Genomic DNA, 69,818 nt, shown 5'->3' with positions numbered 1-69,818 from the left:
CTGGCTTCGGGGTAATTAGGAACCCTGTCTATTCATTTGACTGGATTACTGCTTTGCTTTGCATCTTTTTCTTTCCGTCTGTCTCTACAACCCACCTCCCTTCCCTCCCTGTGTATCTCTACCCCCCTCCCACTCCATCTCTTGTCTAGAGCAGTCTGAGGCTGGTTGACACTGTGGCTGTGTGGGTATGTGTGGAGTTGCAGAGGTTTCCCTTCTCGAGTAAAAGTGTGGATCACAAGGAAAGAGCACACAAGGGGGCCTAAGGGTGAAATTTAACCTTCTGGCAATTAAACTGGAGTGAGTGTTGAACGGTTGTACAAACTCCAAACCAAAGGATTGTGCGAGTTGGAAGAGCAGCAGGTATGAAGAGCCAGGCTGTGACTGCGTCTGCGGCTCTGCTGGCCCTGTGCTGCCTGCTGATGATCCCTAGAGGAGGAGAGAGCGCCGGGGGAATAGTTTCTCTCCGGCAGGCTGGGGATCAGCTGCGAGACGAGTCGCCAGATGACCCAGAAAGAGAGCAAGGACTTGTAGCAGACTTACTCCCAGAGGAGGGTGGCATCAAGACCAAGAGAGAAGCAGAAGCCAACCAGGCAGGTAAGTGGAAGAAATTATATTTTGTACTTCTAAAGCACAGATGTGTTATGCCGACAAGATATCAGAGCTGCTGAGGTACTGCTTGAGTTGTGGCATGACATGGAGCAAATGCAGACACAAACACACAACGATTCGGTCTCTGACAGCTCCAACAGCGTGACAAAGTCCATGTGCTCGTCTGTCCACTCCTGCTTCCCCGCACAAGGTAGCAGGACAGATGAGCTGGTTTAACTCACACCAGACGAGAGAAGAAGACACTGAGTCAAGCATCTTGCAGACAGATTTTTTTATGACGCGTACCTTTTCCACTGCCTCAGTTGCTCAAACCCTGCATGAATAATGCTGACTCTTCTGTACAGTCCCGCTAACACACTTCAAGCAATAAGCTCAGTTTTTGGAGCCATTAATTAAGCTCTTTGATGAGTCTCGCTTATGCTGCTGAGGTAAAAGTGGTACATTTATTGAGTATCTGGACTGATTTTGTATCATTAAAGCTGAACTGTGGTTAATAGAGCACAACTAATGGAAAGAGAGAAACATGGTTTCCATGAAGGTGCCACAGGACCTGAGGAAAAGTCAAAAGGAAATACTGATGGACCTCAAGCAGCCACTGAAATGTAATTGGCAGTGTGGACTTTCCTTGGAAACACTGCAATGTGATGCAGTGAAGAAATAGTTGCATAATCTCAGACCCAAGCCTCATAAAAGAACTAATTGTGTCTTTAGCTTCTGTATGCAAGGAGGAATATGTTTTCATTTCAAAAGGTTTTGTGACAGAACCGTGAGGAGTGGGCTCTGGAAAACCTCTCTCTCTCTCTGTTGCTTCTTTTCCCTGTTTTTCCAGATATTTTAGGCCGGGTGAGGAGGGCACCTGATGAAGACAAGAAGAAAAAGAAGGACAAGAAGAAGAACAAAGAGCCAAAAGACCCCAAAGCCACCAAAAAGCCAAAAACCGACAAGAAGGGAAAGAAGAAGGACAAGAAGACAACAACCACAACTTTGCCCCCGACCACAACAAGTGAGAAGAGAATGCTAAGCTTTGAGCCTGCTTCACTGATCACTTGGATTTGATTGTTGTTAAATCTTGTGTCCGTCTTATATTTCCAGCGATCCCAACGGAGCCACCCACAGAACCATATACAGATTACCCCTATCCCGATGCCGGTGAGTGGCACACATGCAGGGGCTGCTTGAAAAATATTGACTCAGTTGACTACTAAATTTGAGTTCATATAACTATATTGTTAATATGTGTTAATGTCAATATGTTAATATTCTGTGTGTTAAATTGCCTCCCACTACTGGCTTGGAAAAACTTGTTTAACAATTTTTTTTTTAAAGGCTGGGAATAAAGGAATATAAATGGGATATACACATGACAATATAAATGGTAACTTCAACCATTGTATGCATCGAAGTCTGAAAAGGATTTGGTCAGTGCTACTGCACCTTTGAGAAAATTTATGTAAATCGTAAAATTATGTCATTCAAGTCTGTTTTGGGGTGGACCAGGAGCATAAAAGAAGTGGATTTGCTTCTGGTTTGTAGATTTGAAAGCCGTAACCTCAAGCATTTTGAGGGCTGGATGTGAACACAATGGTGAGCTGCAGAGGAGTGTGGGATGAATGTGAGAACCTGAGGACACTGTCCACATAAAATCTGACCATTCAAATCATGATCATGCAATACTGAAGAAGATTTCAAACACCAGGGTCAGAGGCCATAAAATGACCACAGAAAAACTTGACAGGGATGATTAATCTCATTAAAGTTTTATGCAGCATGACTTCGTTGTCCCAACACTGTTGAATATTAGAGAGTTTAAGTCACTTCCACATTAGCTTATTTTGTACAATACCAGATTGTAGACAGATGGAGGAATCTACCGTGACATCACCCATTGGTTTCTGAAGTCTGGCCTTGAGATGAGTGTTTCAGCTGTTTCTGCCATCTTGGTGAAACTGGAACTCATGAGAGGGCGGTTTTATACCGCAGATAATCTTCCATTTTGATACGTGGAATGATCAAGATTTTTAAAACAGACCATTTTTATCCAGCATGACCCAAAACGAAAGACTGAGCTCAACAGGAAAGTGTTTACAGAGGTCAAGACAGAAAGCTGTTCTCCCTTTGACATTTTTGACACTTTGACATTAGGCTTAGTAGCTTCTGCACCCAGAAGCTACTGAAAATGACAAAACTCCGCAGGCATAGAGTTAGAAAGATCAAATGTAGCCCCCTCCTCATTTCTGAGCCAGCTACCAGCTCAGTGTTACATTAGCCTCACATAACACACCTAAATCTCTAAATCACAACACTGAAATGAAGACTGAAATGTGGCACACACACTTAGATGTAAATATAGCACCTATTCCGATTAGGCAAAAAGTTGTGCTCTTTTATGATTTTTTACCCATCGAGGGTTACAGTGTTTGTTTGTTTGTTTGTGTTTTTGTTTGTTTGTGTTTTTGTTTGTGTTTTTGTTTGTTTGTTTGTTTGTTTGTTTGTTTGTTTGTTTGTTTGTTTGTTTGTTTGTTTGTTTGTTTGTTTGTTTGTTTGTTTGTTTGTTTGTTTGTTTGTTTGTTTGTTTGTTTGTTTGTTTGTGAGGATTTGTTGTTGTTTTTATTCAAATACAAATTTAAAACTAGAAATATGTCTAAGTAGTAGTGGAAAGGAGGAAAAATAATTTCAGATCCAGTTCAAAAATCAGAACATTATAAAACACCAGAGAACCATAAAAATATTTGTGTCCAGACTTGTGAGCTCACCATCAGCCAGCTTTTGTGTCTGTTTCCCTCTCAGAAACTGATTACTGGAGCCCAGAAGATGACTACTGGGGTCCTGAGCCCACACCCTCCAGGCCAAAGCCTGAGGCTCCGATCACAGATCCCCCATACGACTACTGGAAGCCAGACGCCCCCGTAACAGATGCCTATGAAGACTACTTTAAACCAGATGAGGAAGACCCAGCTGCTCTTGTAACATATGCCTACGATGACTATTGGAAACCAGCAGAGAAAGAAGTGCCCACTTCAGCGCCTGCCATCTACGATGATTACATGAAACCAGACGAGACAGACCTCTACACCTCTGTGACCGATAACTATGACAGCTACTGGCAAGAAGTAAACCCAACGCCTGCTGCCCCTGATACAAAGCCTGGAACAGATGACAGCGATTACTGGGATGCCACATGTACGTATAAGTCTTTTGTGTCTTTGTTTTGATTGAGGATGTTTAGTGTGGAGGCAGTTTATGTAACATGAATAAGATGATGAAAGCAAAATTAGATCCATGTGGCAAATCCCAGGGAGGTCACTAGAAACGAATAACAAATAAAATAATTGTTTATTTAGGGGGGGGGGGGCTGAAACAATTCTGAGAAATATCATGAATTTACTTAACTAACAGGGGTGTTTACAGGAATTTTTCAGTGGGGTAGGCCAAGGTGTGGGACACGAATAAGGCAGGGGCCCCATAGGAAAAAAAAATTGTCTTAAATATATTTTTTTTTATCAGAAATGCAGAAAATTGGTATTAAAGAAACTGATGCTGCACAAAAAATACTTTTACAAGCAATTTGACTCTTCACTTAAGTAATAGTAAAGGTTTTATCATCAGCTTGTACTTTAAAAAGCTTGCTTTAGATACTTCGAACTAACAAGTAACTACAACTTTAAAATAACTGGTATAGAGTATAAAATGTGACACTTATATACAAGATGTAATGGAGTAGAAGTAGACAACAGCATAGAAATACTAAGGTACAAGTAAATTAAAACCTTACTTCGATGAAATAGTAAAGTAAATTCTCTCATCTGATGGTGTTGGGTATTGTAGCATTAATAGTAATCTACTCCAATAGTATTAAAAGATTAGGAAACACCCTCACCTTCAGAGGGGATGGATGCCACCCCACATCCTTCCTCTAGGCACTCCCCTGCCAGAGGAAACTTGAGTCGAGACAAATGCTTTACTCTCTGTCTTGTGAAAATTTTAGTTTATGTCTTTAAAAGTATGAAGGAGTCAAACAACAAGAACTCAATTAGGTCAAATTTTCCCCTTTGTTTTATCATTACTGCTTTGCGGTGTGGAAATAAAAACTGCAGGTAGTGGTTAAAAAGGATCATTGTCAGAGTTTAAAGTGCATTCTTTTAATGCTAATTGAGAAGTCATGTGTACAGAAATAGTTACAGAATCAAAGGTGTCTTTTTTAACAGTGCTGGGTTGTATGATATTATCAAGAAGCTTTTAAATTCATGATTTAAAAAATTAAATATTTCAATTTCCCCATGAAAGTGGTCACTTGTGCTTCTTTTCTTCAGAAACATACTAGATGATCTAAGACAGTGTTACTCTTTGTGAAACAGAAGGAAAGAAGCAAAGAAGGACACAAAAAAGGAGTGAACTGCACTATGGGAGACATTTACAGAGAGTAGGCCAGCAATCTGTCCAGGATGTACCCTGCATTTTGTCCTCTGTCAACTACAAAAGGCTTCTGCCTCTTACCAACCCTTATTTGGATAAGTGATTAGGAATAGGATGTTCAGTGATTAATCAGCTGGACACCCAGTAAACTCGGTGGTTTGTTTAAGCTGAAGGAACTGCGTAAACTTCTGATTAAATAACGTTTAATAACAGATACCCGCTAATCTTTTGGATCCGATTTTCAGACATATTGGAGAAAACTTTTATGAGCGCTCTTTATTTCTTCCAGCTGAAGTCAACAGAGGGCTTTTTTTCCATGGGATGAAATGCATGCTGGAAACAGTGTGTCGTGCAGACCTGTGACACTCATCTGGATTTGAATGGCATGCTCTCATTACTCTTTGTTTCCACACTACTGTACAGCACCTATGCTCCTTCAGCATTTCCAATGATTCACTCATACTTGGCCATTCTGCATTCTTGCTTATATTCTCCCATTTCTCTGTCTGTTACACTTAAATCACCTCTCAGCTTGACCTTTTGAATTCTTCTTCCTGCAGATGAGGTGCAACCATCACCTGATGGTAAAGAGGTCAGCCCAGAAATTAAGGTGGAAATCCTGCCAGGTGACTGCAGACTCTCATGACAAAATCAACTAATGTGAAACCTCTAGTAAGCGTTAAGATACAAATGAAATAGCCAGCCCATACTTTGTGTTTCATTAGAAATGTAACACATGAGAATAACACTGGAGCTAATCTATGAGCTGACCTGCCCTAGTTTACACACAGGAGTGGGTGGGTTTATTTCTTCTACACAGTCAACAAAACTTTCCACAGTTTTCTTGTAGAGCAACAAAAAGCCCTGTGATCAGAGCCCAGCAAAGTTATGTTTCTCATAAATGGGGAATTGAAGATTTAACAGCTACGTTATACAGCGGGCATCACACCAGCATCAAAATAGAAAACTCCTCTTGCGGTTGAATAATTCGGGCCACTGCTAAGTTGTAAAATTTTGCATGTAATCCCATAAAGCTTGACTCTGTAAAGTAGCGGCGCCTCTGAGGGGCTGAACGAGTCGTCTGACTTTGTGTTTGTTCTTTTTTACACAGAAGAGCCCACCGCCACCGCGCCCTATGAGGGGACCTGGTATGATGATTACGACGAGTACGGGATGAGTATGTGGCCGCCCGCTCACACACATGTGAATCACAACCATACTCGAATGTTTTCTATTATTGGTTTAGTCACAGAGAATTTCCTGCCAATAAAGCAAACAGCAAAAGAAAGGGATAAACAAGAGTTGGGTCAATAGCTTTCAAGTGTTCCTTGATGACCTGTTTGCATTTCTTAATGACTTGCAAAACCACAAAAAAAAAAAAAGCATGCATATACAGTACACTACTGTGCATGGCTCTGTGGTAATCATTGTTGTTTCTATGAAATTATAAGTGATTTTCTTTCCTTTTTTGTTGTTGTTGTTGTTTTCAGAGAGAAAAGAAGACGAGACTGATGAAAAGTGGATGGAAAAAGAGCGAGAAAGAGCAGCCAAAGAGAGGGAGAGGGAAGAAAGAGGTAAGGAGACCCACATGGGATTCTTCTTTTTGTTATTTGCACCACCGTGCGTAATCCTGTCAAAGCAAAGAGAGTGCCTCGTGAACCCAAGTGGAAAAGTACTAACAATGATGTTGTCTCCCCTCAGTCATATCTAGTCATACTAAGAGAATGCAGATGTGATTTCCATGCATACAAATGTGTGCGTCTCGGGCACTTGCTTTAACTTGCATGACAGGGACAAAAGTTCACCCCACCAAAATAAAACGGAGATTAGGGCTGTAAAGAGTTCAGAAATCTCATATGGGCTGGGCCCAAAAGCAAAGAGCGTGAGATAAGCTAAGAAGGCTGTGCCGGCATCGGATTGGAAGTGAGGGATGAAGAGGAGTGACAACAAAGGGAGAAGTATTTCAGCTCTTTTGTGCCACGTGTCTGCCGTGCGTAAAGTTGAAGGGGTCAAGCCCAGAGCAAGTGATATATAACACCACCAGGACTGCTGTTAATGAGGCTCTTCCTGTGTGCACAGTTTGACCCAGACTAGGTCTAAGGTGAAATGGTTTTGCAGACGTCTCTGAGAGTTGTTGCATTCTTCCGTAACACAACTATGTGCATCTACAGATAATGTGTAAATGGGTGCGTGTGTGTTGTGGGTGAGAGAGCTTACAACATGTTTTACATTCTCACTGTCAGCCATGTAACCAGCATCACGCTCCAGTATGTGTCAGAATATGAATAATGACAATGGGTGAGAGACTCTGCAATCTTCCTTCATGGTAAAAGTCCAGGTCAGAGGGATGATGATGATAGTTTCAGAGCAGACTTGGACTAGAAACTAAATCATAACATCTGGTGTGCTTTGTTTTTTAACCGTACTCTGGCCCTCCAGGTCCCCGTGAGGACTTTTGGCAAATAAAAATTGTAAAATAATACTGAGTTCCTCCATCATTTCTGGGCAGAGTAAAAGAAAAAAAAATTCAGCCAAGACACCGCAATTTATTTTGCATTAAGACTGTTTGTCTGGCCTCGGACAGAGAGAGCGCAGAAGCTAAAGGAGGCAGAGGAGAGAGCCAGGAACAGGCCGCGTGTCTTCAAAGAGCCAAAGAGTAAGTCAACATCTGTTCAAATCTGGAAAGTATACGTAAGCTTTTGCTGAATGTAATTAACACATTATTTAAATGTTCTCTTTCTGCTTGGCAGAGTGTCCTCCCCTGGGGATGGAGTCTCATAAGGTCGAGCCAGATCAGCTTTCAGCCTCTTCTATGTCTCAGTATCACTTTGCACCTCAGAGGGCGCGCCTAAACATGCAGGTACACAACAATCAGGGCGGGGCCATGCACTTACAAGCAGGCCTTGAAATAACCACCAGCTGCCAGCAACACTGAAAAATACTGTTATTGTTGGGTCTGTCACTTCCAGGAGCTGCCTTAGTGGTACATGCTTGACGGATTCTTTTAAGTCCTCAGTATTTAAATCAACAATGTGTTTCAACAATGGGGTTTTTTTTTGGGCGGGTGGGGGTATCCAAATTCTTCTGTTAATGGATGCAAAAGTAGATATGTTGCTTTGGCACTCAAGATACTAAAAGGGTTCAAGTATTCAGTAGCATGTGTCTCCGTGGTTCCCAGGGCTCCGATGCTGAGGAAAACATAAGAGGTGGAGCGTGGTGTGCAAATTCAGAGGATGCTATCCACTGGTTTGAGATAGATGCTCGCAGGGCGACAGAGTTCACCGGAGTCATTACTCAGGGACGGGACTCCTTAAATGAGTAAGAGACAAACAGACACGCAGACATAAATATGCATCATTTGACATTCCTACACCCAACAATTCGCCCTCTTCTTCTTTCAGCAATGACTACGTGACGTCCTACTTCCTGGCTTTCAGCAATGACAGCAGAGAGTGGACCACCATTCACGATGGATACGCCGACTGGGTGAGTTCATCTAAAACTGTGCCACTTCCACAAGCACCAATACTCGTCTTCCTCTCCCCCTCATTCACATGTCCCCTCTTGTGCAGTTGTTTTTCGGAAATAATGATAAGGACACCCCAGTGATGAACCAGCTTGCGGTGCCCGTGGTGGCCCGCTACATGCGAATTATCCCGCAGAGCTGGAACGGCTCTCTTTGTATGAGGCTGGAGGTCCTAGGCTGCCCCCTGCCTGGTGAGTCGTATGCCCACACACTCACACACACCTTAAACACAGAAAATGAATAATTTTTGCTGCTCTTTTCTCCAAACAGATCCAGTTAATGTTCTGTACAGGCAAAATGAGGTGACTCCCGTGGACTACTTGCAGTTCAAACACCACAGCTACTCGGAGATGGTTGATGTGAGTTTCCCTGCAAAGTTTATCTGCTGGCTGATAGAATTCCAGGAGGTCCGCTTTAAATGCTCTAATATAAATTGCAGCTTCATTCTCTCTCAGTTTTTCATTTGAACCACCAGAGACCAACATGACATTTCCACAATAACATAATATTCATTATTAACCATCTGCTTTGTAGTGTGTAATGTAATCAAATACAATGCTTTGCATATTTACTGTTGTCTTTATCTCACCTATTCAGCTTATGAAGTCAGTGAATGAGGAGTGCCCTAACATCACCACCATCTACAGCCTGGGCCGCAGCTCCAAGGGACGGGAAATTGTTGCCATGATAATCTCTGGCAATCCCACAGAGCACGAAATAGGTGGGATCTCAAGCAGGAAACGGGCAGATAGCCGTGTTCTTGTTGTAATGTGTGCTATAACAACACAAATGCTGTAATGTGCAGTATTTCAAACAGTCTGGGATGCTGATTCGTTGAAATTACGCTGGGTCTTTATGGCACCACTCTGGTATCCCGCAAATCCTAATAAACACCAGGCGGACACCAGCAGATTAAGGCTGACAGACAATTACAGTCTCGCCCCGGTTGTCCCCACAGGTGAGCCAGAGATCCGCTTCACGGCAGGTCTCCATGGAAATGAGGCAGTGGGTCGGGAGATGATCCTGCTTCTCATGCAGTACCTGTGCAAAGAGTATAAAGACAGAAACCCCAGAGCCCAGCGCCTGGTGGAGGGAATACGCATCCACCTGGTGCCTTCGCTCAACCCTGACGGACAGGAGGAAGCTTTTGAAGCGGTCGGTGTAACAAACAATCAATCAATGACAACATGTTTTAAATACTGTCTAAAACAAAGAGGAAATGTCTGTGAAACATAGTGGGCTACTTAGATGAGTATGTCTCTTTTACCCAATTTCTACTCTGCAGGGATCAGAGCTGAGCAGTTGGACCACCGGTCACTTCACCAATGAGGGCTTTGACATCTTCCAGAACTTCCCTGATCTGAATAGTATCCTGTGGGATGCTGAGGATAAGGGCATGGTGCCTAAACTCACCCCCAACCATCATGTGCCTATACCAGAGCACTTTGAAGCTAATAGTTCGGTAAAGAAACAAACAAACAAATACGCATATAGATATAGATATAGATATATAAAGCCTTTGAGACTAACCAGGTTGTGGTAAACAAAAACAAAAGTATGTTACATGAGATTCTGCTCCTCTGTCTGTGTGATCCTGATCTTCCTGCTTTTGTTCCAGATTGCTGTGGAAACCAGGGCCATAATCTCCTGGATGAAAAGCTATCCATTTGTGTTGGGTGCAAACTTCCAGGGTGGGGAGAGAATTGTGGCCTATCCTTATGACAGCTTACGTCTCAACAAGCCTGCTGAGAGCCAGAAACCTCAGAGCCGCAAGAAGAGACAGTATGACTTGTTTCCCTACCTGTGTTCTGTTGTTGTTTCTGTACCTTTACGTACACACGTATTGTCCAAATGCTAATTTTTCACCTCTGTGAACCACCAAAATAGTCCTTAATAATTCATTTAGAATCATGTCTGCAGGTATGAGGATGAAGGTTTTGATGTATCTGAGTGGGGAAGGGGCTACCATGAGGAGCCAGTGGAAGACTGGAGAAGCAGAGGGTATGCAGAGCCAGAAGAGGAGTGGCGGGGCCATGGATATGACCATGGTCACGACACAGGCTATGACCATGGTCGCGACCCTGGGTACGACCATGGTCGCGACCCTGGGTACGACCATGGTCGCGACACAGGCTATGACCATGGTCGCGACACAGGCTATGACCATGGTCGCGACCCTGGGTACGACCATGGCTATGACCCTGGGTATGACCATGGCTACAATCACGCGTACAACCAGGGTTATGGGCACAGGGAGGAAGAAGACGATGACAGAGGAAGAAGTGCAGGCTACCATTATGCTGAATCTGAAGATGAGCCCCGCGTGACTGCAGACGAATCCCTCTTCAGGTGGCTAGCTATCTCCTATGCCTCCACACACCTGACCATGACACACAGCCATCACGGATCCTGCCAAGGAGACACACCAGGAGGGGGTCTTGGAATTGTCAACCGGGCCAAATGGAAGCCAGTAACAGGCAGTAAGTAGAGACCAGTGCGTTTAAATTCCCACGTATGTTTATAGCACACCCTGGTGGACAGTAGTTGCAATACATGCTCTTGATCTTCCCTGCAGGTATGAATGACTTTAGCTACCTGCACACCAACTGTTTGGAGCTGTCCATTTTCCTGGGCTGTGATAAGTTCCCTCATCAGAGCGAGCTGGCGTATGAGTGGGAGAAAAACAGAGAAGCAATGCTCATCTTCATGGAGCAGGTTAGTCCCAAACAAACACAAACTGTAACCTGTCCTGACTGTGCTTCAGTCTGTAGTGAAAAGACTATTCAACATCCTGCTGGATATAATGTTGGATTTTAAAATTTCTAAAAAATAAAACTAAAAATAAATAAAAGTACCTAAAATTGTGATTTACAGCATTGTGATTTTGCAGTTATTCCTCCTCTGTCCAACCGAGATGTTTCCCACGCTGTATTGGTTTTCCCAAGGTTGCTCCCTTTTATCCTTAGATTTGTCCACTGAGGGTCGACTGACAGAGGATGTCATATGTTGTACAGTTTGCGGAGCTCTTGGAGGCAAATGTTTGCTTTGGCTGTATAAGTTAACTGTCTGTTGCTTTGAATAGTTGATCGCAGGTGTTTAAATTCATATACCACTTATCAAAACAGTTTATATTATACATATAAAATTTTCAATGATAAAAACAATTTGCATATCACTTAAAATAGGCCACTCAAGACTCAAATGCAACATAAAAATGGGAGTAGGATCAAATATGATTCTTTTGTAAAGGATGATTTTTGAGTGGAATCATTTTAGAATAACTGAATCATTAAACCACAGCTTTTTGGATCAATCCAAGTATAATTTTGCTCAATTTTACTCCAAAGTCCACTCATGAAAAAATTAAACTACTGATTTTACTGAGCAGTTGAAGAGAAGTACTACTCAGCAACTGTACCTTGTACTTTGCTTCTTTCACTCATGTAACTATTTGTGTACTTCAGGTGCATCGCGGCATTAGAGGGATTGTGAAAGATCAGCAGGGGAACCCTATTGCAAACGCTACTGTATCTATCGAGGGGATAAATCACGACGTGACCACAGGTCAGTATACTGTTCACACCATCACTCAGGATGTAATAAAACATAACATAGCTCAAACTGTGCTCAACACTACTGTTGCCATTGTAGCACCAACGGGGGATTATTGGCGTCTGCTTAACCCCGGGGAGTACCGTGTGACGGCTCGAGCTGAGGGCTTCTCCTCGTTGACCAAACTCTGTGTGGTGGGCTATGAGTCGGGTGCGACTGCCTGCAGCTTCAACCTGGCCAAGTCCAACTGGGACCGCATTAAACAGGTAAGACTGTCCCAACTTGAAGTGCCTCGATACATGTGCATCTTAGCAGTACTCAGTAAAGCCTCTTTGTTTTTTCTTTAATTTCTCTGCAGATTATGGCCCTCCACGGCAACAAGCCAATTCGAATTGCCTACAGCAATAGCAGAGTACAGTACACCACAGTCAACAATGGCCACAGGAGTGTGATCGGTGCCAGTAATGGGTCTTCCACAAATTCTCGACTCAGTCCTGAGCAGCGACGGAAGCGCAAGATCGCTCTCATCCGTCGTCTTCGCCAGCGGAAATTAATGAAGGCCATGTCGATGAGAACGACGTTACCCCCTACAACAACCACAACCACAACCACAATTCCCACAACAACAGAGGCCACCACATCCTGGTATGAATCTTGGGTCTGGGGAGAGGGACAGTCCTCAACTCCTGGCGGCTTCACAGACTCCATCATGGACTATGACTACAAGATCAGTGACTATTAAAGAAAACACAAGTGGCTTGTTTCAAGTAAACCACCGTCCTCTCTTAACTGTAGTTCACGTTGCTGTGTTGTACTTAGAGCTGGCTGAAGAATCAAATTAGGGCTCTCGTCTTTGTACGACGTAAGCAATGGGAATGTACAGAATATCAGCTATTATTAAAATAGTACATCTGTTAATCAACATTTGAAATAAGGTCTCTTCACAGAAATGGAACCATTTTATAGATATTTTTTCCAAAGATCACACTTCATTATTCTCTGACTCGTTCAATCACTTCTACGAATGCTTCGTGAAAAGAAGTTTATTGTGGATGCACATAAAAAAAAAAAACTGTTATTTCCACGATCTTCACATATGGCAGAAATATTTTTAGTGTGAACATTCAGTAAATGTGGGAAAACTTGGTAACAGATGAAGGAGTACAGAGGTTTTTATCATGTTTTCTCAGACACAGATGGGTTAGAAGAGTTATTTTTCAAATAAAGGCTTCTTATTAAACCACGAGGGTCTCTTCTTTTCTTTTTCATTTGCTGGTTTTCTTTCAGTTCAATGAAAAAAAACAAATGTTATTTTAACAGAAACACTGAAAGGAACCCATGAGGTAAATGTATCTTATTGAAAAGCTTCTGTGTTTTTTGGATTGAAGTTAATTTGATCTTTCTCTGGCCAAAAGAAAAAAAAAAAGCATCAGCTGTGTCCTCAGTGGCTTACGTTCATCTCACTTTCCTCATCTTCATCTGCAGAGAAGGCAGAAAAGCTGACTGGCTCACAGTGAAGAGTGCGTAAATTGACGAGGCACGCCATCTGTGTGCTGCTGAATTCTGGAACGGTAACCAAAAGGACTTCCTGGCCATCCGGACCTGACGGGATGAGAATACGAGCAGCAACAGTTAATTATTTATTACACATTAGTCTGTGTGAATAGTACATTTGTAGCTTAAAACAGATCATATGATAACATCCACAAAGTTTCTTCTGTTTACATGCAAATGGCATGCACTAACCTTTGATGAGCTTGGAGTCAAAAGTAGGGGCATTGCCACTGAAGTAAACATGGGGACACTCTTCCAGGATGAAAGGGTCTTTTTGGTAAAATGGGTAACAACCTGAGCAATTCAGAGAAAATCTTGTCAATAAACCAATATTGTGTTTAGATTTACCAGAGGCTCTGCGTGTTATTCTGTATCAACTAACCTAATGTGTCAGGCGCCGTCGGGGCCAGATGTCGGAGTCGAAGCGTTTCCTCTAATATTTCCAAGTGGCTGTCCCTGCTGCTGTACCTCTGAATGTCACAGACGTTCTGCCCTGATGTACCGAGGAACCTTCGAGGAAACAAGCAAATACATGTAAACCTAAACATATCTGCACCTAGAAGTGAATATTAAAGTGGATATGAGGCATAAATGGAGCCCTGCTCTGAAAAACTGACATAGGCTAAGTGCGTCTGTGAAGTTGGATTTAAGAAATAGTGCTAAACACGTTGAAAATTTAAACTGTAAGCAGTTATTTTTCAAATCCAGCTACACAAACAGAGTTATATCCATGTTAGTTTTTGAGAGCAGGGCTCTATGGTGTAAATTAGCCTGTATACTTGTAGTGTTTCATGCCCACTGTAACAACATGTGTGACGCTGCTTACCTCACTCCGTCCATGCTGGCGTGGTATGGATTGGATGCCAGCTGTAGTGTGGGGTAAACGGACGACAAGGGGAACATGCATCGGTGGAGAGGCTGCTGTGGGAGGGTGTAGTTGGTGGGGTCGTACTGGCCAGGCATTACATCCACAGGAACCGAGGCCTTAATCAGCAGGAGACAATAATGTGTAGCAAAAGAAAAAAACAAAACAGTAGAGTTGTTTAGACGGTAATAATCTGTGCTTTTCCTCTTTTCCTCCAGTCCAGTTTATCCACCATCACCCTTCTGCACATGCCCAAACCACCTCAGCCTGTCTCTCTAACTTAGTGTCCAAACCGCTCAACCTGAGCTGTAACTCTGATAAATTCATTTCTAGTCCTGTCCATTCTGCCCACTCTCCATGAAACTCTGAGCATCTTCAACTCTGCCTCCTCCAGGCTCAACATCCTGTCTTTTTGTCAGCACCACCCTCTCCATACAATACATCATATATTACAGCACGTCCAGCTCGTCCACCTGCTCTTCTTCACCTCTCTTGTGCAGTCTTTGTGAGGCTGCTACGATTTATTATAATCAATGACGTCAACAATTAAAATTTAGCGACATGTAATTTTATTGTCGACGTGTCACATTCTAATACCACGTAAATCTGTTTTTTAACTGCAATACACTACAGGGGGCCATGGGGGCAGATTTCGTCTGCCAAGACTGAACTCAATACTAAAGAAGAAGAAAGTAGTGCTAACTGCAAAGCAGGACAGAAGAAAATGGAAACGGGGATTTAAAAAAAAAATGTGAAAGAATTTCACAGAAAACAAATAAAGTAAATGCAGACTGTGCAAAGCGGAGCTTTCCTTCCAATTTGCTGTGGGACGAGATAACAGGGTGATATTCACTGGTGGGCAGATGAGATACTGGAGCCCAGAACAGGTGGTTTGCCCACAGGAAACGGAGATAAGAGTTTTTGAAATAATCATGGACTAATCGACTAAAAAATTGGCAGATTAGTTGACTACCAAATTATCTTTAGATGTAGCCCTAACTCCTTGCTTTGGATGGTTGACCCCAGGTACTTAAACTCATCCACCTTCCCTACCTCTGCTTCTTACACCTTCGCCTTCAAACCCGTCTCCCGGTCATTCACACACATGTATTCTGTTTCGATTCGACTGACTTTCCTCCACCTCCCCAGCTTCTCCACCACCTGCTCCTTACTCTTACTACAGATCGCAGTGTTGCCTAACTATATCATACTCCATGGAGATTCGTGCCCGAACTCATATGTCAGCCTGTCACCACTGCAAAAAACGAAGGGCTCAAAGGCAATCCCTGGTTTAATCCCATCCCCATCTATCATTCCTTCCACACTTTCTCATACAGTATCACAGGTCCTCCCTTGGCTCTCTTGGAGGTTATGAATCATAACATAAACATTTATCATTAAAGTAAACTGTGTCAAAATCTTCAGACTTACCACCAGCTGAAGCAACAACTCATCTAGCAAACGAATGGCATCCACACTGCCAGCTTGAGTCTTCTTAGTAAGATACTTGGCCTGGGGAAAAAAACAAAACAAAAAACCAGAGAAAGGGTAAAATATTTATTTTTATGTTTTAAGTAAACCAGTTCACATGAGTGACTTGGGAGGAACGTGACTATATGACAAGGTTCAAACCATTTTTCCCACCTTTGTTGATGCATCCTTGTCTTGAGTGTTTTGACTCAGGAGGTTTCCCGCCAGCAGAACCCTGGAAATTGTTGCTGCACCACTCTGCTCCCCGAGGTCACCGAGCTGACCAGTTACCATGTCGACAAGCAACTGTAGGCCCAGCATGCTGTCAGCATGAGTACTGCCAAGACCCAGACCTGATGCCAGGAGCACAAACCTGTATGAAGGCAGGCAAAGCAATTAATGTTGTTTATCACTACAGGCAGGGATTTACACCAATTAGATGTGTTTTCATACCTGTCAGAGTCAAGTGCAGGCCTTGCTTTCTGCAAAGGAAGATCCGCTGTGCAAAAGTCCTCAACTGTGAACTTCCCATCGTTCCTCTCGGCACCATATACTGCAATGACGCTGCCTAAGAAAGACAACAAGAAACACCTACATCAGACTCATACGTCCACAGCTCATGTGATGCTGACATCCTGAAAAACTACCAACCTGTGACACACTTGTCTTTGTCAATTTTCCCCTCTAGTTTAATCCTCTGCAGTTCATCCTCCAGAATCAACTCATCTGATTCATGAATGTATTTTGCTCGTGCAGGCTGGGGCAGGAGGTTGTGCTGGAGAGCAAGGAAAAAGAAAGTTGTTAAAGTACAATTCAGTAGCTGCTTTCAATGTGTGGGGTGAATTTAGCACTACTTCCAACCTCCTCACTGATTTCTTTCAGAATAGATGGCTGCAAGTCCATACGCTTGAACAGAGTCCCTACGATGCAACACTGCTCCGCTGTTTCTAGATCACACAGCTTCTTGATAACTACATCTGATCCTGACAGATACAGAACAGAAAAAAAAACAGATTAAGAAATAGAAATCAAATGTTTCAGTGTCCCTGATGTATAGAATAGAATAGAATAGAAAACTTTATTTGTCAATTTCTTCAAATGTACTTGCCATACAAAGGAATTGAAATTACGTTTCACACTGTCCCATGCGTAGACATGTAAGTAGGTAAGATTGCTCTGAGCTTACCCCACTTCTGCTGAGCTCTCTCTGACAGCAGAGGCCTCATCTGCATGAGTCGTGCTGCGTAAATGTGAGCATACTGGCGGCTGAAGCTCCGCTCCCCAACTCTGTAGCGTTCAGAGCACTGACTATAAGCCAGAGACGTCCTCTCAAACACCGGGCCCTGGTCCTCCGAGGCAGGACGGCAGAGCAGAGAGGAGCCCTCCTTCTGTACACTTAGGTCTGAGAACATGACTGTCCTGAATAAAAGCACAGGAGACATAGAAATGGGTCTATTTTAGATTTCAAAGGCTATCAATTTAAAGCACAGTCCACTCAATAACGTGCTTACAAGTGCAAGTAAAGTTGTCTGGGTTTTTCCTAAACACCCCGACTTTTCATGAGAATACCCTGAAAATTGATATAATATGACAGATATAACGACCTTACCGAAGAAAATAGACGTTTGCACTTCAGTTGCTACTCCTCTGAGATCAAGTGTGTTGATATTTTCAGATATCGACGATTATTTTCAGTAGCTTGCGAGCAACAGGAATAATTCCCGCGAAATGACCCGCTCACCGGTGACAGTCTCTATGTACGAGGGCGAACTATCGCGAGAAGTAAGAAAACATTAAAAAAAAAAAAAGTCAAAAATCTAAAGCACCCGTAGTAAGGAACGAAACATATATACAACACATTTTAGACAGCTTTGTTATTTTTATACACTTACAATTTTACATATTTTTTAAATAACTGCATCGTTTTTGTTTTATTGTTGTTTTTTCTCGTACCGTCGCACATAAACTACGTCGCCGATGTCGCAATGAATTGAGGTCACAATAGCGTAGCGGTAGCGCGTACCTTCGCCATTTTCACAGCTCTTTGTGCGCTACCGTTTGCAAAGAGTTTCTGTGTTTTTAACAAGCCATTTGCTACTTCAGATTTTAAATCCATTGCGAGAATGCAAGGAAACAGAGGACCCCAGCAGAACCGCGGCCCAAACCGCCCGGGAGAGCAGCTGAAAAGCGAAGGAACAAACAGCAACGGGCAGCAGCCAGAGCCCAGCGAGCAGACCAACCCCAACGAGGCCTTAACCCTGGACCTGCAGAGCTTCAGAAAGCCTGGGGAAAAGACCTTTACCCAGCGGAGCAGGCTGTTTGTAGGTAATTTACCAACGGGTGTTACCGAGGAGGACCTGGAGAAGCTGTTCACCAAGTATGGAAAAGCCAGCGAGATATTTATTAACAAGGAAAGAGGCTTCGGCTTCATTAGGCTCGAAACGAGAATCATAGCAGAGATCGCCAGAGCCGAGCTAGATGATACCCCCTTCAGAGGCAGGCCCATACGGGTGAGGTTTGCGACACACGGAGCTGCTTTAACTGTGAAGAATCTGCCAGAGTTTGTGTCCAACGAGCTCCTGGAGGAGGCCTTCGCAGTCTTTGGCCAGATAGAAAGAGCTGTGGTCATAGTGGATGACCGAGGGAGACCTACGGGGAAGGGCATAGTGGAGTTCACCTCAAAGCCAGCTGCAAGAAAGGCTTTGGATAAGTGCTCTGATGGTGCTTATCTTCTGACAGCTTTCCCCCGGCCTGTTACAGTGGAGCCTATGGAACAGTTTGATGAAGAGGAGGGACTGCCAGAAAAGTTGGTCAACAAAAACCAGCAGTATCACAAAGAGCGTGAGCAGCCGCCACGATTCGCTCAGCCCGGCTCCTTCGAGTATGAGTATGCCATGCGATGGAAGGCCCTGATGGAGATGGAGAAGCAGCAGTATGAGATGGTGGACCGCAACATGAAAGAGGCGCAGGAGAAGCTGGAGGCTGAGATGGAGGCAGCCAGACACGAGCATCAGGTGATGCTGATGAGGCAGGACCTCCTGAGGCGGCAGGAAGAACTGCGAAGGATGGAGGAGCTCCACAATCAGGAAGTGCAGAAGAGGAAACAAGCCGAGCTCCGACAGGAGGAGGAACGCCGCAGGAGAGAGGAGGAGATGAGGCTGCGCAATGAGGAGATGATGAAGAGGCAGCAGGAGGGCTTCAGGGGCAACTTCTCTGAGAACAGGGAGCAAGACATGAGGATGCATATGGGTGGTCATGGGATGCCCATGAACAGAAACTCTCTGGGGGGCAGCTCTGGTCCAGCTGGTACTCCTGGCTTGGCTGCAGAGAATTCACCAATGTTGCCAGGGCCAGGAAACAACAGCATGCCTGGAGGTGGTCAGGGTGGCTTCCCCAGAGGCCTCCCCGGCCCTGGAGATTATGGACCTCCCAATAAACAACGCAGATTTTGAATTGCAAGCTTAATTCCCCCCCCCCCTTCCTTTTCATACTCACTGTACTTTTACGTTCGGCTAGTGTTAACTTTTGAACTTCGAAAACTGCATGTCATTTTTTTTGTACCTGCCTATTTGTACTTTTGATTTATTTTTAGTTCTGAAATGTAAAAACTCCAAATGAGCCATGTGTTTTACTTTACTTCTCACATTAATGTATTTTCATAGGGGTAGAAAGGGCTTTTGTCCTGGTTATGATAACTTTTCTGGAATAAATTCCTGATTCCCTAAATAAAGGCTTTGGTTTATTCAGAGCAGAATCACCTCAGCAAGCTCAGGATTGCACACAATAGTGACTTTTGTCTGCACAGTAGTGTGAGTAGTATTGTCACTAACAAAGTAAAGAGTGGTATTTCTGGCACTCAATATTGATTATTGGTCATCTGTGCCTGATTTATTAATTACCAAAAAGTGAAATGCAAATGTCAGCAATTTATAGCAAGTAAGTCTTATCACAGCTTTGAAGCACCATAAAATTGAGTCTTACTGATAGGTTGCAGTTAAATATTAAGCGAGAAACATGGGCTTTTGCATGGTCGTTTTTCTGCTTTATTTTGATAATTAGGGGGGGGAAATGCCTCACACATATTGCGAACTTCTTGCATGTTTTGCTGAATACCCAAATCCGGCTTCCTACTGATAGTGGAAACAGTAATGTCACAGTCATTGACAGATTTCAGTTGATGTTTTTTAATTGGTTATAGTGGTAATTCACATCAAGTAGCCTCAAGACGTTTTATATAGCAAGGTAAAGACCCTTCAGTATAAGAGAAAACCCTGATGAGGTGATGATCCCCTATGAGGAAGCATGTTGGGGGAGCACAGAGAGACAAATCTTCAGAGAGAGAGAAGATAGAAGTTATAGACTTGTAGTAGCAGCCTATAAATACCTGGAGAGTGAGGGGAAAAAAAGGTGAGTAGAGAAGAAATGTTCAGTGCATCCTGGAAGGTCCCCAAGCATCCTGACTGCAGCACAACTAAGAGATGTTCATCTTGGTAGAGTCAGCGCTGCCAGGCTCCTCTCATGGGCACGCATTTCAGATATGATTGGACCAGATTATAATTAATACTTTGTTAGTGAGGGGAAGCATTTTAAATTCAACTCTGGATCGACCAGAGAGCCAGCGAGGAGAAGCTGATACAGGAGAAATACGATGTCTATTTTTAGCCTCTGTTAGTCTTGTGGGTGCAGCGCGTTTTTGATCAGTTCAAGGCTTTACAGTTACAACAGCTTCCTCACTGAAAACAGGAATAATAAATGTAAAAAAGTGGTTTATTTATGTTCACCTAATTATAATTAAAAAATAAACAAACATAAATGTGTCCGTAGCGCGGTTACTCCAACCTGGCAACGTAAAAGTGGTTTCAGATAGATAAGCGCTCCAAAAGGCGTTTTCCGCTTCAATAACAGGCGCTTTTCATCACCGCTACAGCTAACGTAGTCAACTGGTTTCCATGATCAGACAGCTAGTTAGGAGACAACTTTAGCGACAACATTCAGTGGTATAAATCTCAAAAGTAAACGCAGCGATTATGTTATGTGTGAGTTAGGTTCACCCGCCCCGATTTTTGCAGCGCTTTAATACATATAATTTAGACCGATCCCCGTATACAGTGTACAGTTACCTCGACGCAGTGTTGGTGCACTAATGACCGTCATCCACCCGCAGATTACGCTACTGGCGCTCTTTGTCTCTCTGCTCTCAAACTCGCCATCTAACACAGGTTAGCCTCGCAGATGTGAAGGTAATGTGAAGGCGTATCCTCACCCCCTTGTGCAGGCTGCCGCTCCCTGAGCCTGGTTGTTCTGGAGGTTTCTTTCTGTTAAATGTTTTTCCTTTCCTCTGTCTCCATGCGCTTGCTCATCGGGGGCTGTTTGATTGTTGGGGGGTTCTCTCTTTTATTGCAGGATCTTTACTTTACAATACAAGAAGCTTGAAGCAACTGCTGTTTTGATTTTGCACAATTAGTGAAGACATGATATTTGCTTCAGTGGAAATTAACTTTACCCATTAATTACTGACATCGTAGTTTTACTGTGCCTGATAGAGAGAGCATCTGTTACATCAGTATTAGTGAAAAAGAATTTTGACATACAGAAATGCAGACAGGTTTTGTTTCACCACTCTTCCTTTAAATAACAAAATCTGCTTTGAAACATGTGTGGCAAAGAGCTGTTATCACACTTAATAATTAACACTTCTTTCCCTATGAGCACAGTGTTTTATTAATTGACAAGTAACTCCCTGCATGGGGATTTCACCATTTTGTAATCTACACAGGTTGTTTGTGACTCATCCACTACCAAGCCCAGTGATTCAAGCTTTTTTCCCCCTCCTCCTATCAGTAGCAAGAAAAGGTAAACACAAAAATCAGCAAACTCCTGTTTGTTTTTTCTGTAAATAACTAATACCTTTTAAAAGCAATTTCTCCCTTTCATTTTCCTGGTTGTCTCTGGCTTCTCTTCAGTGGCTCCCCAGTATAAAATCACTGAACTAGCCGAGAAGAAAGCAGAGGGTTGATGACTGCTCAATGACAAATAAAGCATAGTCCAAACACTCATGCCCACGCAGTGTGAAACGGCACAGAGGGCAACAACCCTTTGAGAAGAATCACAGTAAAGCTACATGTGAACAGAGCTCTAAATGGTACTGATTCATATGGGGAGGGTGGAGGGCAGGCCAGTATCAGTTAGAAAATACAACAGAAAGTGTTTCTGATTTTGACATATTTTTCATTTGGTTTGTGTCATACTTAATAAAACATTCTTATTATCAGGATGATACAAACATGCAGAAGTAACAAGTTCTTTGTGCAGCCATGTAATTTTATTTTTTTATTTAAGTCTAAATGGAAACAAATGCGATTTTGTTTCATAAAGAAACTTCTTCATCTGTTTTCTTCTTCTTCTTCTTCCAGCTGCTTCATTTAAGGGTCACTGCAGTGGATTGTCTGCCTCCATCTCTCTCTTCTCCGTAATCTTCTTTCTTTTTCCACGTCAGCTCCATATTCAACATCCTTTGTCCAAAATATCCACTATCCCTCCTCTGCGCATGTCCAAACAATCTCTCTAAAGTCGTCTCCAAACTGCTGAACCTGAGCTGTCACTCTGATATATTCATTTCTAACCTTGTCCACATCAGTCTTAATAGGTGACCATCTCAGCTCTACAGCTCAGCCTCACATCTTTTTGTCAGAGCCAAGTCTCCAGTCTCTAAACCTTACATCATAGCAGGCCTCACAACCGTCTTGTAAACTTTCTTCGTCTGAAAAAATCAGACTTGTCAGTAAGGGCTGTATTGATGGATTGAAATTACTTTAAGTTCCACAACACTTTGTAGCTTCAGCTACAGGAGTTAAAAAAGCTGAGGTCATATAATCACACTTCACTGCCTATTTAAAAAAAACGCTTCTTTTCTTTTTTTTTTGCATAAAGATAACAAAGTGAAGCCCAGTCAAATTCCTTGTTAGTTTGCACAAACTTATGATCCTGATGTCATTACAGTCTGTTGGTGTTACAACTATGTGTCTTCTAGCATCAAATCTTAATATTTCATATGTATGTAACATGAGGTTTTTCCAAAGATATAAAGAACAAAATAAGCACAGTAGACCATAATTTATAGAAACACTTTGACGAACCCTTGTATATTGAATACTGACCTCTGGTGGTCCCCAGAAAGTAATATTAATACTAGAAAAATTTGCATTTCCTGCAAAAATGCTGTGTGGATGCCTTAACGCTGAAGATGTCTGCTGAAAAAAGCTGAAAAAGTTGAAAAAAAAAAAAAAATGTTGCCCTGAGCAGGATTCCAACCTGGCCCTCCTGGTCTCAAGGCAGCCACTTGTCTCACTGAGCCAAACTCATTCTGACACAGAAGAGGTGGAGAGACTGACAATTCTGCTGAAATGAGCAGAAGCTGCTGAGAATTGTGCTGATAAGAGGTGAAAAGGCTAAAAATTTTGCAGAAAAGAGGTGAATCAGCAGAATTTCTGCTGAAAAGAGGTTTTTTCTGAAAAAAGCTGAGATTTGTGCTGAAAAGAAGTGAAAATTCTGAAAATTTTCAGTTTTTTCAGTTTTTTCTGAAAACAGCAGAAAAAACTGAAAATGTTGCTGAAAAGGGGTGAAAAAGCTGAAATTTGTGTTGAAAAGAGTTAAATAAGTTGAATTGGTAACTGAAAGAAATGTTGCCATAAGCGGGATTTGAACCCGAGCCTCCCAGTCTGAGAACGGCTGCTCATCTCACTGAGCTGAAACACAGCTCAGCCCAGCAAGGAAAATCAGTGACACCATTGATAATATGGCAGAAATGGGCAAAAAATATTGCATAAAAAATTCAATATCTCAAAAAGTATAGAAGTTATGAGCACCAAAAGTCATAGCAATAATTAGCAGAAAGAGCAGAATTTTTCAAAGTTTGAACAGTGCAAATAGCATGAACACTGAGAGAGTAGTTAAGCGGCAAAAAATGTACGGAAGCAACCAGAATAATAAAGAATAAAGAGAAACAGGAACTCAATAGTGTGGATGCCTTTGAGGGCATCCACACGATAACACATTTATGTAATCAATAAAATAAATAAATACACAAATTTTTTTTACCAAATATATTTAAAAGGCACTGAAACACAGTCCTTCAGCGACTCCAGAATCTTTTAATTTTTTAATATCCTCTTGAGAACCAGCCTATTCATTTATTCTCTGTCTTCTGTAATGGACATTTGTTTTTGGTCTATATCTTTCGACTTATTTGAGCTACCCTACTAAGTCCTGATGTACTAAATAGAGGACATCCCAGGCTTTCCATCGATAATTCATGTGTTTGGGCGGCCTCTTTCAACTCCAACGAGGAAGGAAATCACAAAGAAAGTTCAATGGGAAGATTCTTTTTTCCTCGGTCCTCAGGAGGATATCTAAACAAGAATTTCAGAAATTTCAGGGAAAAATAGAAGATCTAATCTTTCAGTTTATCCAGAAAAATGAAAATATAACATTTGCATATGTATGGTTTTCATTGGCTATGAGCTGAAAAGTGAACGGGTAAAGCTGTGGAGTAAAAAGAGAAATATTTAGTTATGATAGTAGTGAAGCAGATATGTAAAGTTAAACAAAATGAAACAAACGTAAAATACAAGTACTATATATATATATATATATATATATATATATATATATATATATATATATATATATATATATATATATATATGTATATATGCACACACTGCATTGGTGCACGGTTGTGGGAATAAAGAAAAAAAATACAAGTACACAAAATTTGTATAGGTGAGGTACAGTTTAAGTAAAAATACCACTAAATTTGGAGGAAAAATCAACTACATGTAAAATATCAGTGTCTGAATAACATCTTAAAGAATACAGCTAATATAAATATATATTTCTACTGTTATTGGGAAAAACACTGATGATATTTGCAGATACTTAAACAACTTGAATCTCCCTCATGTAGAAACAGATTTATCTGCTAATACAGTTGTTTTTTAATCTGATACTGAGGGTTTTCTAAGGAAACTACCTTTCACCTTTATCTGAGTCCAACAAGTCAAGATGATTGGCTCTCCCCAGATCAGTTCAGCTTAACATGAGCTCCATAAATAATGATAAGGAGCCCATCATAAAAAGGGGACAATGTACGCTATCTGGATGCAAAATCTGTTTTCTAAAATGGTTTAGATAGGCATTATTTGAAGACTGCACCCTGAATGCTACAGCTCTTTCTCTTTTCTTTTTATGCCATAAAAATCTAAGACTATTAAACTCACAACTGTCTGTGCTGTAGCTAATTAGTACATGTCGATGTGATAATATTATTAATCTTCAAAAACGTAAACATATAAGCCTTAATATATAATATACTGTTACTGTCAGTGTGTTAACTTCAGTAGGTACATTCTTTTTATTTCCCATAACCCTTTTAGAGAAATTTGTACGTTTTTTGTGTAACATTTAGTATTTTGCCATCATTAGAAATAATTACATAATTGCACATGAGTCTGTTACAGTATTTAAATGATCTACTATATATAACAGACCCATGCATAAAATTGATTCAGCTGTATATTACATACTGGTGTCCCACACTGAAAGATGTGGTTGGTGTTCTTAAGTTAAAAAAAATCGTACTCATCAAAATGCATCACATTAGGTCACATGACAGATAGTTTTTAATGCCTAATTCACTTTGATGCGATCAGTTACAACATTATCAAAAACAGAACAACAGTTAAATGAAACATTTCTCCTGCTGTTTTGAAACAACAACATAAAGGAAAACATATAATGCGATACTTATACTCCTGGTGTTTTATTTTGTTTTAAATGCAGGTTACTGACAACATCACATTTATGTTCATGTCTTTTGTGCATGAAAAGTATCGAATCCCAATTAAAAAAAAACAAAAAAACGTGCAAAACGACCAGTCCTGCAAAGGAACTGCTTTCAAATCCTGATTTATTGATCATAATTTTTAATTTAATAATTTTAATAATTTTAACTTTAAAATGTTCTTCATTTTTATTTCCAAAATTAGTAAATGTTTTCAATTTCTCAAGGACTGCACAGTTGTTTCTCATTTATATGAGAAACAACTGTGCAGACCTTGAGAAATTGAAAACATTTACTAATTTGCTAACAAGGGAATGCACAGCACACAAATTGGTGCATGATAACGATCATCAAAAACACAAGGTAATGAAAGAAACAGGTTTAAATAAACACACAAAAACAAAATAAAAAATATAAATCATTTGAAAAAAAACCCCCCCACAGATTGGCACCAAACATAAATGATATGAAGTAAAGTGCTGTTTCCAGCCCGACTCATGTTTAGTTGAACCAATTGAAGCGGTGATAGTGGATTTCCAGTCCGAACAGTGTTTACCTGAAGTTAGTTTTTCAGTAAGTTCTGCAGGTCTGCACATTCTAGAAAATGTGATAGAACCTTAAAACATGTACATAGACTCTGTCATTAATTACAAAAGTCTAAATTGCAGCAGCATATAAATCTATTCCATGAAGATGTTTTTCCTTTTAAGAACAGAGAGGTTTATTAATTTTTGGCTAATCTTTGCAAAATCATTTTATGGTTGGGCAGAGTCCTTTAAGAAATAGCGCTCATAAAGAATAAATGCCAGGGTACACCGCATCTACCAACATCACAAAAACATGATATAACAGAATGAGAATAAAATAATTAAGTGATAAACAGAAACGTTTGGACAGTGTAGCATCAGAAATAGATTTGTTCTGCTGAATGAAACCTGCTCCCGTTATGACTCTGGAATTGCACAGGGACTGCTGCAATCGCTCTGAAAATCGGCGCAAAGTAGATAGAGATGCTGATAAATCCTAAACTTTATGAATAGTTACAAAATTCTGTTATGCTGCCACTTATCACGAAAGAACAATAAACATCCTTATATCTTTGCCATTTCTTCCCATCTTCTGCACCATGTCTGTTTATCACAAATTTAAATGCTCACGCACCTTCACCCTGAAAGCTCAGACGATAGCATCTGGACCATCGGATGTCTTCTGTATCTCAGCTGTGACCTTGACATGTGATAAGAGCATTAATTACAAAGTTGATCATGTCGTCTTGGCATGCTTACAGACCATCACTGGACTTGAAAGTAATATATTTGTATTTATTTAGTTTTTTTCTAGTCCTACTGACCATTCAAAGCACTAAATGACTTTTAGATTTAAAGAAAAATGATCCATCATATCATATCAGGAACATAGACAGGTATTGTTCTCTCACTGTACCCTATAGATCAGATAGTCACTTTGATGATGGTCTAAAGGTTCAGTAGTAGTGTGCTGTACTTTGGATGTTTCCTACATGCACTGCTCTGAAAACAAGCAACAACAGCCTACACATGCTTCTTGCTGTAAAGGGATTGACACGATTCAAATCACTCAGAATGTTTATCTATCGTCAATAAAACTACAAATTTCCAGGTGGTATCAGTTCAAGTATCAATGTAAGATGAAGCACAAGTGAAGAACTAGGTGTGGCTTAGACGTCTGGGTGGGGTTTTGTTTCTCCCAGCTCTGCTGAATCACCCAAGCAACCCTATCAAAATCTATTTTCTGTGTTAATTATCAAACGGAGCAACTGGTAGCTTTCGCCCGTGATTGGCCGGCAGCAACATCACACCAGAACACGTTTCTCCTTACGTAGCCCTAACACTGTAAGATAGACAAACAGACAGACAGACAACAGGAGAGATAGGACAAGCCAGACAACCCACATCACCTCTCACCTTCTTTCCTAATGCATCTTCTAATAGGTCAACAGTGAAACACTCCTTACACTCCTATTTTACTGAAATTTAAGAATCTGACTCTTCTGTTGTTGAATTGTGCTCAGGAATCATGATGCGTTTTGCAGCCCTCGTCATTTTTATAAATATTGTGGTAAGTTTTTTCTTCTTTTTTTATCGGGGAATTTATTGCAGTTGTGCACTGGTTTCTATAATATATTGAAGACGTAATACTGTACATTTTTTCAGTTAACAGCATGATGAGGGGGGGGGTTTGAAATGTATTAATCATTTGATCTGTGATCAGCACTTAAAACTAGAAAGATTAACGTTTAATTAAAATCCTAAATGAATATAACTGTTTAAACAAGCAATCAACATGTATTTTTATAGTACATTCGCAGATAAGAAACCCAAATTAAAAGCAATACAATAAATAAATATAAGTAAGTAGTGATTTTTATGTCCAGAGTTGAGGTTAGAGAAGAAGGTGTGCAAACAGCTTCTCAGGTAAAATCACTGTTGTGGTTTTAGATTAAACTGTGTTGAACATATGCACATAATGCATACATAAATATGTGCATGTAATATTTTTCTATATGGGTGATTTTTTAAGCTGTTTCAAACATTTTACATCACTGACCATTCAAATGTAGTCGTCACAATTATATTTATCTCACATACTCTCATGCAAAGTATGATATAACATTTTATTATTATTATTATTATTATTATTATTATTTCTATTATATTTAAAACTTTCAAAGGTAATGCCCTTCACACATTTGTGACTTTCCCCCAAATTTCTATTCTCGTGTTAAAGGTCATTAAATTTATATCATGACATTTTATTTGCCTTTGCTTTAAACTGTAAAAAATTAGAGATGACATTTTTAAGCCCCGTAGGTTTGGCAACAGTCACCTTTAATCACATTGCATGTTACAAGAATACATTGTGTTTGACTATAAAAAATAAAAGTCAATTTATATTCCAACAGAAATCAAACACTATTTTTAAAAATTTATTGTACTTAGTAGTTCATTTTTTTATCTTGTATTGTAGGCACGCATGTAGTTTGTGGTTATAATTAACCTTGAACGTGTGCAATTTATTAGTACAATCTCCATTTTATTGTTGCAAATTGGCAATAAAGAAGCTGAGCTGGCAGGACACCGTGTAGCGTTTGAGTCACTGTGACACGGCTGTGAGATGTTACGAGTTATTCTTAGAAAATGTTATAGGCATTATAATAAACACAATCAAACTTTTACAAGTTTTTGGAAAACATATCATTGAGCTTATTGCTTGGTGTTAACTGTAATGTTTGTGAGTAGGAAAATAATTTTTATAATCGAACATCTGTGCTGAGAAGTTTTTGATTTCTAAGCAGACTCTACATTAAAAGCGCTGTTGCTGCCTTTATTGTACTTACTCTTGAAAACTCGTCTCTTCCACGCAGAGTCTATCAGAGGCCCAGCATGAGCCGGGATATTGTGTTTTTTATGATGAGTGTGGTCGTAACCCGCTGCTAAATAACACCCTCATTGATCCCATCGTCCCATGTCTGAATTACACTCGTGCCAAACTCGTCACTGGAGACCACTACAAGATGCTCAAACAGGTGTGTGTATACCCTTCTTCTTGGTGGAGTGAACTGCTGTAAGAGAAGAAGTTTGAATGAAGTGTGGCAGAGGTAGATTTCTGTCTATTCTCAATAAGTGCGTGTTAGAATCCTTTTATAATTACATTTGTTCCTGCTGCAGGTGTGCCCCATGTTTGACCAGGGAGAGAGCAGCACATATGCTTGTTGTACGATCAAACAGCTGGGATCACTGGAAAAGAGCCTGACCCTGTCCAAGGCTGTTCTCGTCCGCTGCCCTTCCTGTGCTTACAACTTTGCTCACCTGCACTGCATCAACACCTGCAGTCCTAACCAGAGCCAAACAGTTAAGGTCACAAGGGTGATGAATGTCACTGAGCAGAATAGGACGAGGGAGGCCGTGTTGGGTTACCAGGCATTCATCAGCAAGACTTTTGCAGATACCTCCTTCCAGTCATGTAAAAATGTCAGGATTCCTGCCACGATTGGAGGCTATGCCATTGCCACCATGTGTGGTCGCTATGGGGCAAAGCTGTGCACTCCCCAGCGCTGGTACGATTTCCAAGGGGACTCGAGTAACGGTTTGGCTCCTCTGGACATCGACTTTAAAATAATACAAGAAGGAGACACCACAGGGTTGCCAGAAGGTGTGATTCCCTACAACGGGGTCGCTCTCATGTGTAATGAGACCACACCTACAGGAGGGGACGTTTGCTCCTGCCAGGACTGCCAAGAATCGTGTCCAAGTGTGCTACCTCCTCCACCGGTCGCTGGCCCCTTTACACTGCTGGGCACCAATGGTTACCTTGTAATTTCTATCATCTTGCTCATTCTCCTGATACTTTCCTTTGTCCTATACCTCTCTGTCTCCTGGTGGGTGGCATCTCAAAAAAATAAAAAGAAAGGAATACACAGAGGTAAAGGCAAAGACAAGGACGGTGATAAAGTGACTGAGAACATCATCCATCCATCAGAGGTGACATGTGCTGAGACAAACAGCTTGGCTGCTCAGGCTTACCTGAGCTCACAGTTCCGGATTTGGGGAACCCTCATGGCCTCTTATCCCCTCACTGTAAGTACTTTGATCCAGTAAAAGTAGGACGTATGTACCCACTAGGCCTTCTTTTAGCTTTAGTGGAAGAATTAAAGTCAAATCATAAGATGCTGTTCATACCAAACCCAGTTATGCTATAGCAACAAAACCTCTGAGTGGACTAAAATGAGGAAGATTGCATTTTTATTGTTCAAAGTGGCATTTGGAACATAAAGAATACTGATAATTCCCTATTATCTATCTTTTATTTACTAATTCAGTATAGATATGTTCCCATTTCAAAGCCACTTGAAGTAGAATTTGCACATTTCTGACTTCTTGCGTTAACCTTACCTTACACAGTGGATTTAAGAGAAAGTATATTGTTAGCCAGACGAAGACACCACGCCTGAAGAATTTTTTGATCTTTTTTCAAGGTCCTCCTCCTGTCTCTTATTGTCGTGGCTGTTTTATCTGTTGGCCTCAAAGACATCAAACTCACCACCGATCCAGTTGAACTTTGGTCTGCCCCTAACAGCCGGGCTCGCCAAGAGAAAGAATTCCACGACACGTACTTTGATCCCTTCTACAGGACAAATCAAGTGATCTTGACAGCACCAGGCAGAAAAAGCCACATTTATGACTCGTTGCTGTTTGGACCGCAAAACTTTAGTGGGATAATATCCAAAGAGCTCATCATTGAGCTGCTGGAACTCCAGACACGAATACAGGTACTCAAAGTCAAAGCTGACTGCTGACAGTGTTTGAAAACGTGCACCATTCCATGTTGACTAACTGAAACCACCCTCATTCTGTTTTTAGAATATTCAGTTTTGGTCAGATGATCTGAACCGGACAGCAAGTTTGAAGGATGTGTGCTTTGCGCCGCTAAATCCCAACAACCCTTCCTTGACTGACTGTGCAGTCAACAGCTTGCCACAGTACTTCCAGAACAGCCTAGACCACATTAACGCTAAAGTGAACATGACTGAGCTGGGAGTGACCAAAGAGGTGGACTGGAGAGACCACCTCATCTACTGCCTTGGGTAAGCATTCATTAAAAAAAAAAAACTGCAACCAACACCGCTCATTTTTATAAACTTCACCTTCCGGCACATAAAACAATCCTTTCTCCCCCTTTTTCCACTTCTCCTCAAGCTCTCCTTTGTCCTTCAAAGACATCACAGATTTAGGTATGAGCTGCATGGCTGACTATGGAGCTCCAGTCTTCCCATTCCTGGCTGTGGGAGGATATGAGGGTAAGAGACTTTTAGCACCACTGTTTTATCCCTGAAATTATTGTACAACACACAAAAAGGTGCTTCTAACTCACTTGAACAATTTACACTTGACTTTTCCCAGATGATGCATTCAGCAGTGCTGAGGCCTTCATCCTGACCTTCTCCCTGAACAACTATGCTCGCAGTGACCCTAAATTCAAAGTGGCTATGCAATGGGAGAAAAAGTTTCTTAAAATTGTCCAAGAATACCAGAAAGACCCGAAAAACAGCTTCACTTTTGCATACATGGCAGAGGTAAAAACTCTATGAGTACGCATTATTCGTATATTTACAAAATTTAAGTTCAAATGAGAAATTTGTGTGGATTTTGGGATTTTGGGGCAGTTACCTGTGATTTACGTGAGTCACTGTGGCTCAAGAAGTAGAATTGGCAGGTTTGAGGGTTTGTGGCCAAAGTGTTTGGGGGCTAGATAATTAACCCTGAGTTCCTCCCAATGCTTTGTGCAGAGTAAGAATCTCACATGTGTGTGAATGTGAAATAGAAATGAATCACTTAGAAAAAAGTGATTCGGTGAATGAGGTGTAAGATGCTTTGAGTGATGAAGCAGAGTAGAAAAGATCCATTAAGGCCTTGGCCACGTGTCACTTGTCTGAGGTGGTCCAGGGACCTTTGTACGTGTCATTACACCATCTTTGCACTCGTTTCCTGCCTGCTCACAGTCGTGTCCTATCTAATAAAGATCAAAATGCTCAAGAAAGCAAAATGAAGCAATTACCAGGTATACTGATAAAGACTTGCTGTTGCTGTTTTTCTAAGAAACGTTAAGTTGGCCTCTCTGTGACCTTTAACACATCTAATCACTCACTTCTCTGCTCTGTTAATAGAGATCTCTGGAGGACGAGATCAATCGAACAACTGCAGAAGATATCCCCATCTTCATGATCAGCTATGCTGTAATTTTCGTTTACATCGCTGTGGCACTTGGAGAGCACTCTTCATGGAAACGCTTACTGGTACGTCTCCGCAGAATAGGTAGCATCAGGTATTCCCGGGTATTGCAACTTGCAAATCAGCAGTTAATCCCTTTAGTGCCATTAGTCTTTGAACGGGTGTTCATAAACCCTGCCACACTCTGCCTTTTCACTTGGGTGGTTTTAGGTGAAATGTCTTAACACCTACCTTCATGGTCTGCCCAGGATGGAGCCCAAACATTTTGATGTAGCACAGTTATAATGTCAGTATTTCCATTTTTCCAAATCTAGCATCTGCAAAAGAAATTACTTTCCAGTTAGCCTCAGCTGTATGTTTTGTTTCGCGCTGATTAGCATGCAAAAAAATGTTCGGTAACATCGTTGATGCTAACTAGTAACTGCAAAGCATAAGAATACACACTTATGGGTTAGGTTTGCTTACACTTTAACACTTAAGTTTGGATTTAACATAAGTGTTAATGTGCATTCATTTGGTATCAGAATAATGTCATTTTTTGCTAACATTTAAGTGTGGTGCTGGATACAACTGTTAGCTGCTGTCCATTTGACCTAGATTAGATAATAGTGTGCAGTAACCTTGATAACATGGCAAATAAAGCCATATTTGACTAGAAACAACATGCTTTTTAAACCCTCTGACCAAGAGCTGAAAGCGTTATGATCGGAGCTTTTTTTTTTTTTTTTTTAAGTTGCTGAAACATGAATTTAGTTGTTGCTGTAAAAATGTGAGCATAAAATATGCCCCTGGGTTATACTGGCTTCTGTACAGAGAGAAAAAAATGATAGAATAGTATATATCACCTACTGTACGTGATAAGGAGAAGCTGATACAGTATGCCTATGTCAGGATTATTGTTCTTACTACAGCGTAATAAAGAAACGTCAATGGGTTCACTGAGACGTTTGTACATTTGCATCTCTTTGTCCTGTAGGTGGACTCTAAGTTTCTGGTTGGTTTGGGTGGGATCCTGGTGGTCGCCTGCTCTGTCCTGGCCTCAATGGGTTTTTATTCCTGGATTGGCATACCCTCCTCACTGGTCATCCTTCAGGTCGTTCCCTTCCTGGTGCTCGCCGTGGGAGCTGACAACATCTTCATCTTTGTTCTGGAGTACCAGGTATTGTATATCTATGTGTGCCATAAATGTACAATGGTGCCATTTTTTTAACATGGTGGAATTTTTATTAAGTTACTCTTCCTGTCTTCCAGAGAGATGTGCGGAGGCCTCACGAGACGCGAGAGGAGCAGATCGGGCGTGTCCTTGGAAACGTGGCTCCCAGCATGCTCCTGTGCAGTCTTTCTGAGTCTGTCTGCTTCTTCCTAGGTATATAATCTGATATCCTTAGTTGAATCCTTAGTTTTAAAAATGCATTAAAAATGTAATAAATTTTTTTTACACCAAGCTGGACTTGGTGTTTTGTCTGGTGCGTTACCCTCTATCCATGTTTGTTTCAGGGGCCCTGTCCACTATGCCAGCAGTGAAGTCCTTTGCTCTATATGCTGCTCTGGCTGTGCTCATGGACTTTGCCCTCCAGATGACAGCTTTTGTTGCGCTGTTGTCCCTGGATGCCCGGCGCCAAGACAACAACCGCTGTGAACTTCTCTGTTGCATTAAAGTGTCAAAACAGCGTCCAAAAAAGCCAAATAAGGGTTTTCTGATGCCATTCATGAAGAAATACTATGCCCCTGTTCTACTGCACCGCTACACCAGGATCATAGTGGTAATGCCTCACCAACAACATAAAACATATTCAGTCCACAGTTATTCTAAACCGCTGACCTCAGCTGTCTCACTGATGTTAAATCCTGCGAGATGAAATTTAATGAGATGAACACAAACTCATATTGAGATGTGTGTGTTTTTAAACAGATATTTGATAAATTCACTCAATTCTATGTTCTCCTCAGATAGTAGTTTTCATCTTTATGTTCTGTGGAGCCTTATTCCTCATGATGAATGTGAAAGTGGGTTTGGATCAGGAGCTGGCTATGCCTCAGGTCAGTAAGCACAGTTATGTATAAATGGCAATGACACTATTTTCTTCCTGTTAAACCTGTTTGCAAAGATATTTCTGTTTTCGATGCAGGACTCGTACATGCTGACCTATTTCCAGTACCTGAACAAGTACTTTGAAGTTGGCGTTCCTGTTTATTTTGTAACAAAAAAGGGGTTCAACTTCACCTCTGTGGAGGGCATGAATGCAGTCTGCTCCAGCGTGGGTTGTAATCAGTTCTCGCTGACTCAGAAGATCCAGTATGCCACAAACTACCCTGAACGGTGAGTCAGTGGATTTATTGTTTATAATCTGAGCACGGGAAACTTTAAGCTTTAAAAGCAAACTCTGTACCATTGTTGCTCACTTAAACTCTGTATCTACCAGTTGCTTGCAACAGTTCTGATACTTTGCATGTGTCCTTCACATCACAACATATCCTTGACCTTGCTGATATCGTAGTAGCAACCTGTTACACACTTTCCAGTCAGATCAGTTAATGATAAACTCAGCAACATAATTGCCACAGAGCAGATGAAGGGTGTCTCTGAGTGATAGTACCAGTTAGTGAAAGCAATCACTGAGATATCCCCTATAATTATTCTCGAAATATGCTTGCAATCAGAAACTGTGTTCTGACAGATTTGAAAATTCTGATGCACAAAATAATCTTCCCAGCTTCCCTGTGATTCACCTAAACACTTTACATTTTGATATTTTCGATCAGATGGCTTAAAGAAGACTGAGACCGTCGTAGGTAACTGTTTCCTCAAGATAAGCAGAATTATGGAGCCGTATTTATCAGCAGCCTTATCAGCTGGCAAACAGCATCTCATAAAACAGGAACAATAAATCTATCATTAAGAACTCCAATAAATTTAACTGAAAGATTTGTATCAGAACGCCTTTAATAATCTTTGGGTTATAAAATAGTTAAATTGAGATGCTAATTGTGCAGGTGCCCCAAGCATAAAAACAAGCCATTCACACAATAAAACAACAAAGTCATTCCCACAGTAAAGTCAGTCCTTTCAGTAGAAGACAATGAATGATTATGAATAAAAAAGGAGCAAAGAATTAAATAGAAAGTGTCATGGTGCATTACAGCAACCCTGCTTGAGTTAGGGCTTGAGCTGTTTGCCTCTGTTTTGGTGGAGCTGTAGCGTCTACCAGTGGGGAACAGGTCAAATAGCAAGTATCCAGGGTGACAGCTGTTTTTAGGGGTTTTTAAGACATTTGAGAGGTATCTTGCTTTTTCAGTCTCTTCCAGGGAGGGAAGAGCGGAGCCAGTGAGCTTTCATGCTGTCTTTATTACCCTGGGGGTAGCTTCTTTTATCTGCTGCAGAGCATCCGGCAGACCACGCTGTAACACAGTACGCTGGCATGCTTTCAGTGAGCGAAAGAAGGCAAACCAGCAGTTTCTCATCTACACAGTACTTCTTCAACAACCTCGGGAAGTGAAAGTGCTGCTGAGCCTTCTTAAACACAGCTGTAGTTATTTAGAAATATTCAGTACATAATCCCAGATCCAGATAGATGGTTTGAAATTTACTAAGTATGAGACTGATATTAATACATTTGAAGTAGCTACAGGTTGTTAGCTTCCTGAAGCATACTGAGCATAGAGACAGACAGAGAGAAATGGCCAGGAAATATTCAAGCACAGGACCCCTTAAAACACAAACTGAAGTGGTTTTTTAAACTTCAATTTTGAATAAAATGATGAATTATTGCTTGGAAGTGCTGGATAATGTTACTTTTAATGCAATAGACTAACAAGGTATTGCTGTTTCTTACCTTTTTCTGAATTTGATGATTATGAGAATAAATAATTATTTATATGATCTCAACTTTAGATCCTATGTGGCTATCCCTGCAAACTCGTGGGTGGATGATTTCATTGACTGGTTGAACCCCCAATCCAAATGTTGTCGTCTGTACACCAACGGTCCCAATGCAGGACATTTCTGTCCTGCAAATGAATGTGAGAATCATTTCTGAAATGAAAAAAACATTAAAAAAAACATACTTGCACACAGTTTTTGATGTTACTGTCTAAACATGAACAAAGACATGACTTCAATAACACCTACTCTTCTTATTTGTCTTAACAGCTGGTTTAATCTGTGCTAAAAGGTGTCTGGCACGTCCTGATAATGATACGGTGAGGCCCACTGTGGCACAATTCAACCGCTACCTTCCTGACTTTCTGACTAACAGGCCTGACCTGCAGTGCTCCAAAGGGTTTGTATTGTAAATGCGCGCATACACACTAATAAATCCCAGCATCAAAACGGAAATCTCATGGCTTACTGTCTCTTTTAAACAGCGGTCTAGGAGCGTATGACAAAGCAGTGGTAAGAGATGAAAGTGGGGAAATAATAGGTAGGTCCCCAAAAACACCGCATAGCAGTGGAAGTGATTCTATTCATTCAAAAACAGATTTAAAAAATAGGAAGTAAAACCTTTTTTACCCCCGTCTCTCCAGCCTCTCGGTTCATGGCTTACCACACGCCTCTGACCAACTCCCAGGAGTTCACCGCTGCCCTGAAGATGGCCAGGGAGCTTGCTGACAAGATCACCCAAGGCATGAGGCTCGTGCCAGGCACCTCGCCTGACTTTGAAGTGTTCCCTTACACGTATGTGCTTTCCCCGTTTCCCTGCACCTCAGCTCCAACCACTCTGCCAGAAAGTTGTTTTCGTCTTTAAGCGGTTTGTATTTTCTGATCAATGTTTTATGTTTCTCCTCCTTCCAGGATAACCTACGTATTTTATGAGCAGTACCTGACTATTGTGAATGAGGGACTCTTCAACATCTCCTTGTGTCTGCTGCCGACCTTCGTGGTCTGCTGTCTGCTGCTCGGCTTGGATCTGCGCTCCGGCCTGCTCAATTTGCTCACCATTGTCATGATCGTTGTGGATACAGTCGGTGTCATGACGCTGTGGAGCATCGACTATAACGCAGTGGCTCTCATCAATCTGGTCACGGTAAGAGCAAATCAGATCATTGGGACTGAAGGAGGCTCATTTTCTCAAGTGCGGACACAGTTATGGAAAGACATTGTGTTGACCAGTCTGCCTAATAACAGGTGCTGATTAGCTGCATCACTGGGTTTCTTTAGAGACCAACCTATACAATCAACTGAGTGTGGATATTTTTACTAAATTTGCTAGCCTTTTGTATTTTTCCCGTGCTTTGCAGAGATTCATTTTTGATGGTTTAAATGAAAGTGAAAGTCTAGGCTAACTCACATCTTCTGTGCAATCTGCAGGCGGTGGGCATCTCTGTTGAGTTTGTGTCGCATATGACGAGATCGTTTGCACTCAGCACCAAGCCCACACGTGTGGAAAGAGCAATCGAGGCTACAGCCAAAATGGGCAGCGCAGTAAGTAAACTATAAAGCAAGAGCTGATGTTATTAACCACCCATTAAAGAAAAATTTGAACCAAAAAAAGGAAAATAAAGACATGTTTTCAAATGAATTTTCCCTTTTTTTGCACCCTCAAGGTGTTTGCTGGTGTTGCTATGACTAACCTGCCAGGCATCATCGTGCTGGCGTTTGCCAAAGCGCAGCTCATCCAGATTTTCTTCTTCCGGTTGAACCTCGTCATTACACTCCTGGGAATGGCTCACGGACTTATATTCCTTCCAGTGGTGCTCAGTTATTTCGGTACGTACATCATTTTCCTCTGGGTTCTTTATATGTAGTAGAGAAACTATTAAAACTGAAGGTGAAGACTAAGTGTCTCGCTGTTGCGTTGTGTCGTGCTCCTTTCTCTCAGGTCCCGGTGTAAATAAAGCGGTGCTGCTCCAGTTACAGCAGGAAAAAGAAAAGGACAGGGAAAAGGCGGAGACGAACAGCCACATGAGACAAGTTTATGATAACATCAGCTACGAAGGCAATGAAATAAAACAGGACCCGTACTCAAACACCGTGGATGAAAGTGGTTCAAAAACGGTGGGGAAAACTGACAGGTTGTGAGCACAAAAAACAAAATCAGTTTTGAGGTAAATTACTGTAGCATACAGAGTCACGATGGACACAGAAAATGACATTTTGGCCCCATGTGGAAATTATTAGCCTGCTTGTGTATCTCTGTCCAAAATGGAAGGTAGGACCTACACAGGTGTGCAATATTTTTGAAGCAATGCAACAATGGACTAATGCAATGAGGTTCAGGCTTCCTGAATCAACGTATAGGAAGCGTATTTGATAGAGGCTTAAACGAAGAATCACGAGTTAGTCATTTTGTATTTTTTTGTTCAACACTTCACTGTAGAAGTGACTGATTCAAATGAACACACACTCCACAGCTATTGCAGGAAATGTGCAATCAGTGATAAAATATCAACTACATTCATTATGTGAATGAATAATCCACTGAAAACATTATAGTTTTCCATGATTATAAATTGAAACTGTTTCGCAGAAATGTGTATTTTTGTTGTGATATGTATTTAATATATTATTTCACCATACACAAACACTTTTCTTTATCTCGGGGCGGCTGCCACTGTATGACTTCCAGGATTCACAAAGCTGTCTCTTTTAAAACATTTCTAATACATGTTAGGATTTTTTTTTTAAGTTTTGGCCAATTTGGGTCCAGAAATGTGTGTGTTTGTTTTTTGTTTTTTTTTCAAATAGTCAAAAAAAAAGAATAAATCAAGGACTCTTTGAACTTTGTGTCATTTCATGAAATGAAAATACACATCTTTCAGTTTTTTCTTGCACTTAGTCTGACTGTGATAGAAAAAACTGATTTTATCCATGAAAATATTATGTTGGCTTTTTATACTCTGCCCAAAAAATAATAAGGACTTTTGCAGGTGGGCGTGCTGCTGCTGATCACGTTCTTGACATCACACGTCTCATTTATCGGCGGTAGTTTATATGAGCACTTAGTGGAAGACATTAAGCTGGAGGGCTGGGGTTGGCTATGAGACATGAATTTTTCCTAAAATTTGATGAATTTTTTGGTGCGCATTGGGTTTTTTCTGCATCAGTTTATTATGGAAATGTCTTTTTTTTCTCTAAAGAGAAATAAAAATAGACATCAGGTAAATTGTCCCCAGGCATAAAAACATGACATCGGGCTGCTTTTGTGTATTTTGTTTGGGGACTTAATTTCTTTTAATTTATAATCACTTGGACTTTGAAATCCAAGATATGTTCCAGTAAATACACTTTTTTGAGTCTGACTGGAAACCAGAAGGTCAGACAACATTTCTTTAGGATTTAGTAAAGGAGCAAGCATGCATACTACTATTTTCCTATTCTGGCTTCCACATGATTTAGACTTTGATGATGCAGCAATCAGTCATGTTACATTTCTAAGCTCTACAGCACTCTCTCCTGTAAACATGGTGCTTCTTTTAGAAGAGTGCCAAAATAAAAGCAGAAGATGACCTACACAACTGCACATGTTCTGAACTCATTCAGGTTAAAATGTTACATTTTTTTTTAAAAGAATTTAACACCTTTAAAGCATTAAATGCCAGGTTCGAAGTACATGATGCACTTGTTAAACCCATGTGTGCCTGGTCATTTACTTAGATCAGTGAATGGTTGTTCCAAAGTTTATGCTAGTAAAAACAAAGGTGACCGGGCCTAAACTATAAAACAGTCTGCCCACTGACATCACAACAGTAATTTCTTTATTTGCAGATATTCCCTGCTGTGGACCACTGCTGTTGATAATCTTCTGCAGCCCATAAAAACGTTTAATCCCAACTCTGATCATCACACAAGTCAAAAATTAAATATCCTCTTATTGTTTTCATTGATTTTGAAGTTTACAACATCTGTTACTCCATGTGTTTCATTCGAAAGAACAACGATATATAAGAGGAGTTTAAGATCAAAAACAGGTCAGAAAAGGAAGACGTATAGTAAGGATTTACATTTTTAAACCCTGCACCTTTGTTTCAATAGTTCATTTTCTTTTTAAAATGTGAATATGTCATTGCAGCTTTAAGCTAAATTACTTTATAGAAAAGAAATGTTATTTTGGAATCCTACCGAAACAAAACAAATGGTCATACAAGTGCATCTTATCCTACAGATTTATCCTCTAGGATTAAGGAGTGTAAAAATTCAAAAGGTCCAACTTATAAAACTTAAAAACCATCAGCAGCATCTCCACAGGTCAACAGGGGGATCTCTGCCTACACTTTTTGCTTTATTGTCTCATAAATCTCTTCTTAAAACACATATTTGGCCTTTTGGAACAGTAACTTTAATAAACATGCTATATATGAAAAAGCTGAGATTGTTATTGAAATTGTCAAAGTACGGCAACACTGAAGGGAAATCGTGTTTTAAACAGCAGATAACTTGATAACTTAAACATTAAGGAACACTACCTATACGTAGAAGATGTGCCCAGCCTAATTTTTGAGGATTTTGTTTTACCCAATTTAAATGTTTCTTCAAAAACAAAAAAACCCCCAAAACTGTAACTATAACAATATTAGCTGACTTATAAGACATTAACACAGTAAATAATTAAATAAGTTGGATTTTTAAATAATATCAACTATCTTTGGGTATTTCAAATTTTGTTTTATTAACAATGCATCCCTTTGATAGGATTGTATGTTTCTTTAGGTCACCAATGCCCCCAAAACATACTGTACACATTATACAAGGGAAACCACGATTCAGGCAAAAAAAAAAAAAAAAAAAAAAAAGGAGAAAAAAAAGGAAAAACGTTTAAATTATAATACAGTCTTGAGGAAAAAATATAAATAACTTTTTTCTTCTCTGGTTGAGCTCACTCTATGGTACAGACATATAATAAATAGATCGGATCTGACATCACTCAGCTGATCTATGAATCATCTCTCTATGAGTCCATTTGTGTAGCAGCAGTAGAGCAAAAAAAAATTAAAAATTAAATAAAAATAATAAAAATAATAATAAGCCAATGGAAACCGAGCTCCCCTGTTTCCCTGGAAAACCTTTTATAAATCCTTTAGTCATCGCTCGCTTTCCCCCCTGTGAAACTGCATGGTGGAGGCAAATCCAGGGGTCATTATAGTCCTACAACGTAATGGCAGCAAGTAATGGCAACCTATTTTTAAAAAGGTTTTACAAGCAAGAAACACGTTCAGGTGACATTACAACTTCGCCATGCTTGTTGGACATGCAGTGGAGGTGAAGCACAGAGGTAAGAAGGTATAGTGATGGGCAGCCGCTGGGTTTACGCAGAGTTTGGAAACACGTGTGAGCAGAGATTGGGACTGAATCTACAATGAATCTTCCGAGCGTCTTTCCAAGGATCGACCCACTTCCAGAGAAGCTCGCTAAAAATGCAGTGGAAGAAAAAAAACACGAGAAGTCCTTAGCAGGTAAAGGATGGTATAAACTAGCATTAAATTACGTGCTATTCTTCCCATGTACTGCGTGAGGGTGGTAGATATAATGCTTTAGAAAATAGAATACTAGTGATGTTTGATTGTCTGAGATACAAGAACTAGAAAAGCAATTGGCTACCTGTGCTGACAAGAGGCTACAGGTTGTAAGAAGTAGAGAGGCAAGAGAAGCAAAAGCACATATCCGGCTAGAACAGATCACGAGTCGGGGTGGGATATGAAGGCTCCAGGTATGTTTTAAAAACAGCAGGATCCCTCTGTAGTGTTTTGTCGAAGAAAAGAACGCAAGGTCTGAGGAACCACTGGGCAGACACGACGACATGACTTATTTCATTACAGAAAAAAAAAAAAAAAACAAGACCACCTCTGGAAAGAGGAGGGAAAAAATGATAGTTTTTTGTTTGTTTTTGTTTTTTAAACACAGCTCGAGTCTTTGTCCTAATGATTTAGCTTGTCGCTGAGCATTATGTTGATGTATTATTGAGTGTTGCTCGACATCGCCAGTCCATTTGAAAACAGTATTTGGTTAAACTGCTCCCCTTTTTCCTGTGTTTTTATTTAGAAAAAGAAAAAAAAAAGTCTGAGACAGCATTAGGCGTGTCGGATTACATTTGTTTATAGATGCTGACGTCCTTTGTTTCCAGCTCGTATGTAAGGTGACTGATGACCATCTCCTCTTTTTCCTTGGCTGTGGTGCTGTTAAAATCCACCAGAAACACATCGAAATGCCCCACCCCATCTTTAGAGCCTTAACTCATATTATTTCAGTTTTGTCTTCCTTTCAGGGTGATAAGAAGCCGGGTCTGCAGCTGTGCAGGGAAAGCAGGAGGGATGGGGGAGAAATGGGATGATCAGGATTCTTCAGGAGGGTCAGCATCCTCTTCAACAGGTTTTGGTTGCTTTGTCAGGATTGCTTCTGCTTCCTCAAACATCTGGGGAGAACCAAAAGAAGAACAGTGATTAAACATGTAAGCACAAGGACACAGTCCGTTTTAAAAAACTTCAAATCAAGTTTCAATTGATCTTACTGGCATAAATTGCACATCCTGGAAAAGTTCTTGTATGAAACGTCTTGAGGTCAGGCGAAATGCACAGTGGGATAAGAGATGAGAAACCTCCGAGTACAGGCAAATGTCATCAAACGCATATGAAAACTTCTCTTTTATCCTGAAGAGAGATGAAATATTTTAGAGACCTTGGAAAAACAACTTTAAAATGCATCCAGAGTATATGCACAAAAGGGGGGAAAGGAGCCTTACGTCAGTAGTCCTGTTTCGTGGCCTTTGGTTCCTACGGAGGAGCTGAGGTTGATGATGAGGCGGAGCACCTCCTTCCTCAGTAAGACTCGAGAGGCAGGGCCGTCCTCGGATATCGCCTTGCCACCTGAGGGAAGCAAGCGAATATTTATACATACACTCTTATTTACGTTCACAAAACCAAGGGACTCATTATCACCCAATGGCACTTTATAAATAAAGTAACTCAATTAAAATATAACCCCATCTCCTCATAATTTATTACTGTCTCTAAAATTGGGTTTATTCATCATACAGTGAATTCTGAAGTGTGTGGGATGAGAAGAAAAACAGTCAAATCAGCCTGCAGCATGCCGGGTTTCCTAGCAACATTTATTGTTTATGTATAGTTTGATATAAAAACTGCTATAAACTGATCCAGAGCTAGCGGCATGTGATTGATTGATAAAGTTCAATAAAACGTGATTAATTATTGCAGGGCTGAGTGGGTTGTTGGAGACGTGGCAGAGCTGGGTGGAGTGTGTTATTGGACACAAATGGGGAACTGGACTGGTTGCTGGCTGTGCGGGGCAGTGTGGGAGGCGCAGCTGAACTGGGGGGAGAATCCAGAGTGTGGAGAACTAATCCATAAATGCAGAGCAGAGCAGCTGAGTGGGGCGGCTCTTGGGCCTGAGCAGGAGAGCTGAAAACTGATGCAGAGCAGTGTGGATGATGAGATTTGTTTGACTCGTTAATTCGTTCAAATGTGATTCTTATTATGTTGGAACCAACCATGCAGTGAATTTTAAAATGTATGCAGTGAGTTGTTCAATCAGTTTCACAGTAATTAATCGGTTTTTAATGCAAAACAGATGGACTTCTGTATTATTATCCTTCTACAAGTGCTAAGCTATTTAGTTGTGTTAGTTACTCTCTTGTTTGTTGTACACTCTGTTAATTCATTATGATCTGTAATGAAATGATCTCAAGTCATTTGTAAAACTAATAAACTCCCCAAGACTTCATCTTAAATACTTATTCTGTTACATCATTTCTTGGAATAAGAAACACTGAATGAAAATTCAAAACTAAACTTCTTCAAGAAATGACTTCATTGTCAATGTCTGGGAGTTTGGGTTTAACTTTTATTTCTCGTTAATGCTGCAATTTTATGCTGAAGTATCAATGTGTGTGTGGGCTTTTGTATTTGCTTATTCCACAGAACTAAACTTTAATCAAACATTAAGGACTGAATATTCCACAGGGCACAAAGTTTGACTCACTTGTCCTGCCACTGCTCATTTTAGGACACTCATCAACAAAAAAAGATTAAACTAAACAGACTTTCCTAGTTAAATAAAGACTTCCTTTGTCATTCTAATTTGCTTTGATGGTCTAGAGAAAGAGAGAGGAAACAGGTGGAAAGAGAAAAAAGGTCCAACAAATGAGTTGATGGAGAAGGAGACAGTACGACTTTCAACTGGAACAAAGCAGCACTTTTTAATTTAGCATATTGTGGTTATTTGTGCGCTTACCAATGACAATGTCACCAGGTGTAGGTGTGCCAGAGATTGAACCTTGTGACACAGCAGCATCACTGCAGCCTGACACCCCAGAAAATTTTGACTGTGGCATCACCTCCAGGCGGTGGCCGCTCTGGCCTCCCCATGATGGAAAGTCGACAAAATCTGCGAGAAAAGATGGGAAGAAAAAAGCATTCCTTGAAGTATCTGTTAGGTTTAATCCGTATCCGTTCAAATGCCTGAATGTGTGCGTGTCAGCTTACCTGCACGAGAGTGTGTGCTATTGATCAGTGGTTGGGTGGGGTATCCAAGGACAATCGCTCCCACGCAGTAGAGGCAGTTTTCTTCAGTGTGAACCTGCAGGCCCGTCTCCTCTGAGCCCACCATGTGGTTCGGGGTGTCTCCTCGGTGCACAATCAGCTCTGAGATACTAAACTGCTGCTTCAGCACTGGGAGGGCAGGACGATCACCTACAGAGGTGATAAGCACCAACAGAAATCAGTCTCTTGTCTTTGTGCAGCTTTGTTTCTTTCTTTCATAAGCTTTCAATAGTTTATTTGATTATGTGCAAAGTGGACGTTACCATCGCCGTCACCGAAAAGAAAACGTTTCCGCTCTTCCGATGGCGGGCTGATCCTCTGCTGAAAGTAGGCAGAGTCTCTGATGTGGAACATGTCATGGATGTCCATCGGCAGTGCAAGGCCAATGTAGTCGTCGTTACATCCGAAGGTGACGCTGGAGACCATGGAGCGTACTGAAGAGCAGCGGTGCAGGGTGCTTTGGTTGATTGGACTGAGTAGCTCTTCTTTATCCAAAGAGGCAAAACTCAGAGCTTTCAGAAACCTAGGGAGGGCAAGAGGAGAGGTGCGTGAGAGGATCCGGGGGGAGAGGCTGGGAAAGAAAAGGAACATGGGGAATAAATGGGAAAAAAATGTTTGGTAAAAGAACAGAGAGGGGAAACTTTTTTTTGCTGCAAAACGCCATCAGAGCAGCGGTAGCAAAAGACATTTTGTCTCCATTGTCTGAGGTTTAAAGTTATAAATGAATTCTTTTTCTAGTGCAATCAGTGGGTAATGTACAGGTTAAGAGTTATGAACTCATCTGTTACACCTTTGTATCAGAGATTTAGCTCTTTTTTCACACTCTTTCACATTTCCTTATTTTCTGGTCCTGCTTTTTGCACGAACTTACCTTACCCACCACATTTTTTCTATGCATGACTTATCACTGTGATGCTTTTATACTAGACACATTGTAAAACATCAAATTGCACTAATCTCTACCTGTTTGCCATTTATATTTTTAAGTTGGGGTCACAGGGGGGCCACTAGAAATTGACCAGTCTACGTGGGACTTACTTGCACAACAGGAAAGCACTGACGGATCAACTGTAGGCAAAGAGCAGTTAGTACTCTACTAAAGCAGCAACAACATATTGATCTGTCTGGACTGGTGCTAGAAGCTACATCTCTAAAGGAGGACACAAGCTACGTCCACCCACCGAGGTACGAGTGTTCTGGACAGCCTGCGGTACGAACTTACGGCGCTGGGTTCTGGACAGGTAACCCTCCTATCTGATATCCTGACAGACACAGCAGAAGGTGCACAAAAAGACACCCTTCCCCCCCCCCAAAAAAAAAAAAAAATCTGTCATTCCAAAGGTACAAAAAAACTAAAAGCGAAAACTCAGGTTCAGGCATGTTTTTAAACATTCTTTAGGCTGACGGCTAACATCTTCACGTGGCACCAAACCTAAATTAAATACGCTCAAAAAGACAACAGAATAATAGAGATGGGTTAAGATGTTCCGTTTCCATGAAGCAAACCCTGCGGTGGAGCCGACTTACCTGCGGGGAGTTAGTCTGGAATCGAGACTGCCACTCTTCATAGTGATGGTGTCTGTGAACAGCACATCTTTGGCAGGTGAAGCCAGCGCTTCACTGTGAGACAAAGATGGGTGTATCCTCTGCTGCTGAAGCCTCTTCAGCGTAGCGTAGCCCAGCGCGTCTCTCGGGCTGGTGTACATGAAGCTACAATCAGCCAGGCTTTTTATGGTGGTCACTGAGGGGGACTTGAGAGACTGAGCCCGGCGGGGGAGGGTGTGGGAGGAGCCGGGAGGTACCAGAGAGACAGTGGAGGACTTGGACGTGGACATGTGGTTAGTCTGTGACTGGGGGGTGAGGGATGAGAGTGTTTTGACAGTCTTGGCAGACACTACTGTGTTGAGGCTCACGCAGTCAGAGGAATCCGGTTCGGCCTCCGGATGCTCCGGGTTGCCAACGGTTTCCCGAGAGGGACTGGAGCTCATGGAGCTGATGCCGCTCGTTGTGGTGTCCGTGTTAAAGCTCTGACTGCGGCTTTTAAACTGAGTACCTCCGCCACCCCCTCCTACATTGCCTCCGCTAGAAGAGCCGCCATCTCCTGCTAGACGCTCCCGGCTGCTCTGCTCTCTCTCCCGGCTATGTTGCTCTGCAGCCCCCTGGCCTCCGAGAGTACTAAGTCCGAGGCCTGAGCCTCCTCCCTTCGACAGCCTGCCATCCACCAAGTGCTCCTCTGAGCCCCCTCTTGTCCCAACAAATGATGTCTCCAGACTGACCGTTGGACTCTTTGGCATTCCTCGGCCATTAAAGATAGGGGTAAAGTCCCCCTGGTTTGGGCTGTAGACAGAGGGCTCTGTCACTGTCCTGTTCCGCCTCATACTCCCAGTCTTGAGCTCAGTGGGGGTTCGGGAGCCCGATGGTGTCTTGGGGTCACTGGTGGAGCGCAGTTTCTTGCTGGGGAGAGACAGGGAGTTCAGGAAGCGAGTGCGAACGAAGCGAGTAGAGGCCAGTATTGTAAAGGGGCTACGGTCTTTGACTGGTTTGGAGTGTAAGTATAAAGAAGTCTCATCCGACTGGTCCAGAACATCACACTTGTCATCATCCAGGATGTACATGTCTAAGAGAAATGAAATTAATTAAAAACGTCCAACTTCTAGCAATAATTACTGATTATTATAGAGATCTGTTAAAGAAACAAAACATAAATTTCAATAGTTTTGGAGAACATGGTGACAAAGCAAAGGCAATGTGCTACGTACTTGGTTGAGACTCGCTCTCGCTGTTGTGGCGGGAGCTGGTGGACTCCGAGTTTAGACTGAGCGTGCTCGGTACTGAAGAAAGTTCAGAGGTCAGCTGCGTGTCCACTTCGTCTGGAGTGACGGGCCACAGCGTCCTGCGACTGTGTCTGACTGCATCCCAACCAAACTGTTTTAGCACCTCACAGCCCTGCTTGGTCTTGGTGATCACACCCAGCACATACACACATGTCCTGTGGGCACCAAGTGACAGTCAAAATACAAATACAAAATACTTCTATATGAAATTTTAAAAAAACACACAAAAAAAACAGTCTGACGTTACATGTTCCATAGTAACGCTTTTTAATGTAACTGAATAAAAGACAAAGAAAGAAAAGCTCACCCTCGCACTGACAGCACCTCACAGTGCTGAGCCAATGCAAGGATATCAGGAATGACGTTCTCCTCCTGCAGGAGATTCAGACCCCAGTTTGAAGAGCCAATGTTGCCCTGAAAAAACAAAAAAACAAAATGAAAAACAACCACAATCAAGCCCGTGTCTTTGTATTATCATTAAAGATTAACTTATGTGACACGGTTTAATCTGCGTTACTGACTAGTGCCCAGAGAGCAGCTTTGAGCTGTTTGATGCCCTCCCAGGTGTCCAGCATCGGGGAGCGAATCGTGTAGCTAAGGTCAGGCACTACACTCTGGAGACAGATGGGGCAAAAATAAAAGACAAATGGCACTTTAGTCCTACAGAACAGCTGAATGATAATTTTTAGTTTAAAAAAAAAAAAAAAAAAAAAAAAAAAGAAGAGAGAGACCTTACCTGAGCCTCTAATAAATGACAGCCTGTCTTATCGTGAACCAGCTGACCATACAAGTGCACAGGGAGATAGACGTTTGGTCTTTGTAACCTGGAGACATGGCCAAAGAAATCAGGCACAGTCAAAAACCCATTCACTGCTACAGCTCATCGAATGGCCCCAAATTTCACCCTTCTTACCTTTGGTTGCTGCGTCTGACGTAGTTGTCTCCATCGACAGGTTTGCGGTAAGTTGTTAGTGCTTCATTGAGCTGCTCCTCTATCTGGTCCACATACTTAAGATTATACTCCTGCAATGCACAGAGTCTACTTAATATTCAATTCAATTAAATTTTATTTATAGAATGCCAAATCACAACAACAGTTGCCTCAAAGGTCCTTTATACTGCAAGGTTAAGACCCTACAATACAAAGAAAACAGAAAAAAACCCAAAAATCATATGACCCACTATGAGCAAGCGCTTTGGCGACAGTGGGAAGGAAAAACTCCCTTTTAACAGAAAGAAACTTCCAGCAGAACCAGGCTCAGAGACGGGCAGCAATCTGCTGTGACCGGTTGGGGTGAGGGGAGGAAACTCATTTGTATGTGTCCTTGTTATAGCCACATGATTTCAGAATATTTTAAATGAGATTTCATTAAGCTGTCTGCTGATATTTGAATAATACCTTTTGCCATTTATCCAGCTGTTTGCTGACATAGCCCCTCTCATTGAGGTAGGAGAAACCTTTAGGAATGGACAGGAACCTAAAGATGCAGGGGGAAAAAAGATGTAGAGTGTGTTCAAGAAGGACTATTTCAGAGTGACGCACTGTTTTTGTAATGTTGTAGTGGTAAACACCTACCTGAGGAGCAGTAAGAGGCCTTTGTCTCCCAGGTGGGACACAGCTGGTTTCAGCTGGATTAGAGCGTGAAGGTTGGCCTGTAAAGCAGCAGAATGGGCACAAAACGAAACTGTCAGACAACACGATGGGCTTAATCTTATCTGCTTTTGCTACTTTATTATTTAATTGCTTTGCTGAGAACAATCTAAGCGGCATCATCACTCACCTTGTCTTCACACGCCTCATCCAGTATGTCCAGGGCCTCCATGGACACAGCCTTGTTGTGGTCGTGAAGCTGTGTGACTAGCAGCTCCATGCCCCAGCTACTGAAGAACTCCACGCCTGCACGCAGCAGCACGCGGAGGTGCTTGGTAGCATACAGCCTGCACGTCTGCACAGCGAGACAAGAAGTATTGTGTGATCAGGGGTGGTGCGAACATTTAATTGCCAAGAGGCCTACGACTTCTCAGAAGGTGTGGTGGGTGGAGGAAAATGAGGTGATCGGGTGTGTTTAGAAAAAGAAAAAAGGGCAAGTTTGGCAATAGATGATTCAGTTTCTTTTATGCCTACAAATGTGGCAGTGTGATAAGAGGTTGCTGACCACTGTGCATGAAAAAAACAACTTCCCCATTACTACTAATTACAATATTAGTGTTTTAACAGCTTGCTTACATCAGTAGAAGCAGTGAGGATCTTGGAGAGGATCACTCTGGCCAGACCATCTCTGCTGTAGTCCAGTGTGGATACAGCGAGTTTCAGCACAGCATCCTGGTTCTTTACAGAGCACAGATTCAGCAGGCTGAAAATAGAGGGGAGAAAAAAAAGTGCAAATGTCACCTTGCAGGATGTTTTTAATCAAACAGCTCTGACACAATTTCACTCTGCAGGCCTGGAAAAGCTCAAAATAGATTAAAGACTTTTCTGCTCACTCACCACTGAAACAGGCCACATTTCTCTAGTAGTTTGACTCCCTGTGGGTGTGCCGAGAGCGTCCCCAGGAAGAGGAAGTAGTGTTGGCTGAGTGTAGTGAGCAGGCCATTACTCTGCAGACAGCGCTCGGGTTTCATTCCAGAGGACGAGGAGAGCCACGATACCATGTCCTTCACCAGGTCCTCCAGGTAACCCTGGCCATCCTGGTTGATGGCGGGGGAAAAATAAAGCGTCAAAAACAAAGGCGGGTTCGTAAATGACCAAAAAGAAGAAATAAATTAGAGTACAAGCATCAGTGTAAACCTCTCTAACCTCATCGGAGTCCATGAGGAACTCAACAAACTGACAGCCAACCACAGTGAGTTGTCTGGCCTTTAGGTGATCCAACGCGAGCCCTGCGTACAACTTACTACTGGGCTTATAAAAGTACAGCAGCCTCCGAACAAACCTGCATCAGACAAAAACAAATAGAAATGTAAAACAGGATGTGAGAAAAACACGCTGAACAAATTCAGTTTCTTGTAATGAGCTGTGGTTAAATAAAAAAGGCTTACTTGTGCATCTGTTCATCTTTGTTGTTCCTGAGGTTTACATTTGGCCACTGAGAAGACAAAAAAATACCCTTTTACACATGTAAAAACAAAACGTCGAGTCTGTGGTGGTACATGAGAACAGCCTGACCTTGAGGATGGTGGCAATAAGCAACCAATTCCACTCCAAATTCTGCTTGTGGTTGAGAATCTGACTGTCTCGCAGATTCATCATCAGTGCTTCTTCTGTGTCCTGAGCACAGAAGCAGAAAAAACAGAAGCTGTAAATATGAAAGTAAAACTATTTGTTTTATTTAAATGTTTAAACCTTTGGCTTTAAATTGTTCAAATCAGGTTTGGAGCAAATAACAGCCTCCCTCTTTCTAGCTACACTAAACACACCACATACTTTGCAACAAACACACAGAAGCCAAAGCCAAGACCAACCGTAAGATGGAAAATACATAAAACATGTTGATCTTTACCTTAATGACATAGATGTCTTTGTGGACACGTGAATCTCTGCGGTTATGTGACGACACAGACTTGCGAATGATGTGGTCCAGATAAAGACTGTGCGGTTTCAAACCTTTCTTCTTCTTCTCATGGAAACGTTTCAGATTGTTGACAGCTGCACTTGCTCGCCTAGAGCGCATAGAGACAAAGATGGAGGATGTTTTAAAAGTGGTTTAAAAACTAGTACATATTCAAGTAAATCCTACAAGTTAGTCGGCGACCAGTTGGCGAGTAGTGGCTGGATGAAATTTTCAAAAACAGGGATTATGACTAAAGATTAGAGGAAATTATTTTGTTACAATAAAAAAAAAAAACAAGAGTGATTGCGTGTGTGGCAGTTTGTACTCACAGTCGTTTCTCTTGGGGGATGTCAAAGGAGGCTGCCATGTTGATGAGAGTGGGAAGGCAGTGCAAGTGGTGACTATGGGAATGAGGAAGGATGGTATTTGCCTGATCAAGAGAGAAATAAAACCATGGTGAGTATAGCAAAAGAAGCCAAAGGAGTCAAAGAAACAAAGATATAGCTTAGAAACTTTTAGAAATGCACAAAATTATGCTTTTTTTTATTACCATGTGTAAAAGGTCTCCCAGAAGGATGGTGGCCCTGACAGCAAGCTGGTCATCGCTACTGGTCACAACTTCAACAAGGCCCTACAGTATCAAAAATAAAGGCACAAGGAAGGACATCAATATAAAAGCCACCCAAAAGCTGTTAATACAATACTGTGAAACACACACTCCTAGCCTGAGTAAATTAAACCTATTGTGCTTTTACTGTGTCAGCTCACCTCTAAAAGCCCACTGGAAATGAAGGCAGAAAGAACAAATGCCAGGTAGTTGTCCATTAGGTCAGGCCTAATAAAGGGAGCAGATAAAAATCATTTTATGGCTTGGTTACACACTGAAGTGACAACAGTTCTCTCAATATATTTCATTTCTATCCTGTGCTTTTGTTTGTCACCTAGAGCGGGCCCGATGGGGTAGGATGACTTTGGCCTCGGCAGCAACAAACCCGTCAGACAGTCTCCAGGTGTCCTGGAACCTGGCGGGGTCTGAAGGAGAACAGAGCAAACAGACCCGTCTGTCAGTGTGTGTAAAACATGGACCTACTTGGGGTCTAAAATAAATTTTATTCTACATTTAACCAAAGGCTGTACTGAGATAACATATTAAATGCTGAAACAAAGATTTTTTTTAATCTTAAGCAGGACAAAATGCTAATTTTTGAAATCGATTGCATTAACACATTTCAAAAAAGTGGAGCTGGAACATTTTTCACACTATGTCAGAGAACAAAAGCACAAACGTGTCATGGTTTCCTGGTGATTTAGAATTTAAGCTTTTTAGTTCAAAACACACCACATGTATTCAGTGGGTCACTAAATGGATTTTATTATGTAGACATGCAGACTGTGCTTCAGTGCTGTCCTGCTATAAAATGAAAGCGTTTTCCTTCAAATGGACTTTATCATCATGTTGCTCCAAAAATTTCTACCTTGTGTATCATTAAGCATTATTTGGGCCTTCACAGATTTGCCCAGTTATCCATGTAATGGGCACTAATTAATCTCCAAACCCCAGCAGATCCTGGCTTTTCAACTAATCACTGATAATAAACCAGATGGCCCCTCTTTACACTACAGAATGAAGCAGATGAGACCACAGGGCAGCTTTCTCCCTCCTATATGAGCTCTGGTTGGCTCAGGAAGGGCAGCTGGATTTTTGGATGATGGTCTAATTTGTATCTGTGGATCCAACTATGAACTGTGTCCACAGATAACAATATTCAGAAGTGTTCCTAAACTAGAAGTCCCCATCCCCTGGGACACGAACAGGTCATTTGGCACCAGGCCGCGAGAGTTGAGGTTCGGGTGTGAAATGTATGGTTTTCAGGGTTTTTATCGTTAATTCGGTTTCCGTGTTGTAGTTGTGTGTCTTATTTTGAAAGAAATATTTGCGCGTTACCATAGTGACCAGAGAGCATTAAGGGGCAGAGAGGAGGATGTTACTTTCATTGTTGTTGCCGCATTTCAGGAGGACGCAGCTAATAAAGTTGCACAATAACACAGTCAATTTGCGTTTATTATTATATTTACAAAACACCACAGCTTTTGTCTTGGTCGTATCATTTTATTTTGTTGTATTTATCCGCGACACCTTAAAGGCCAGTCCGTGAAAATATTGTCTGACATTAAACCGGTCCGTGGCGCAAAAAAGGTTGGGGACCGCTGCTCTAAACCCAAGAAAAACCTGTTTTTGATGCAATGCCACACAAGGGCCCGAAGACCACGGTCATTTAGTGTTGGTTTTCTGACGTTGTCTCGTTTCCCATTTTCTCTGAATCTTTAATGATATTTTGTGCGATAGATGACTAAGTTGCATTGTTTTCTGCTTTTCTTTTTCCAAATTACACATTTAGTGTTAACTGTTTAAAAATTTGTTTTTCACACTCAGTGGGCAAACCGAGTAAAAGTGCTGAGCCCCTCTCATCTTTACTCATGAACAACTCAACCTTTCTGGGAATGTCTTTTCACACCCCGTCGTGTTACTTATTAACCTAACAAGCAGTCAGATCTTCAACCAGGTGTTTTTTTTCCTTCTTATATTACATAACTGTTCCAATCTCATGCTTCCCCTCTTAACTTTACTGAAATGTGCTATTTACATCAAGTACTTAATATAACAGTTTCTAAGTCCCACTACTTGTTTTTATATGGGGATTAAATGATTTGAAAATTAGATATTTTTTACTTACCAACACTTAGAAGGGCTTCAGTGAAGTCTTGCGTTACAATGGGCACAGGAAGCCTGAATATCTCGTATAACACTTCCAACAAGCCTTTCTGCAGAGCATATTTGATAAAATTGGTTACAAATAATTATATAGATATGGCGAAAGCTGCATTGTTAAGTAGCGGAAAAGAACAGTTAGAACTAATGTTAATGCTGTGTAAAACAGTGATTTGCAAGCTTGAGAGAACCCAATGGTTTGATAAGATGGCATGGCAAATACACTCTGTGCTTTAAGCCTCTGAAGCCAAGCAGACTTAACATTAGTAAAAAGGCTGTTTCATACAGGAAATTTTGGTTGATTTTTAATTTCTAACGCAACTCCATCTAACCGCTGCACAATAAAAACAATCGCTTGGATGGAATCTTCACAGGCAAGAATCAGAAAAATCTGTGTTTTTGAATATCAAACTTCCTTAAGGGCCAAACATTTTTATACTCACCCTAACTTCCATATTTGGTATGCAAAGTAAGCCAATTAAAGACTGGATTCCAGAATTTCCAGCCTTGCATAGGTTGATAATTCCTGAGACAAAAAAAGAGAGAGAAAGAGAGAGAGAATAGGAGATATTTAACAGTGGGTATTCCTAACAAGTATGTACAGAAAGAATAATATTAAAGCCCTTACCGGACCAGGAGCGGAAAGCAGCCACTATAGCCATTCGGCTGGACAAAAAACGGGCTTCTCTGTCTTCCCTGTGAACAAGAAAAACACACGTTAAAGACTGGACATCATGTTCTGTGCACACAACATCGTTATGATCTTTCAGCCGGTGGTTGTTCAGACTACACAACACAAACAAAACATAAAAGATCTTTTATAAAAATCTGACTTCATTTTTACAAAGAATTCTGGACAATTCTGGCACCAGTTTTTCACAGGATGTTGCAGGAAATCAAAGAAAATGGTAGACTACCACCAAATATGAACTCTGCAAATATCAGTCTCTTACAAAAACCAGGCAAAGACCCTGTATATCCCTCAAGCTATCGTCCAATATCCCTTATTAATGTAGACCTTAAAATAATCTGCAAAGCTCTCTCAAAGAGATTAGAGAAAATAACCCCCCTTTTAATTCATCCTGACCAAACTGGTTTTATAAAAGGTAGGCACTCATCAACAAATACACGTAGATTACTTAATTTAATAGACTACTCATGCAGTAAAAACACTGAAACCATAATATTTTCTTTAGATGCAGAAAAAGCATTTGACAGAGTTAACTGGAAATTTCTATTTGCAACTTTACATAAATTTGGTTTTGGACCCTGTTTCATAAACTGGTTAAAAATATTATATAACTCCCCAACAGCTTGTGTCAGAACAAATGACCAAACATCCTCCCGCTTCTCTCTTCTGAGGGGCACCAGACAGGGATGCCCACTCTCCCCTTCACTGTTTGCAATTTTTATTGAGCCATTAGCAGCAGCAATTAGACAGGCTACAACAATTAAGGGCATAAAATGTAAGAATATAGAACATAAAATCAGCCTTTATGCAGATGATGTGTTACTTTTTCTCCAAAACTCACAAACCAATATCTCTGGGGTAACTGCATTGATAAATTCCTTCTCAAGTGTCTCAGATTATTCAATTAACTGGTCGAAATCAACAGTTCTTCCGATTAATTGCTCCTTCCATAATTCTTCTCCTTCCCCACTGCAATGTGGAAATATAAAATATTTAGGTATTAATGTCTCTCCTAAACTTTCAGAATTAACTAAATTAAACCACATCCCACTTTTAAAGACAGTAGAAGGCGACCTGGCTAGATGGAAATCTTTACCCATATCACTCATGGGAAGGGTCGCCGCTATAAAAATGATGATCTTGCCAAAAATAAACAATTTATTTTCAATGATCCCAAATAAGCCATCACAAGATTGGTTCAGATCTCTAGACTCGTACATTTCTAAATTCCTTTGGAAAGATAAACCCCCACGTATCAGCTTAAAAACACTACAAAGGACCAAGGATAAAGGAGGATTAGATCTGCCTAACTTTAATCACTATTTTTTAGCCAACAGGCTTCAATTCATCTCTAGATGGTTTAAACACACCTTCTTAGATGAACCTTGGATAGATGTAGAACAGGCACTATGTAATAACCTAGAAATTTCAGACCTACCATTTATCAGCTCAAACATCAAACGACATGAATGCTTTAAAAGCATCAATATTAGCTCTTCTCTGACAGCATGGTGGGAGTTTCTAAAAATGACAGAGTCTTCATTAATCCCATGCAAACGTACACCTATCTGGAACAACCCGGACATATTACAAAACAATAATATGATAAACTTTTCAGATTGGAGTTGCAAAGGAATTAAATACTTGGAACATATATTGGAAGGAACAGACTTTATTTCGTTTGACAGACTAGTTATACAATATGGGATCAACAAGAAACGATTTTTGGAATATCAACAAATTAAATCCATAGTAAAAAAGAAATTTAATCCCAGTGAAGCTGAATTACAAACACCACCAAGTGTGGTACAATTTTTTAGTCTAAAACCCCCCAAATTATTGTCTAAAATATACAGAACATTTTCTAAAATAGATGAATCAATATCCCTTCCTATTGCAAAATGGGAAGCAGATTTATCAATCAACTTAGACCCAAACCTTTGGTCTCAGATATGCTTAAAAACCTTTCAATGGATCAGAAATCCCAGTTTGCAATTAATACAATACAAAATATTACACAGAGTGCACTATACTGGTCATAGGATGTTCAAGATGGGCTATACGCCTTCCAACAACTGCTCACACTGCACAGCAAATACACCGGACAATTACATCCACGCTCTTTGGTTCTGTCCACCAGTTCAGAAATTTTGGCGTGAGATATGTGAAGACTTATCAAAGTGTCTGAAATGTAACATTCCAGCCTCCCCTTTAGTATGCTTGCTGGGCAACTTGGATGAGGTCACTGCAGAAATAAACACAGCCCACGTTGTTTTTACGGCCCTATGCATTGCCAAGAAAATGGTCCTCATTAACTGGAAAAATAAAAATAATCTTAATTCTAACCAATATAAAAACCATCTAATAGATCACATTAGTCTTGATACAACCTCTGCCATCACATTTGATCAATCCCTTTGGGCTCCTTTGATCGGCTTCATCACCTAGTGGGGGTGGGGGATCATGGTTTGGTCCTGCCTTCGCTATTGTGGTTGATGTGGGGGTAGGGACGGCCTTAGGGCGTCTGGGGAGTCCCTAGGGACGTTTCCCTGGAGGGCCTAACCTGGGGGCTGTGGCCATGACCTGGTTAGAAGCTCTGGGGCTCTTGGATGGTGTTTTCCTTGTGGCTGCGTATAGCGGAGATGGGGGAGGGTCTGTGCTGGCGGACGTTGGTTACTGGCCTGGTAGCCTGGCTGCCCCTGGGAGGGTCCGGGACGGGCGTGGAGGCTTGGGGGTCTGGGGGTGCTCCGCCCCCCGGTCTGGGGTGCTGGCCGGGCCTTGGGGGCTTGGGTCCTGGCTGTTGTGTCGCCGGAGCAGTGGGCGGGTGGGTGCAGGGGGGCTCAGCCCCGGTGCAGGGGACCTCTGGTGCATCGGCCCAACTAGGGGGCTCTCTAACTGGTGGGGAGGTTGTTACATCTTTGCAGGTGGTCTCCTCACTACAGGAGCTCACTCTGCAGGTGGGGGGAGAGATATAGGAGAGGGGGAGAATGAACTCAACCTGGGTGTCTATTGTCTTGTGTAGTTTGGGAGATGATTGGATGATGGGGTGGGTGCAGTTTTCTCTGGGGTGGAGTCGGGTGGGCTGCCCCGGACTCTGTGGGGCTGGGCGGTGCTGCTGCTGCGGGCCCCGGTCCGGATGGGCCTGGGCCTCCTTGCCCTGGTGGGTTCCAGAGCGTGGGGGTGCCTACTGGGGTCAGCGGGGGAGCTGGCCCCAGGGAGGGGCCGCTTGCCCCTCCCTTTCTTCCCTCCCCATCCTCAGCTGCCTCCCTATTCCCGCTCTACCACACCCACCCACACACGCAGGGCTTGGGGTGCAGGTATGTCACCAGGGTGCAGGGGAGGCACTCCCCCTCTGTCCCCTTCTGGCCGCCTGTGCCTCAATTTTATTCTGCAACCTAGACATCCACATTACTCACACTCTCACATAACACATACATATAGGGCCTTGGGGGTGGGCACGTTTTACAGCATCCAGAGGATGGTCGTTGTACTCCAACCCACCTCTGGCGCCCTACCCTCAATTTTAAATGCATTTAGACACTGAGGGTTTTCGGGAGGAGCCGTGCTGCTCTCTGAGAGGAAGCTAGTACCATGCTCTCCTGAGTTTTAAATGCACTTTAGAACAGCACACAACAACATTACATATGAGCGGGCGTAGGGAGGTTTGAGGTCTTCACTCACCCCAGTTCTGTTAGCCGTCAGGGCTGGGGGGCTGGGAGGAGGTGCTGGCCGTCAGACTGGGGTCTGGGATGCGGGGCCTCCCTGCTACTGCAGATAAGGAGGTGGTCCGCTTGCCTCCACCCCAGAGAGAAGGGTTACATCTCCTGGGTCTAGGTGCGGCTTGCCCCTCTGGGGGCGGGGGTACCTGGACCTGGGATATAGAGTATGTTTGGGGAGTGCGACTGTCTGTGCAGTGTCTATTTGTGTCTGTCTACACGTTGGGTGAATGCCGAGTATTTGGTTGTGCATATGGGGGTGGGAATGCACGTCTGTGTCCGCGTGTGCCTGTTTGTCTGTGTCTATATGTCAGGTTGGGTCTTAGACTCAACCTCTCTGGGTACATCTCAGGCCCTCTAAAGTACGGAGGCCTATCTCCCCTCACCACACTCCCTGCCGGTGGCTGATGCCCTTAGACGTTGATGTGTTGGTGGTCCTTGTCATCTGGGGCTGGGCGCTCATGCATGTACCGGCTCACTCCTGGTGGCCGATTGGCGGGGCCGGGCGCCTGTGGCCCGGCTGGGCTCCTTCCGGGGGGTGGGATGCCCTCAGGCCTCTGGCCTCTGGGCCTGAAGCTCGGTCCTCTCTGGCACAGCTGGCTGCCGGCGGAGCCCGCGGGCACGCCACTGCAACCCCCTCTGGCCTCTGCTCCGTAGCTGCGGGGTGACCTCTCGTTTGGGGCTCTACTCAGCTCTTCCCAGGAGGGTGGCACGGTTCCCCCCCCCCTTTGGTGGTCCTCCTCGGGTCCTTGTACTCTGGGGCCTCTGGATATCTGGGGCCTGGATCTCCTCCATACCTGCTTCATACCCTGGTGGACGGGGCTATGGCTCCCCACACTCCCTAGCAGATCGTTACATGGAGAAACCTTTGGAATACAAGCATGCTGATCCACACAGGTATGCACACAGGTGTACACACGGGTGTTCACAGACGCGGACTACACCTTTCTTGGCTGCTGCCTCAAAGCACATTGTGCGCTGTCTATCTTGCGTGCTGCACAATATCGTTTATTATTTAGTATCTACTGTTATCTACTGCTAGCTAGTTTATTGTGATGGTGCTGTTTTTATTATGTTGCTCTTTGTTGTTTGCTTTCTCTTCTGTTTTTTTTCTCCATACAGGTGATCCAGGCGTTTTGTTTGTTTGTTTGTTTTTTTCCTTTCTTCCCCCTCTTCTCACCGTCTCTTCTCCCCTTTGGTTTTCTTTCTCTCCCTCTCTTTCTTTCATTCTTTCTCCCTGTCCTATCCCCCAGTCACGTCTGTCCCGTTTGTAGCAACCGAAAATAAAATAAATACATAATTATAATAAAGGTCAATCAAATGGACCAATATGGCAAGGCCATGATGATCCACTTGGTAAAATAAATCCGCTTGGCATCTTTCTTGGCCTTAAGACAACAATTCTGATGGCTAAAGATCCAAACGGGACACAAAAAAAGAAAAAAAAAAAAAAAGAAAAAAAAATCTGACTTCACATCCTCTGGCAAGCCGCTGCAGAGTCAAGCCACCCTGACAACAAGGGTCGCCTAACAAAAACACTACACAAACCCTCCTCTCTCTCGCTCTCTCTCTCTATGCACAGTTCAACCACAGGCTCTTCATACCACCTAAACACACACACACACACACACTCACTTGAGTTGCCCCTCAGCCGTGTCTGCGTTGTGACGGTAGTGAAAATCAGTGAAAGGCGCGAGGATTTGCTGGAGAACAGAGAACAAAAACAGAGAAAATTGATGCATACAAAACACAACAGTAAAGCGAGCTTCAAATTACATCTCTATTTACTACTGTCAGGAAAAATCTTGCAGTAATAATTAACCTGCTACACATCTTATATAACATCTGTGTGCCTGCAGTGATGAGCTGCTACTGTCCCAAGTGTTTACAGACAATGAGGCTTTGGAGAAATGCTGTAACTGATTACTGTAAGCTCCATGGGAAAGAGACGGGCACCTACAGCTCTGCTAATCCTGACTGGAATGGCTCCCAGCACAGTGGCTCATTTTTAAACAGAAGCTTCTTCTCAATTCATAAACTATGTGTGTCAGTGTGTGTGTGTGTGTGCACAGACCTCCAACTCGACGTCAACACGCACATACTGGCGGGTGCGTGGGTGGTTGAGTAAGTGGAGGATGGTGGTGATAAGTGCTTCGTTGATGCGACTTAGTTGACAGTCTATCACACTCTTAAGGATGGTGCTGAGGCCTCCCCGTTTGGCCACCACCTCTGGGTTCTTCAGGGCTACACAGGCAATGGCGATAATAATAATATTAATAATAATAATAATGTCAAACAACAATAGTTCTCCACCTCAGAAAGTTTTTCTGTTCACCCAAAGAGCACCATGCATAGTAACCGCGCTGGCCTGCATCTTTAAACACCAGGCACTTTACCTAACTCGCAAACGATGGCGATGGCGGCGCGCACCATGCGGTCTCTCTCCTGCAGGCCGTCGGTCCCCACAGCAATTAAAGAGTTTGCAATAGACGTGGGGAAGAGCATTGCGTTGACAGTGATGATCTACAGAGAGAGGAAGAGGACGGGAACATGAGTCATCAAAACAAGTCACAACAAAGAGAGGCAAAAAATAACTTCACTGTTTTGCTTTTTTTATGGCTGCTTTTTGGAGAACTCCAGAAAAAGAAGATCAACTTTTGAAATGCAAAAACAGGATCTGACTATTCTGAAGGTCACATATTTAGTGCTTGTAAAACTGGTAGTTCCTTCAAGAAATTGAAGCTGAAACCACAGCACTATGACTCTAAGCGCTGTGTGAAGATTTACAGTAAACTACTCAACTATAAATAACCCCGCCTGCAGACTCATGCAAACCATCCCCACTGACACTCCTGCTAACCCCGGGAGCTTTCTGGTGGCATTTCGCTGGCACAGGAGTGAGCAGTGAGGGCAAATTCCTCGAGTGACATGAGAGCGACTCTGCAAATGGTCAGAAGGAACAAAGATCGCCAAAACACACGCCTTGTTTTTACCTTTCGGACAAGTCGTAGAGCCTGAGTCCTCTCACCCTCATTACTCTGCTGGATGTCAATGCATCTGAAAAAACCCACAATCATAACAATCGGTCATGTACCATGGTTGGGCCGAAGAAGAAGAAGAAGACTGGCTGAAGCATGGCACTACAAACACCCTAACAACTTAACTAAAAAAAAAAACAAACATTTAGTAAGATAACAACTGTTACACCTGACTGGGTGGTTCAAAGCAGGAGCTCACCTGGCTATCAAGTAATCCACCTGTAGTCTGAGGACCTTCTGCAGTACGCTGGTATCTCTGATGAGGTAGCGAAGCGCCCGCAACCCCGCAGCACGCACTTCTTTAGCTTCATTAAGGAGAGCTAGTCGCAGACTAGAGATTAAAAACAAACAATAAAGTGACTAAAACTAGAGCACGGACAACCTGACACAAGATATGACTATTTCCTTCATTACTTCATTGACTGGTACTTTTCAATCACACATTCACGTCATCATTATTCCAAATCCAGAACAGCTTAACAGCCAGAGTAAATAAAAAGCGCACATTAAATAGGACACACTTACACTATTATCGGTGGCTGAGATTACTTACCAAATGATGATTTCTTCATATGTAAACCCAAAATTTTCCTCACGGTGGCCAATGCTGCACAGCAGCTATAAAACAGAAACATAAAAATGGTTTCAATATGGCCATGACTCCATTAGCATGGTTTTAGTGAAGGACAAGAGTAAATCGAGCCCAGTCAGGTACATGTTGATTTAATGGATAACTGTGAATGAAAAAAATGTGTTCAACTCATTTAGAGGCTCTAAGTAGGAAACCCATAGAGGCAAAACACTTGCCACTATTTGTCGCTTAAGCACATGCTTGTATGATAGTACGTCAAAACACAAAGGACATAAAATAGAGTCTTCAATAGTCGGACTAACTCTGTTGTATTGTTCTCTCATAGCCTAGATATGTGCTCCTATTTTCTCTATCCTATCAGGTCTGGCAGTCAGTGTGACCCTGTTTCCAGCATGAATGTCTACCTTTAGCAATTCCCTAAAGGCAGGTAAGGCTGTGCAGTATGTCGTAAAAAAAAAATCACATCTCAATACGCATATAAAAGGAGTACTCATCAAGTACACTTTTTCTTAAATTTATTTATTGATCTGAGAGACCAGAGGAGGAGGCCAGAATGAGCCCGGGAAAGACTCCAAAGCGGCCCACTGGACAGCTTTGGGAAATGAGATGAAGCGCACAGACTTATGACCCTTTTAACTGTATTTTCATAACTTTTACAGCTTTCCTACTGATAAAAGACCCCTCACCACTGCTATTGATAATACAGCTAAGTAATTAAGTAACGTATAAACAATTAAATGAAAAAAGTTCCTGTTTTTTCTACTATGTACTGTAACATGTTTCCATACTAGATAGGAAAAAAGGACAATGAAAAATTTACATGTTATAAAAGGACGGTCTGGGCAATGAACTACCAGACATTTTTCTGTAATTTTACAAATTTATCACGTAAGCTCAAAGTAGGATGTATGTAGCCCACAATTCAAAATGACTTTACACGTATGATTTTGAGGATGAGAGACAATATAAACCTGTGGTAAACACAGTGAAATAATAAAATAAAGAGTTGCAGTACTTGTAACTATTAAATCAAAGAGAGAGAGGGAGACAGAGAAATTTTAAAAAATGTAGCAAAACAAACAAAAAAATAGATCGATCACTTCTCCCTTTTACTACAGAAAAATGGCCTTGTGGGCCCTTTGTGTGGGAAGTGAATGAATCTGCTGTCACTGTGTAAGAGGTAACATTGCCAGCACAAAGCCACAGCAATTGCGAAGTATAAGCCAGAAGGGTAGTCAAATGACTGAAATCAGCTATAAAGTGTCAGCCCCATGTTTCTATGTAATCATTATCCAAATCTTATGTGGAGTGTTTACATCTCCCTAATAACTGTAGAGCTGCACACAACAATTAGTGAGAGTGTGAACGCTAATCAATATTTTACATATTTAATGTTCCAAATATGGTCTTACATGTTCTGTAACATCGTTCTTAGAGGTACACTGAGGTTCCTTCACACAACAAGTCAATGCTCCTCCATCACAGTTGTCTATTCTGCCATGTGTCTCCTAATGAAAGTGAACCACTGTAGTACTTTTGGTTTGAACTGTTCCTCAAAGTTGAGCATAAATTTCCTAAAGCACAGCAGAGCATGAGGCAAGACGGAGCAGGGTGGAATGGGTGATGAGAGGCAAGAAGGAGTATAGGGTTGTTTTAAAACAGCTGTGATGTCAGAGCCCAAACAGGCAAACGAGGGGAGAGGAGATGGGGACAGGGTGCACGTGATGCTCTCCGGGGGGGATGGGGGATTAGCTAACCCTCACTGTCCTGGAACCCTTATAAGGAATCAGAGTCATGGTGCTCTAATGGGACACACACACATCATGGCTATAACCCTCCAGTCAGTTGTAAACAAGAGAGTTAGGTGTACAGATTACAGGCACACAAACCCATGCTCTCACTCAGCCTCGAGCCTGCTCCAGTGCCAACTGCACAGTTGTAGGAGGGCCAGCCACCAACAATTGTTTACAATATGCTTATGACCGGCAGTCAGAAGTGGTCTGAGGCAGTGTGGTGAAAGAGGAAATCAGGATATAGCTATGATCAGGATTAAACTCTCCTGTAAACATGTGCATGGACAACTGCAGACACCCCAAACCAGTAGTGTTCTGATAATACTGGTTTTTAGTTAGCTTCCTTAAAATACTGCACATCACTGTCTTTGCACACAGACACAGACAGACCTGTCACAACAAAGTGAAGCGCAGACAAATGCACTCAGATGACAAACTTTATACCAATTCGACCCCAGCGTAGTTGCAAACGGAGAGAGTGAAACTGTGGTAAATTAGACAGTTGTGCACATGGCTTTAACCTTTTTTTCCCACCTGAGGTGACAGTCAGCAAAACCAGTGTGCTCAAGGCACAAGAAAGTGCTAGTTTTCTATCTCACGCTCATCTCGCAATCATTAACTCGTTTTCTCCACCCCTGTTATTCCTGTTCAAAATAACAGGAAGGAGAGTACTCCAGCATGTTTTGGGTTGACAGGAGAAAAACACCCTCGAGAGGTCATTAGTCCTGACCAACAGCGCTGACCTGAAGGATGAGCGAAGAACACTAAAACAGATTTTTTTTAATGAGCAAAAAAACTTACATTTCATACTCTTTTTTTATTATTATTGCAGTCATTCTGCAGTCAGCTGAGACTGAAGAAGACACTTAGATGAGTGATGAAACGCTTCTCCCACTGAAAACGCTACGTCCAGATGAACAGACTAAACTTTTGGGGATATTATAGCTATTATTCATCTCTGCATCAGTAACATTTACTGCTGTTAAGTGAATCAGAGCAGTTATACTGCATGGTCAAAAGAATTTAAAACTTGCATATGCTCACATGTGTTACAATCCATGTTAGCATATTTGTGTTTTAAGCCTTGCTGAACTGAAAATCCTCCTAAATCCTCTTTTTTTTTATCATCCACATTAAAAACCAGAAGAGAAAAAATGACTAAAGTAATCTTTTCTTCTTCTTCTTTTTTTAACAAATCAAAGTCTCAGGTCCATACAAACAATAACTAGACACTATTAATCTCAGATTTCAAAGTCTGAGCGCTGCTCCAGATGCACATTAGACTGGAGTGCTCTCCTATCCCTCGAGCTCCTGTTATATTCACTGTCAGCATCACAGTGACAGGCACAACTAGGCCTGCTGGCATCAACACCCAAGAGGAAAAGATCAAGGAGAGGTCAGTGGTGACACTACAGAGAAGGAGCAGCTAATCAATCTTGTGAGAGATCTGAACCAAGTGAACCCTCTCAAAAAGCTGCATGTCTCACAACATTTCAGCGAGGCAAAACTGTCTTTAAATGAGGCAAAATTATCAGAGCTTGACAGCGTTACCTTTATGAAGTTGTTCAGGTGGCCCAGTTTTCGCATGTTACTGACTCCGTGCGGTTTGGCCACATTTTGAAGGATTTCACGGAAGTTTTCTGATGGTTCTGAAGGAGAATGAAAAGGAAATACAATGTAACTAAGGGAGGTGTTAAGCCATATTGCCATAATAATATCAGTCAATGAACCGTAATAGATATCCTGCAGGAAGGAAGTTGGTTTAGCTGGAACTAATGTAGAGTGTACAATCAAAACAAACGCCAGACACTAAAATAGCCAGACCTGAGCGGGAAGTGTTTTTGTTTTCAGTTCCTTTCAACTATCCTACGTTAAATATTTTGACAAATGGGAACCGCATTTTAAAACAGAATTGTCTGAGCGTGGTCGACGCCTAAACGCCCGCTTTGCGTGGGATGACTTCCAGATATTGCCCTGCAAGACAAATGTAAACATCGCACAAACTGGGAAAACACCAGCTTAATGAGCTGCGCAGATCACTTTCTCCTCAACAACAAAGCGCAGCAGATGATAAGCCTGATTACGCTGCAGCTTGTCAAAAAGTAACAGCTATCGGTATTAGTCATCAGTCTCACTGCTCCAAACACTGCACTCAATCCATCGCTCAAAAGTGGAAATGAGAAAAATGCCAGCCCAAAGGGTTACTTTGGTAACAAGCATTTGTAAACATCACGAGCCAATCTTACAGTAAGTTATGAATACATCACATTTTAATTGATGCCACAGTGATTACATGAATTTAGTATGCACATTTGTTATTTCATAATTTTAAACCTCTGGGAACTGACATACTTTATTTTCCCTAGTTTTGGTATTATCAGGAAGAACATGTAAATAGTGCAAATCGCACTGAAGCAGCTGATAGGTTAAGTGTATTGACTCTCCTGTGGTGAAGATTTTAATGTTGTCAGTCACACATATTTCAGGTGAGCATGTCTCTAGTTGAGACGATTGTAATGAATCTAGCAGGGATCTGGGCCTCCAGGACTCAGACACCGCTGCTCCGTGTAAACAAACTGCTATGCAGTGTTGATGCTGGAGGAGTAAATCTGACAAGTTGTGCAGCTGTGTTATCAGTGCTCCTCTGGAAGAACCACCGTGTGTTGCCTCAATGCTTCTCGGCGCACAGCTTTCAGACTCAATTCCCCCAGCCAGTTAGCGATGACAAATGCATGACTGCAACTCTGCAACTCTTATGGCTACTTGGCTAAATAACAGGCTATCGTGCCCACTCACGCCGATCAAAATAACAGAGCGTCTTCATGGCTGGTTAGCTGGGGCAGCTAGCTAACGCTAACTCAGCTAGTTAAGTTAGCTCGTTGCCGCTTGTTGTTATGACATCGATAGCGACGTTTTTAGACCAAACAGTGAGGGAAAATGGCGAAATAACAACAGCAGTGACGGGTCAAGCGCGTACACTGTCTAGACTTTCACCACGCGGGGCTAGCGTTTGCAGAAATCGCCCTCATCCATTTTGAACAATAATCGCTTTCAGGGTGATGTGATGAAGCCTCTGCTTACCTCTGCTCAGATCCAGCGGTACGTTCTCCTCCCCGCTGTCATTCCGACCTGTCAAAAACACACACCGCGGACACGCCAAGACATTACTCCAAGGTCATCGCGTGCGTGACAAAATCATACTTTGCAATATCCTGCTTTTACAGCAGCCGCTGAACCGAGGTTTTTGTGCTTACCTCGCATCCGAAGACTCCGGATAGGACGGCCGCGGAAGCTGGCCGCCATGTTTCCAGGAACATACACAACACCGGAAACTTCGCGGGTTATCGCGAGACAGCAGACGACAGAAGGACCGCAACAGATCCTCAGCAGACCTAAGATCAGCTGGATCCTCCTTAATATCCCTCTAATCTTACCAGTGATAAAAGCATAAATCTGATCTGGCGACTGTGTTAGGGTTAGCAAAGGGGGATCTCAACGCCATATAATTTCTATCACAATTATCATTTCAGGTAAAGTTAATTTTTTGACTTGCCTTATCCATTCATTTTTTATTGTTTAAGTATATTCTTCCTCTTCTTTTCCTTATTATTATTATTATTATTATTATGTCTACATTTAACATTGGTTTTGATTGAAAAAAAAAAAAACTTTCAATAATTCATGTCTATGAGTGGCTCCAGCTCGACCTTTCACATTTCATAGTTATAACTGATTACTTCGCTATTTTTCACACGTAAAGTCTGCCAATAAACATTTAAAGTAGTTTATTCTGGTTTTTTAATGTAATTTTAATGATCTAATGTGCAAGTTATTATTATGCAGTTATTATTATTCATTAATTTTTTTGTATATATCAAAAGTAAGTAATATCAAAAGTAAAATATCATATTGCAGCACAACTTCTTGTTAGTTAGTTTTTCCGCCGTTTTACTAAAGGCAAAACAGGTGTGAGAAAAGAATAATAATAACAATGAATGACTACAATGTTCAGCTTTTCAGGTCTTAATACCTGCAATAACCGTCTTGCACACTTGGTGTCACCCATACATAACAATGAACACTTTGTCAATCTGGGAGTGGACCGAAATGTGGCTTCACCATTTGAAATAAATAGACACTCTCTGAGTACAGGCGTATTTTGTCTGTTTGCAAATTAATTTCAACTAACAATTGAATGCATGAAAGAAGGTCACTTTTTCTCTTGCTCTCTAAAAGCAATGACTCTACACACACATTCTGATCTCTACTCAATTTAATGGCCCAGTCTGAAACATCCAAAGGACAGAAGTATTGTATAACCTTCACTATCAATTAGTGAGCTAATCAGAAAAAAAAGTTAACAGTATGGCAGTAGCTTATAGCAGGCCTATTATATTTACATTAACATCAATAACATTAATGTATTCCTATTTTAAAATTAATATGAATACATTTTTATTAACAAACAGCCTAAAGGAAATAGAAACAGCTGATTAAGTCACTGAAAATAGAGAAAGTGTAAAGTCACATGAGAAAGAGATATGATAGGCAACTTTATAATTTACATTTGCTCTGAGCGCATCAGCTAGTGAACTGGAATCATCATAGATACAAAGTTATACAGTAGGCGATGGCTCTGTGATTCTTTCTCTTCTTTTAAATCCTCATGGGTTGTAATGAGAGATTTTATATTAATCTTCCCCATAATCTATGAGCTTACTGAGTGTATTAGGTAGATCATTCTGCTAGTGTACATGATTGGCAAATCAGGGATTTAAAATGTGTCAATAGTCACTCGCTCAAAAAAATAAAAAATCTTCAGCCATAAACTATTTAGTTGTTTTGACTCACTGGGGCAATGGCAGCTGCTGTCTCCACTGGATGATAACAGAGACTGGGAAACCACTCTCTGCCTGTTGATTACAGTGTAAACAAAATGTGCTGCATAGTTCACCGAGTTCGTAGTTTAATGCAACCAAAGTTTATGGTTACAAGGGAACACAGATCTGGAAAATAGATTGAAAGCTATTCACCCCCTGACATTAAATGAACTGCAAAGAAGATTCAGATGCTTACTATTACTGCATCCATCAGTTCGGTCATTTAAAGAAGTTCAGTTTCTTGAACTTAAAACAATGTTTTGGATTACTGACTACCTGACAGAGAGACTGCAGTGCCTGGGACTGGATGGACCTCTGTCTGATTAGGTGATGTGCAGCACTGGAGCATCACAGAGGACTGTGCGGTCTCTATTCCTGTTCACTTTTTGAGTTGTACAGATTTTCAGTCCAACTTCATGTCATAGCACCTATAGAAATTGCTTTGACAGGAGAAGCACTACAGAGCTGTCTCGTCAGAGCAATCTGAATATGCTTTATTTTGAAAGTCTGATCCCTACACTAAACCCCAAAATAGATTCCTTTTGAAATTTATTATATTGGATTTGCTGGAGCTCTGATTTTCCTCCCTACTGTGATCTAATGCCCTCCTGATGATAGAACGCAATCCGGGACATTGAGCTGAAAACCCCAGTCAGGAGAGCCAGCATAAACTATTTGCCAATGTTAATGTTTGAAGATGAGAACTACAAACAAATTGCATCCTGCATCTGTTAAAACAGCAAGGATTCATAGTGAAAGAGTCTGGGTGCTGAAGTGGCCTGGCTGCATTCCAAATCTTCCACTAGCTGAAAACATTTGGCGTAACATGAAATCAAAAATACAACAATGAACACCCTGGACTGC

The 69,818-nt window shown here is 41.7% G+C and overlaps 5 protein-coding genes across 9 annotated transcripts in view; 3 read left to right on the top strand and 2 right to left on the bottom strand.

Moving 5' to 3' along the window:
* The window catches only part of aebp1b (AE binding protein 1b), a 13,798-nt gene extending 455 nt beyond the window's left edge, over positions 1-13,343 (top strand). Inside the window, exons 1-22 of the mRNA XM_084946086.1 lie at positions 1-594; positions 1,439-1,612; positions 1,702-1,758; positions 3,397-3,789; positions 5,583-5,648; positions 6,134-6,199; positions 6,513-6,596; positions 7,607-7,678; positions 7,773-7,882; positions 8,201-8,340; positions 8,424-8,508; positions 8,595-8,739; positions 8,819-8,907; positions 9,146-9,269; positions 9,507-9,703; positions 9,834-10,010; positions 10,167-10,330; positions 10,469-11,028; positions 11,124-11,263; positions 12,013-12,112; positions 12,200-12,366; positions 12,459-13,343. The exon at positions 1-594 is cut by the window's left edge and continues 455 nt beyond it. Of these exons, the coding sequence (XP_084802212.1) occupies positions 363-594; positions 1,439-1,612; positions 1,702-1,758; positions 3,397-3,789; positions 5,583-5,648; positions 6,134-6,199; positions 6,513-6,596; positions 7,607-7,678; positions 7,773-7,882; positions 8,201-8,340; positions 8,424-8,508; positions 8,595-8,739; positions 8,819-8,907; positions 9,146-9,269; positions 9,507-9,703; positions 9,834-10,010; positions 10,167-10,330; positions 10,469-11,028; positions 11,124-11,263; positions 12,013-12,112; positions 12,200-12,366; positions 12,459-12,842 (3,726 nt within the window). The 5' untranslated portion in view covers positions 1-362 and the 3' untranslated portion in view covers positions 12,843-13,343. The remainder of the gene's footprint in view (positions 595-1,438; positions 1,613-1,701; positions 1,759-3,396; positions 3,790-5,582; positions 5,649-6,133; positions 6,200-6,512; positions 6,597-7,606; positions 7,679-7,772; positions 7,883-8,200; positions 8,341-8,423; positions 8,509-8,594; positions 8,740-8,818; positions 8,908-9,145; positions 9,270-9,506; positions 9,704-9,833; positions 10,011-10,166; positions 10,331-10,468; positions 11,029-11,123; positions 11,264-12,012; positions 12,113-12,199; positions 12,367-12,458) is intronic.
* On the bottom strand, positions 13,129-21,351 carry pold2 (polymerase (DNA directed), delta 2, regulatory subunit). Of its 4 annotated transcripts, none has more exons than XM_084946090.1 (11): positions 21,253-21,351; positions 17,176-17,408; positions 16,851-16,972; positions 16,641-16,764; positions 16,443-16,557; positions 16,164-16,362; positions 15,951-16,031; positions 14,481-14,638; positions 14,037-14,164; positions 13,847-13,948; positions 13,129-13,702 (listed from the first exon to the last, which is right to left on the bottom strand). In XM_084946090.1, exons 2-11 carry the CDS (start codon positions 17,399-17,401, stop codon positions 13,542-13,544), a joined length of 1,416 nt encoding a protein of 471 aa, XP_084802216.1. In that variant the 5' UTR covers positions 17,402-17,408; positions 21,253-21,351; the 3' UTR covers positions 13,129-13,541. The 4 variants fall into 4 exon arrangements, with proteins under 4 accessions (XP_084802216.1, XP_084802215.1, XP_084802214.1 ...); XM_084946089.1 differs by lacking the exon at positions 21,253-21,351 and adding an exon at positions 21,110-21,205; XM_084946088.1 differs by lacking the exon at positions 21,253-21,351 and adding an exon at positions 17,599-17,754.
* nono (non-POU domain containing, octamer-binding) lies at positions 17,971-19,719 on the top strand. The gene has a single exon (XM_084946092.1). It carries the CDS (start codon positions 18,113-18,115, stop codon positions 19,439-19,441), a length of 1,329 nt encoding a protein of 442 aa, XP_084802218.1. The 5' UTR covers positions 17,971-18,112; the 3' UTR covers positions 19,442-19,719.
* Positions 21,352-26,807: 5,456 nt separating the features above from the next.
* On the top strand, positions 26,808-39,255 carry npc1l1 (NPC1-like 1). Its single transcript, XM_084947269.1, has 21 exons — positions 26,808-27,927; positions 29,234-29,395; positions 29,538-30,446; positions 30,845-31,138; positions 31,230-31,453; positions 31,566-31,666; positions 31,770-31,942; positions 32,534-32,662; positions 33,574-33,756; positions 33,849-33,963; positions 34,095-34,360; positions 34,548-34,637; positions 34,727-34,917; positions 36,490-36,617; positions 36,748-36,877; positions 36,963-37,018; positions 37,122-37,272; positions 37,390-37,621; positions 37,906-38,019; positions 38,142-38,304; positions 38,417-39,255. The coding sequence occupies exons 1-21, from the start codon at positions 27,886-27,888 to the stop codon at positions 38,614-38,616; spliced, it is 4,053 nt and encodes a 1,350-aa protein (XP_084803395.1). The 5' UTR covers positions 26,808-27,885; the 3' UTR covers positions 38,617-39,255.
* A 1,923-nt stretch (positions 39,256-41,178) lies between these two features.
* Positions 41,179-67,431, bottom strand: LOC146375865 (rapamycin-insensitive companion of mTOR-like). Of its 2 annotated transcripts, XM_084947268.1 has the most exons (38): positions 67,329-67,431; positions 67,156-67,203; positions 65,626-65,723; positions 62,243-62,307; positions 61,889-62,020; positions 61,645-61,708; positions 61,048-61,174; positions 60,726-60,895; positions 60,287-60,354; positions 54,873-54,940; positions 54,688-54,770; positions 54,210-54,297; positions 52,416-52,506; positions 52,243-52,309; positions 52,025-52,105; positions 51,804-51,904; positions 51,424-51,583; positions 51,090-51,191; positions 50,963-51,009; positions 50,721-50,856; positions 50,412-50,611; positions 50,151-50,277; positions 49,705-49,869; positions 49,500-49,576; positions 49,323-49,401; positions 48,837-48,946; positions 48,660-48,747; positions 48,445-48,537; positions 48,231-48,337; positions 47,849-48,078; positions 46,617-47,706; positions 46,271-46,387; positions 45,353-45,660; positions 45,033-45,239; positions 44,782-44,934; positions 43,271-43,394; positions 43,040-43,178; positions 41,179-42,943 (listed from the first exon to the last, which is right to left on the bottom strand). In XM_084947268.1, the coding sequence occupies exons 1-38, from the start codon at positions 67,375-67,377 to the stop codon at positions 42,863-42,865; spliced, it is 5,340 nt and encodes a 1,779-aa protein (XP_084803394.1). In that variant the 5' UTR covers positions 67,378-67,431; the 3' UTR covers positions 41,179-42,862. The 2 variants fall into 2 exon arrangements, with proteins under 2 accessions (XP_084803394.1, XP_084803393.1); XM_084947267.1 differs by lacking the exon at positions 46,271-46,387 and having other exon boundaries at positions 45,353-45,612; positions 67,329-67,430.
* Positions 67,432-69,818: the final 2,387 nt, after the last annotated feature.

This window comes from Perissodus microlepis, chromosome 12 (genome assembly GCF_051167445.1).
Source record: "Perissodus microlepis isolate ML-2025 ecotype Zambia chromosome 12, ASM5116744v1, whole genome shotgun sequence".
Classification (NCBI taxonomy): domain Eukaryota; kingdom Metazoa; phylum Chordata; class Actinopteri; order Cichliformes; family Cichlidae; genus Perissodus; species Perissodus microlepis.
Note: the sequence above shows the minus strand (reverse complement) of the source record. Positions and strands in the feature narration are given on the sequence as shown.

Coding starts and splice junctions, on each gene's coding strand:
- pold2 (XM_084946090.1), bottom strand. CDS start 17,401: ATGTTCTCAGACCTAAGTGTACAGAAGGAGGGCTCCTCTCTGCTCTGC. Junction 16,363..16,442: donor CCTGCACTTGACTCTGACAG/GTATGAAAACAC, acceptor GCCTTCATACAG/GTTTGTGCTCCTGGCATCAG. Junction 14,639..15,950: donor AGTTGTTGCTTCAGCTGGTG/GTAAGTCTGAAG, acceptor CTGCTGATTAAG/GCCTCGGTTCCTGTGGATGT.
- nono (XM_084946092.1), top strand. CDS start 18,113: ATGCAAGGAAACAGAGGACCCCAGCAGAACCGCGGCCCAAACCGCCCG.
- npc1l1 (XM_084947269.1), top strand. CDS start 27,886: ATGATGCGTTTTGCAGCCCTCGTCATTTTTATAAATATTGTG. Junction 32,663..33,573: donor CTTCATGGAAACGCTTACTG/GTACGTCTCCGC, acceptor TTTGTCCTGTAG/GTGGACTCTAAGTTTCTGGT. Junction 33,757..33,848: donor TCTTTGTTCTGGAGTACCAG/GTATTGTATATC, acceptor CCTGTCTTCCAG/AGAGATGTGCGGAGGCCTCA.
- LOC146375865 (XM_084947268.1), bottom strand. CDS start 67,377: ATGGCGGCCAGCTTCCGCGGCCGTCCTATCCGGAGTCTTCGGATGCGA. Junction 60,355..60,725: donor GTGTTGACGTCGAGTTGGAG/GTCTGTGCACAC, acceptor TCTGTTCTCCAG/CAAATCCTCGCGCCTTTCAC. Junction 48,538..48,659: donor GTCATTTATTAGAGGCTCAG/GTAAGGTCTCTC, acceptor ATCTGTCTCCAG/AGTGTAGTGCCTGACCTTAG.